Genomic DNA, 60,948 nt, shown 5'->3' with positions numbered 1-60,948 from the left:
AAATAAATCGCCAAGGAAATAACAGGGGAACACTAAAGGCGAGAAATTTGGGGGAACCCCCACAGGGCACTTGAACAGAAGAAAAGGGGTGACATAGAACCAGGAAAACAAGGAAGTTTGCCATGGAAGCTGAGAGAGGAAAGCCAATGAGGTCATTTATCACAATCATGCTTGCAATACTTAGGGTATTTGTTTTTATTTAAAAAATGACATGAAATGTAATTTTAATTTTATTTCTTCCATATTCGTTTGTGTGTAGGTTCAAGAGTTAACATCCCTGACAAATAATACCATGTGAAAAAAGGGATTTGAGGCTAGTTTCACATCTGCTTTCCTTTAACCTTTCTACACAGGAAAAACAGTCCTGATGATTTTGCCCAGTTTCTAAACTTGGAATTGTCTTACATGGAACTGAAAAGCCCTCACACACAATGACATTAATCTCATGGTGTCAAACTTTTGGAAACCTGGCACGGAATTTTCGTCTTAGATCTGAAATTTACTTAAGAAAGATCTACCATGAGTAAACAAATATGGGGAAATGTTCAACCTCATTTGCAATCCAAGATATAGAAATAACAACTACAGGAAGATGATAACCTTAATATTCTGGAATACTGCTGGTTTCTAGTGCTGGCTGCTTGGTTGTTACTCCTACTCTGAAACAGTGTTGGAGGTAGGACGATTGGGACAAACCTTATAAAAAAATAATTTGGCAATATATTTCAAGAGCCACCAATATATTTCAAGAGCCACACTGGCTCCGTATTTTTTGGAATTGAATTTAACACCTCTAAAACAAGAAAAAAAACTACCCTTGTAAGGGTTTTTGTATCACCTTTATTTACAAGATATTCACTGTCCCTGGAACTGTGACTAATTAGTTTAGTAGATTGTCTGAGGCAGAGCCTGAGATGGGGATTGCCATGCTGTGATTTAGTGAGAGCCCCTGCAGGACAAACTTACAAGGAGGGGAGGGACCCACACTGGGCTGAGGAAGAAGCAAGCTGAACCCATGGTTTCAGCTGAGGTCTAGTCTCAACTTGAACCCATGGGGAGCTATGGAGTATCAACAGTGCTCAGCGCTGACCCATCTTGAACAAGGCTCTGAATTTTGGCGCAAGGCTGGTCACTAGCTAAACATTGTCTCTGGGGAAAGGGCTTATCTTCCCTGTACTTCCACACAAGACAGGTCCTGTCAACTCTGGAGAAGAATTCAGCCCACAGAGCCTGAGGAAGGATGCATTAGCCAGGTAAAAGGTCTGGACACTGGCAAACACTCTCTGCTAACCAGGTTGGAGAACATAACCAACGTGTGGAACCTAGTTCAATTTATAAAGTCTAGTATTTACCAAGGGCAGATCTCCTGGACTCCAGTCAGGTTTTCTCAGCCTAACCCTACCCCTTTTCTTCTCAGAAAATCATGCCCTTTATCTGAAAATGGTTTCTTCCAATGGGAGCTACTAAGTTGTTTCTCTCATTCGTCCCATCCTTTGTCTCCACCCCACCTTCAGCCGTCACTCTGGTCATCGATGAATGGCTGAAGAAGTTGATGAAAATAAAAAGGAGACATTGGTAGGTGGGAGGCAGAAATGTGGCTTTTCCTAGTTCAGAAGCTGAGAATGTGTCTGTTTTATTTGTGAGTGCCAAGCTGGTGTATCACAATAGAATGGTGAGTCAGAAGCTTGTCCAGTCTCCTTGGGGAGCATCAGTCCTAATCTGGGTTTGGCTGCAGAGTGAGTTTCAATCCAAAAACATGTTCTCTCCTCACAACCCTTGGAGTGATGCAGGTAATGGAGAATCAGGCTGGCCTTTTGCATGTGGTCTTCTCAGCCTTAGTTTCTAATCCCGATCTTGTTGTCTATCTTCAAGGGAATTTTAAAGAGAAATTGGAAGGAATCTCAAAGCTATCAGGTCCGGCCCGTCTTCTGCCAAGTTCATTCAGAAGGCTTTTTAAATGGAAAAAAAAAAAAAGTATTGGCACATCTGAGAACGTTTCTGAGAGTTCTTTTAAACGGATGTCTGTTTACTAAAGACTTCCAGTTTAAACCTGATATTCTTATTTCTACACATACTTTAGAAATAAGTGATAAATATACAAATTCAAAATTAGTAAATGAAAAGCACTGAAGCCTTTCCACCTGAAGTCTCAAAAATATTCAAGAGACAAGGGGATCTAATGTAGTTACAGGAGTCTGCGATAAGAGAGACGTGTAGAAATTCAGGAAAGACCAAAATGGTCAAGTACTTATGTTTTTAGTTCAAATCTCTGTTTTACCACGGAACGTCTATGACCTTGGACAAAGTACTTTATCTTTCCAAGCCTCAGTTTCTTTAACTATATAATGGGGATGTAGTACTTTCTTTGGTATGGCAGGATCATGGTGGTGAGGGCTAGGGATGTGTATCCAACAGGCTCCTGAGTCCAGATTCCTAGTTTTCAATGTTGGCTTTACCACATATCACTTCTCTATGACCTTAGGCACATTAGCCTTTCTGTGCCTCCGCTTCCTTTCCTGAAAAATAAGCACAGTAAAGGTCTTTATCTGCAAGGGGGCAATTTAAGGATTAAACAAGTTAATATCACTGAAATAAGAATGAGTTAATATGACTGAAACATAAATATAACATAAGTATAAATACACAATACACAATAGAATATAATATATTTATTTATAGTATAATATAAAATATTTATTACAAATATGTTTATATATTTTATATATATTATATATATGATATATATTACATTATATATTTTATATACATATATTTATTATAAATATATATTTATATCTCACAAAATAATATATTGCTTATAAATATATATAAATAATATATAATATATACCAATATTTATATATAAAAATAAATATAAAATATAAATATAAAAATAAGTTAATATCACTGAAAGATGAATACTTGGCAGATAGCATTAAAACAGCATTGATGACTCTTTGTTAGCTATTATCATAATTTTTAAATTAAATAATATATATAAAGAAAATAAGCATTCCATAAATGCGATAGCAAGGATTTCATCTGAATATATTTTGTAGCAAGAGGTATATTCTGTATGAACACCAGCCAAGTTTTTCTGATTTGATAACATCATCATGGGCAAATGACTCACATCGCATAAGGTAATATTGATGTGTGAATATTGACAGATATCCCTAAGTTCATATCATTAACATGGCGTATCTTTCTTCATTTCTTTTTCAAAGAATATAAAATAGTCTCTTAGCATGATGTATCCTATTGATAACACTGAAAACAAAATAGCCACTAAGAAACAGGCTTTAACAAAGTCAGCCCTGCTCCCCAAGAACAACAAGGAAAGAAAGAAGGAAGGAGAGAGGGAGAGAAGAACTATGACAGTGAGCGAAGAGGACATAAAAGTAAAATAAAAACACTTCTGTAAACATACGATCATCGTGCAGCTCAGAAACTGAAGCCCAGATGCTGCCAGCTGATCTTAGAAATGACTCAACATGGAATCTGGGCTGCCCAGGGTGAAAAGTATTTAGAACAGCATCTCATTTCCAGGCCAATGACCATCTAAATTTCCTTTCAGTAATTTCAAGGCATAAAGTAAGGACTTGAAATCCATTTACAAAGATAATGTAGACACATTGAAATCAAGTGTTGAAATGTGTCTTCAAGGTAATGATAACAATACAGTTGTTTCTGCTCTAATGTGTTATGTGCTTCCTTATAAAAACTATGGTGTGGCAAATGATGTGCTAAGTAACTGAGTTTCTGAAGAAATAAGGTTGGAGCAGGCTACTAGAAACTATGCAACTAGAAACTATGTAACCGGAGCGATATAAAAACAAAAATTGGTTCTTGGAACAATAACCTCAGGAGCCTACTTAGGCAGCTCTCAGGGAGTCTAGAAAATGCCACATCAAAAAATCAGGGCAGTGTTGGGAACATTTCCATTAGAACAGAGTTTGCTGGGCAGCCACAGAGCAGGTGGGGGAGGCTTGGGGCTGCCAAAAGGGCCTCCCAAGTCTCAGCTACCCAAGATGACAGTGGGTCTTCATTTCTCCGGGGATGGGGCCCTGGAGACCAGCGATGTTTATTTTCTTAAAATTCCCATTTATAGTTTCCTAGTGCTGGTGTGGTAATCAAGCTGTTTTCTTGTTCCTTTCCTGCTGGAAGTGATGGTTCTATTGCTGCTCTAACAGTGCCCTTTACCCAGAGAAAGATCATGAACCCATGCCATTTCCTGGTACTGCGAACTTCATTTCCTATTGATCAATTGCATGCAAGTCAATTTGAATTGTAGCTTATCTAATGTGGCCAAAATGGCATTAAGAAATTTAATGCACTTTTGGAAAAATTGCAAAGCCATTGACTAAGAAGCATGTTGCTTTGGATGATCTGAAAGAGAGCTCTGGGCTCGATTCGAATTCAAATGGTGGGGACTTGGGAGGGAACTGAGAAAGAAACACAGACATGAGGCTGATGGAGGCAAGCTACTGCTTAGAAACACCTGACATGTTCCAGCAAATTCTAAATGCTTTTTGTGGATTAACCCACCTCATCCTCCCAGTAACATAAGGTAGGTTTTTTAAGACCTCACTTTTACAGAGGAGGAAACTGAGGCACGGAATTATTAAATGACTTGCCCGGCATCATGTAAGGGCTAAATTTAGGATTTGAGTCCAGGCCTTCCCCTCTGGAAGGATGCACAGCAAAAAAGCCTGCCTTAGCTGCTGCCTGGCCACATTTGGACCTGGGGCTTCAGCCTTCAGCCTTCGGGCTTGCAGTAAGCCCTGAATTAGGCAGACCAGGCTTCCCCTTGCACGGGCAGAGACAGGAATGAGGAGGGAGAAGCCACGAGGAAGTGTTTTGTTACCTGAAGCAGGAAGGAGAGGAGAGCATGCTGGACGGAACAGCACAGTTCCCAGGTCTAGCACACTGGGGTGCTGTCATCTGCCACTTCTCCTTCCTTACAGAGGCCAGCCCCAAAAGTCCTGAGCATTTCCTGCTTTCATAGCAGCCCTGGCTCCTGAAAGGAAGAGTGCGTAGCCTACTTTTGGTTTAAAAAAAAAAAAAAAAAAAGATCCTGGAAGGACAATTGGTTGGTTTCTCTAGAACATAAAGGGATTTTTCTGGGGTTTTTTGGGAATCCTGAAATCTATCATTTGCATTGTCCTGAGGTCCTTCTTTCCTGGAGAGGTGGGGCAGGGGGGAGCATGAAATGAATAAATGAACCAGAACAGGAAGCGGAACTGTGGACTAGGGAGAGCAGCAGTGCTGAGGGAGCTCAGCCCTGGGGCTGGAGCTGTGGGGCTTTGGGAGGGCCCCGGAAGAACAAGGAACTTTCGGGTTAGCATCCGGGCCTCTCAGCCCCAGAGACGTGATGAGGAGCCTGAAGGAGCAAAGTGCCCTGAGACACTTTGGACTTAATATCCGTGGGTCTCTGTTTGCCCTTTTTACCCCCAGCTTGTTTCCAGCTGTTTCCAACTTCAAAAGGATTAAAGGATTGTGGCTTGCTTCAGGAGTTGGAGAGTAGGAGGGTATTTATGGTTGATCCCAAGGCTTAGGAGCCAGAGGAGGAAAGAAACCTTGATCCCAAGAAACAGGTGGGTACAGTGGAAATCAAAGCAGTGGGACAAACCCAGGAATTCTTGTGGAAAAAAGAATTAATTGACTCAAGGCAAAGAAGCCTAGCGAACAGCCATCTGGAAGCTGAGCCCCCACAGCAACCCCCTTCCCGTTACACCCTAGAGAAGCCCTTCTCTAGGAACTACTCGCTAAGTACTGGGAGGGAGAGGTCTCTATTCCCATTCTCTAGGAAGTGGGGGAAGACCGAGGAGTCTGTCAAGGCTTCGCTCAGGGAAAAGAGACTCTGAAATCTCACCTTAGATTCTGGAGGGCATTTTCTGAAAAGAAATGTAGAGGTATTTATAAATAAAAAATAATGTAACAAAATAAAAAACATGCAGCTTTACCAGTTTCAGCTCAATATCGTTAAAGGATGAGGCAAATGAGAAAGACAGAGGCTGTAACAGGACAGACTGGAACTCAGATATATTGTATGTGATTCTTGAGTCAACAGGGTGGTGCCTGGCTGTGACCCAGAAAGTCTGAGCTTCTGGTGGTAAGGCCCAGGAATCTGCATTTTAAACAAAACTAGAAAACTTTAACATTCTTCTATAGGTTAATATTGGAGAACTACTGGTTTAGGTTTTATTATCTAGACATGTGGGTCCCTGGATGATAAATGAGAACAAGGATCCAATTATTTTCCAGAACTGTGAAGACTGAGCATTCACAAACAGGCCATAGTATTATAACTAAAACAAAACGAAATAAAACAAGAGCCCTCTTCACAAATGCAACGTCCCCAGCACACATAATCATTACTTTACTGCATGATAATTAGGCATAAATGTGAATCTGTGGACCATATTCTTTAAAACATTTCAACCCAGCATTTCTGCAGTCAGTAGGAGCAGGCATGAGCTCCACAGCTGAAGAACACCCGGGTTCTTCAGGTGTTCAGGCTCTGGGTAGTTAAGTGGGCTGTTTCCTATATTTGAGATACTAGAGAAATGGGAAGTCATAACTCATCTCTTCCTTTCCTGGATAGAAGGTGGAGCCAGCCATCTTGGCTTTCCTGTCCCACGCGAATGTCCTCTTACAGTCCTAGCCCCCTGATTCTCTCCCAGAACCTCATCACACTCATCATTGAGCTTCCCAGAGCCCTGGTTCTCCCTCCCCATGGCTTGTCTGGAGAGGGAAGTGTGGTGGGACACCATGATGGGCAGTACAGGAGTGAAGATATGTTCAGGACTAGCCAATGTTCAGACGCAATGTGGCCAAGGGGACCAAAATGAAATTCCAGCATTGTTTGTGGTAACTCTGAATGGCTGAGGTAATGTAGCTTGGCATGGAAACAAGGTTCTGGGGACAGACATGACTATACTCAACCGAGCCCAGTTCAGTTTCTTTGTGCTGTGGTAACTGGCAAGGCCCGGGAACTTCCTGGGACACTAGACATTGGGGCAGTATTTCCAGAGACGTTAGTAGGTTGTATGGGAGCATCCACAAGTCAGTCAGAATCTTTGCACTTAAGAGTAACCGTGCTCCATAAGAGCCTGATGGCGAAGCTTGGAGAAAAAATAATCAGAGCCCTTGTTTCTTCTCTAGCCAGTTGTCAAGTAGCATATGAAACCATGAGGGCATATGTTTAAAAAAGGCACATCTGTTTCTCCATGGGCGACCTTTGTTTTAGCGGGACTAAGTGGATGTGAGGATGTCATTTGAAACAGGTCCTTTGCAGGAGTTTATCCTCAGTCTGAAAAACCCACAGACACATCACATGAGTATGCTTAGCTCCTGTCAAGTGATACTCTATGGCTCTACAGGGGAAAGAAAGGCCTTCAAGCAGCTGTGGTTTCTAGCCAAGTCTAAGCAATTTGGCAAGTTTACCGGGGCAGACTGCTAGATCATTCTTCTGAAGGTTGTCCCAGAACTGTGAAGGCTTTGACTCCAAAGACCTTATCCAAGAAGTCCCCTGAAGTCCCACACCATGGTGAACTCTCCAGTTGTCTTGTTGGAGCAGATAAATGATCCTGTCAAGGCAAGACCCCATGGATGCAAGGGGAAGAGAACATTTTTAGTAGAAATTCAGTTATCACTTTACTCCTCTGCAAGAATGAAGGGGGGGAAATGTGTTAGTGCCAAAGAACCGAGTGTAATGGCTTCAGCTATGTGAACCTCTTTATACATCTTGGACCTTTTGAAGCTACGCTGTCCATGCCAAGATACACTTGGCCAATACAACCTGAGAAAACAAAGTTTTAAATAAAGCGTTCTGACATCTTTTTCTAATGACACATGCAATTTTGTAATATACCAAGCTTACGTCTTTCCTTCCAGCTTGGGAGAGTGCAACACCATATGTGTCTGGCCCCAAACCAGGAAGAAAGCTGGACTTGGCCTCACCCTTGGATTCTCTGTGGCAGCTGATCCAAGAGGCCTAGATGCAGAGAATCAATACATCGCCCTCTTAAGCTGAGAGGTTTGGGGGACCAGTTCCCGTTTCCGCGGTTCCTAAATTAGATAGGACTTAGGCTGGAAATGGGCGATGCTGTTGCAAAGTCATTCTGGACCCAAATGAAAGTGGGGTGAGTGATCCTTCGTGCTTCAGAAATGACTCAGGAAATCCAAAGTCACCTTTCTGTCGGGTGATCCCAGTAAGAGTTCCATTTTAGCAATGAGAGCCAAACTCAAGTTAATGTGATTTTCTACAGTTTAAACATTCTAATTAAATACCTGAATTTCTCTTTTTGGCAAAAAGAAAGCAGAACATTTATTTCAGTCATAGAAATGACCGTATCTTTGGCTTGTGTTAAAGACTGTTGGTCTCCCAAGCTCTGTTTGAAATTCACAACATGGGAATTTACAGAATTTTCATAAAAGCAATTGAAATTACAGCATCTCCATGAACTCCCAGGGTGTACTTCTATTAACAAAAGATGTTTTGCTTTACTCACACCTGCTCAGTTCTCTGTGGGGGCTCAAGCGATACACATTCCAATCAAGCAGCGTCAATAAAATCAAATAAAAATTAAGTTCCAAGGAATGGAATGGAGATAGGCAATATTACCACACAAAGTGCATTTGAAAAGGAGCTGAGCTATTGGAACTGGCTTTTTTTTAAGTAGAAAATCATTATAGAAAAATAAATTTTTCAACCATAAATCATACAGTGTTGACTGCATTAAATTCTCTGACAACTTTAACACATCTTCCTCCTGTTTCTGCATGGCACACATACACGTAGATACAGATGTATGGGGTATGGGGGGACGGGGGTCAGGAAAGGACGCAAGGATGGGGAAGGCTTGGAAGAGGTTGGAGGAAAGAATAAAAACTAACAAAATGGGGGGCGCCTGGGTGGCTCTGCCTTCGGCTCAGGTCATGATCCCAGGGTCCTGGGATCGAGCCCCACATCAGGCTCTCTGCTCTGCAGGGAGCCTGCTTCCTCCTCTCTCTCTGCCTGCCTCTCTGCCTACTTGTGATCTCTGTCAGATAAATAAAGAAAAAATCTTTAAAAAAAAAAAACTAACAAAATGGGAATTTTGTATTTGTCTTTGCATGTGACTGGAGAGAATTGAAGAAATTTCACAACATCTGCCTAAATTAATGTGTTTATGCTGATTAGATTATGGTCTTAAGAAAGGCAAACTCATGTTTTCTTTACTCTAAGTCTGTTAGATCCCACTTCCTTGAAGAGATCTTCTGTCTCCTGGGAAATGAGGTTGGAACCTAATTCCGTCTAATTGCCAACACACTTGTATTTGTAAACAGTATCAATATTTCTAAGGCTGTGGTGTTGGCAGTGTTCTGAGAGTCACAAAGTATTGAAAGAGCCCTCCTGTGCAGGATATGATAGTGATAGTCACCCTCCCCCAACACACACACCCCCACGGACCACTTGCATTACAAGTAAAAGGCACAATCCTTTGTCTTTAAAGAGATTACTCCTTTTGAGGAGGAGGAAAATGACAGGAAAATTTTATTTGCAGGAGGGAAGTTCTTGGGTATTTACTATTTTTTAGCTGCCTTCGAAGGAAGGAGGATCCTTAAAGGGGACCCTTTGCCGAGTAAGGTGGCGGGTGTGGGGACAGCAGGGTGGGACAGAGCCTACAGCTTGCCTGGGAAAGGATGCATTGGATGGTGGGGAGAAGGGGGAGGTTCTGGAAGCAGGAAAGACTTGCTTGGATCTGTGAAGGGGAAGGATGGGGAGCAAGCTGGGGCCACTGCGACTGAGGAGAAGCTCTGGAAGGGGAGCAGAGATGTGCAATGAGAGCTTCACTGATTTCTCGTTCATCAAGTAATTCACTTGTCTGAACATCTTTGCTGAGCCCCTGCTGTGTGCCAGGCTCTGCGCTAGGCCGTGGAGATAAGGCAGACATCAAGCCTTAAGAAACTTCAGCGAAGTGTCTCACTTTTCACTGAGCCTCGTGGAGTCAGGTTTCTCCTGGAGAGGGTAGGGAAGTGCTTTGAGATGTTGCTAAGCCTGGCACAGGGTAAGACCATGGGAAGCTGCCACACCTGCCTTACTCATATTTTTTTTTTGGTGGGGGGTGTGGTGGGGAAGGGTGTCTATAAATGAAAAAGCCAACGTGTTGGCTCCTACTTGTCATAACTGACTTGGTAACCAAGAATTGTAAGCATCTAAGTGTAGGAAGAAAATACACAGCTGCTCAGGAACGTGGAGGGAAGGGAATAGTTTGTTTTGGATTGGGTCGGTCACTTCTCCATGTGTTAAGGTGGTGTACTCAGTTAGCTTGTTCTTTCCCCTTGGTCTGGAATAGTCTTTGGAATTTAAGCCTCCAGAACTGCTGTCCTCAGTGGAGGTGTCCTAACAACCTGGTTGGGATGAGTGGTGAGGGTTGCAGTGATTTCCTAGTAATGATAAAGTTCCAGAAGTATGCAAATGAAGCCACAACAACTTTTTAAGTGCATAGCATGAAACCTTGGATACTTGGAAACAGCCCCACCCCACCAAAATTCTCAATCTTCTCTATCACTGACACGTGATGGTTTATGCTTGTGTTTAAGCACCATTTAGCTGAGTATTCCTAAGCTGTGTGCTCTCTCCACTGTCACGAAACAGTTTCACAAAGAGGGCACCCATGGCAACCTGGGCCCATGTTACAACCAGTAAGTATGCCAAATATCTTTCTTATCAATTATACTCATAAAACAAAATAAATTTTGATTAACAGTAAGGATGTATTCAACCAGTAACTTCAGGGAATATAATATTACCGACCCTTTCTCAGAGCCAGTACTTTTGGGAACCCATCGAGCCTTCCTGTCTGCTTGCCTCACTTGGTAAACGTTGTCCAAAGATAAAATGGAAGACAAAATAGTCCTCATGCTAAAGACCATTTGGATGGGGGAAGCTGGGCCAAATTATATGAACTCAAGGCAGCCACTGGAAGTTGCTCTAAAAATAAATAAGTAAACAAACAGGCTGGGTCTCAGAGTGTCTTGTTGATAGTGAACTCTTTGTGAAAAGACCAGGCAAAGAAAAAAAAATTCCAATAATTGAAGGTTCTGGTAAGCCAGGGACAGATAATTCTAGGTTTTTCTATGTCTCACTGCCCAAATATGGATAGGAGGTCAGGACCCTGAACTATCAAACATTTGACATAATGTCCACTCTTTCTCAGCTTGTAGGTACCCAGCCTGGGTTAATTGATTTAAAAGGCTCACTTCCTAGCATATCTGGTTCCTTAATGCTTCACCCATTTAGTGTTTGAAAACAGTCGGTAACCACCTTGAGTAAGGCAGCCCCACCTGCCCAATAAACTCACACCCACCTTATAGAGTGGGTATTGATAAAAATAATAAAATATTTTATCAATAAAATAATGATAAAAATAAAAATAATGACTCTTGCAAGATGTTTGAATGAAATGGTTCTTTTGAGAGGTAACACAATGCAGGACGTTTGGAGCTAGATGACCTAGGCTCAAATTTCAACTCCAGCATTTACAAGCCATGACCTTGGGTAAACACTTGACTTCCAGGCTTCACTTTTTTTCATCAGCAAATACAGACATGTTCAGAAAATACTGCATATGCTGGGATGTGGACAGGGGGCCCAGAAAGCCATTGTACAGGGCCTGGCTTGGATACCACATCATCTGATAGAAAGTCTTTAAAGTCATCTTTATGTTACCCTTTCCCAATCGATCAGTTATAATTATTTTCTGAGTATTGGGTGGACAACTATACATACCAAGCTCTACGATGTGTTACTGTTCTCTATTATATAAGGGCGTTCTGGTGCGCACCATGGGTACACCTGGAGAAAATCAATTCTCATGCACATGTGGCCTTTCTAGCTACGTGATCCATATTTTGGTGCTCAGTGATGGCCAAATTCTAAAGTCTTCATGTCGGCCAGTTCTTGAAAGTGGCTCAAAACTCATTTCTTGCAGGGTAAGAGGAGATGTGGGTCTGGGCTCCGTTCCTGAAGGCAGAGTGACCGTGGAAGGCAAGGTGCTCTGGCCTGGGAGCCAGTACCAGGGGGAGCACGCTGCCTGGCTTGGAGCCACCGTGAAGCCACGTGAGAGAGGACAAGCGATAAATGGAGCGGAGGAAGGAAGCCAGAGGTCAGCCTGATGGAAACCCTATCAGACCACAGGTCAAAGGAGCAGGAAACAGGTCTTGGGCCACGACCCGGGACAATCAGGAGCAGCTGCGGAAGGGAAGTGGCTGGCAAGACGGACCAAGGCAAGTGTGTCAGGATGTAGCCCGAGAGCACATGCCCGGAGGATGTGGGAGCCTTTGGGATCGGGGCCAGCCGCACGCTGTGGGAACAGGCCTTCTCTCGTAGAGGTTTGCAGCAGTATTTACTCCATTGAATAGTCCAAATGAGTAATTTCTTCAGAAACACAGATCTTTTGAAGTTTGAGAGTGAAAGGAGCAGGCCCAAAGGTTAAACTCTGATGCCTTCCCTTCACCGGGCCTCCACACCTTAACTACCAAAAGTCCTTTGAAATGAAACTGTGCTCTGGGGCTCCTGGGAGGCTTAGTTAAGCCTCTCACTCTTGGTTTCGGCTCAGGTTGCAATCTCAGGGTCATGAGATCGAGCCCCGCACTAGGCTCTGCACACTCAGTGTGGTCTGCCTCAAGTTTCTCCCTGTCCCTCTCCCCTCCTTCTCTTCTGTCTTTCTAAAATAAATAGATAAATTTAAAAAAATGAAATGACATATTTCTCATCAGGTACATGAGCAATGCTGGTGGGCACTGAAGCTGAAGTTGAACAGGCCAACCTCGTGCCAATCCAGGGTCTTTATTCCCTTCCCCTCAGCACCATTCTGCCTTCCAAACCACTCACCTTAGGAACAGTAACAGCAATGGCTGTGCCCCCATGTGGAGCTGTAGCACACCCTAATGCCTTCACTTGCACTGGATTATTCAATCTTTGCAACAATCGCAAAGGGAAAGTATTATTATTATTATTTTTTAAGATTTTACTTATTTATTTATTGGACACACAGAGAGGGATCACAAGTAGGCAGAGAGGCAGGCAGAGAGAGAAGGGGAAGCAGGCTCCCCACTGAGCAGAGGCCGATGAGGGGCTCGATCCCAGGACTCTGAGATCATGACATGAGCTGAAGGCAGAGGCTTAACCCACTGAGCCACTCCGGCACCCCAGGAAAGTATTATTATTATTCCCATTTTATGGATGAGGAAACTGAGACTCGTAAAGATTAAGCAACTTGCATGAAGTCCCATAACAGGCAACCGGGCAGACCTGGGAATTATATCCACATCTGTCTGACACCAAAGCCCAGGCTTTTTGCCCTATGCTGAGGTTCCAGTAAAAAGGGGGTACAGCAACACGTGGATGAATTACACCCAGTGAACCTAAGTTTTAGGCCAGATGCTACTATGAGGATTAACACTTTAAGATGTTTTCTCTTCGATTGTGGAACAAAAGTGTGTGTCCCAAACTAGAAGGACGGGAGTCAGCGGGAAGGAGGGCTGGCGGATGGAATGGGTGAAACTGTAGAAGGCCAGCAGATTGATTATCTTCTGAGTATGACCGGAGTAGGTGATCTGCAAAGGTCGGTAGGCTCTGACCCACTTCTTCCAGAGATCCGGGAGGAGGACCGGCTCAGGGCTGCCTGGGCCCCCCGCCAGCCCTATTTTCAGAACTTGCACATATTTGGCCAGCTTTCTTATCAGCTTACCCTGTGGCCTGGAACCCCATGAGACCTAAGACAGATGCGTACTTGGACGCCTTTCCTCCCGCTGTCCATCCTCTGTCCTCCCTCTGAACCTTTCCCCTTCCTCCAGCCTTTTCCTCATCTGGCCCATGTGATGTTGCTGCTAACAATAACAGCCAACGCTCCCGTTATATTTACTATCCAAACACTCAGCACATCTCAACTCATTCCATTCTATTTTCCTAAGCACTGTAGAATTTTTTCTTAATAATCCTCTCTGTGCCGTCATCCCAAAGAACATTCTTAGGTTCCTTATGTCATTTCTTGCTTCTGATAACAGTGCTTTTGACAACAAAACATGTCACTAGAATGAGTCCTTTGTCAGCAGAGGAACAGTGTTGACCTCTCTGCAGAATTCTTCTGTCACCCCTGCTTTGCCTTTCCTCCCTCCCAACTCACATCCCAAGCACCCTGCATTTGCATCGGCCACATTTTCTAGGCCTTTCCGGGGGCTTGCCTGTGAATTAACTTCTGTTTTCTCCCATTACCTGGTTTTCTTCTCAACCACATACTTGCAGAATGGTGACTGTCCCTCAAAATTGGCTCCAAATGTTGCTTCTTCTATTTATTTATCTTTAAGGGGTAAGGTCACCAGCCCTGAAACCTGATGCTGGCCACAAACAAAATGGTCTCCTCTCCCGATCTCTGCCTCTGCTGTTGAATACCATGTAAGCTGGGAATGACCATAAAATTGTGACAGTTGTACTCCACACCCTGTCACACATCTCCCACTAAGGAAGGTCCATGGGCCATGTCGAGGCTGCTCCCTGAGAGAGCACCCGACTGACTTCCATGGACCTTGCTGGACCAAGGAATGGAACAAAGAAAATCTTTACAGCGCACCCTGAGTCACTGTGAAACATGTGCCATCTTTTTCCTGGTTTTGGTAAGTAGGAGGTGTGCTGAAATGAGGGGTCATAAATTTGGGAGCTGAGAGGAGATGACTTAGATTTAATAGAACAAACTGCTACATGAAATCTGTCTTATTAAAGCTAATTAAAGGAAGTGGAAATAGTCATCCATTATCAGAATCTAGCTCTCCAAGGAAGAGCTTGTGAATATGAATTTACAAATGTATGTACAAATCTGTGTGTGGATACACGGTAGTATGTGTGTAGATCTGTAGCATGTGTTTGCATATATATATATATATATAAAATCTTCTGATTCTAAACACTGAGCCCCAAAAGGATTTTTTTGATTTTTAAATTTATTCATACAAAGAACATTAGAAAGATATGGAATCGAGTGATATCCCATAGTGTGGTGAATGTCTATTGTTGTCAAAAAGACTCACAATGCTTTGGAGACAGTAAGGTGGCTTTTGCATAGAGTCTGGCAAGAGTTTTGTATTGGGGCGCCTGGGTGGCTCAGTGGGTTAAAGCCTCTGCCTTCAGCTCGGGGTCCTGGAATCGAGCCCTGCATTGGGCTATCTCCATGGTGGGGAGCCTGCTTCCCCCCTCTCTCTCTGCCTGCCTCTCTGCCTGCTTGTGATCTCTGTCCGTCAAATAAATAAATAAAATCTTTTTTTTTTTTTTAAAGAGTTTTGTATTTACCTCAAGCTCTTTATATTTTATATTTGAGCTCACCAACTGAATGGATCCCAGCTTCCACCCATTACTCCCATGGCTTTGGGAAAGCTGGGATCAAAGCCTAGGTAGGACCCTTCTGATTAGTTTCTGCTCTTATGAGGGGAGCTGAACTCCTGGGATGCAAGCGCTCAAAGAACAATTAAAGGTGAAGAGAGAAGAGAAAAAGAAGCTTCTTCAACGGAGATGGACTTTGAACCATACCAAAAGATTTGCAGGTCAAATCACCATATACTAGCCTAGAATGTTAGCCAGAGTGTTAACACGGATCATTACTGCTGTAAGCTACATAGAGAAAGTGTCTGTTTATTGGTTTAGGCAATGAGGATGTGAAGTAGGAGGAGCGAAGGCGACGTCTTGAAAGGCGCGGGTCACCTGTACTGTCTGTGGGCGGGGTCGCTTTACCACAGTACCGCAAGCTGTATTTGGGTATGCCTGAGGTGGCAGCTCAAGCTGAAACAGCTGGTTTGAAAAGCATTTGTCAGTGTGTTCTAAGCATCATGCCGCTTTCGTCTGTCCTGGGACAGAATGAGTATTTGGGGAATTTATCCTAAGAGAAGGGAAAACCAAATGCACAATTTCCATTGCATCTTGACTTTCCAAAGCAAAATCTTGGCCATAAAGTGGAATGTTTAACCGGAAGGAAACGGTCAAGTAAATGAGGTACAATCGCTAGGAAATATGTTAAGGCCATTTAAAACATAGGCTAGGTAGTAACCCCCAAAACAAAGCTTAAAAGGCATGGGTTGGTGACTAAGCTGTTGGCCCCGGTGTTGGAACGCGCGTTGCTCCGTAGGTGCTCGAGCTAGATCAAACTTTGCAAACTAATACATTTCTGCTTTGCGCGCCGGTTCCTTATTAGATCCCACCAACAGGGGGCGCTGGAGGGGACTCGAAGGCGGGAGTGGGGAGAAGGGCAGGAGGAAAAGGGCAAGACTCTTCCCTACGCGCCTATCAGTTACTCCGCCAGGGACAGTGGTTGATTTCATCAGTTCCAACTCTTTACCGAAGTCCATCACCTCTCCTCTCAGAACTGTGAGCCCAGCCCTAGGTGGGGTTCCCATCCCAGAGGTCTGGGTCTCAGTTTTGCAGCACCTCCCCCAAGCTTCTAGGTTCTCATTACTCTGACCCCTTCCCTTTGTTCCTCCAACTCTGGGGGTAGTAGCTGCTTCCTGCACTTACCATGTCTGTTTTATTTCAGAGTCCTCAGCGCTACAATACGTGTTTACCTGGTTTCTTATATTAAATTCGCTCTGCTAAATCGTTAGTGTTGTTTCCCCTTTCCTGGTCGACTAGAAAAATCTGGGAATATAATTGTATGTATACTGAATGTAACCATATGAAATTATTTAAAAACGAATGTATAGGGAAAAGTATTGTAAGGAAATTTACAAAATGCTCATAGTGGTTGTATTAGAGAGTTCATCTCAGGACTGATTTTTATTTTCTTCCTACATCCATATTTTCTAGATTTCTTGGTAATGTGATTACATTACTTTCATAGTAAAAACATACATTTATTTATATACATATAAAAGAGAGGATTTGATTCCCAGTAAAAGAGTATGTAGCCTGAATAGAGCTTGGTCTGTAAAACTAGATGAATTATAATCTGAGTAATGAAAAGTGATTAAAAATGTGACCCCAATTCCACTTGGGGGGGGGAGGGGTGTCTTTTTAAAAAGAGGAGCAGTTCAGGAAGGTTGGAGTGAAGCCAGTGGAGTCACCGCTCTCCCAGAAGGGAAAAGGGTATATATAATTCCTAAATAATAAAAACGGGAAGGTTGATGTGACTCTCCAGCAAATTCTACAGCAGCCTATTACACAGATGACTCAAGAATCCTGGGAAGAAGTCTGGATTTACAGAGACCAGATTATGCCAAATTCACTTCATTTCCTTTTTTGTTGATCTTATATTCATTTATTTATTTATTCATTCATTCATACAGCAAACATTTATTACATGCCTATTATGTTCTAGGAACTGTCTTGGCAATGAAGATAGAAAGATGAGCTTCGATTAAGGGAGACAGGTATGTGACATTTAGATGCTGTCAACATATATCCTAGGAAACAAATCAGTCTAATTTAAGCTTTTAATTTTGCTCAGTAATATGCAAAACAGACATCTGTACTTCATACCTGAACCTCCCACAGCCCTATTCCTCTCCCCCACTTTTCTGGGGGTGCTCCTTTACAGTGACCGGGGATGACTAGAGAGGGCTTGGGATATAGCAGGGATTGGTGTGGGTGGGAGTAAGGGAAGGTTCAGGGGTGGGGCAGGGTTAGGCACCATCTGGCAGCCAAAACACAGAAAACCAGGCGCCATATGTTTTTCACACTTGCTCATCACAGCAGGAGCCATCAATCATTCCAAATAAGATGTCTGCTCCTTCTCTTGATTTCACATGAATCTCGAATGGTGCACATATCAGATTCTCTTAATTCTCCCTTAAAGTTGCAGTGGTCAAATGCATTTACTCTTGTAATAAAAAGATTTAGCTATTTAGTAAGGGGACTCATTCCATTTTCAGTAGAGATATTCTTGCTTTTTTGGTTTTCTTTCATATTTGGTTGTCCTTATTGATTTACTATACATAGGACATCTGAGTGGGGGAATATTTTGTCTATAATATGATCCTTTATTCTCAGCTCTAGACTAAAAAATTTCTAACTTTTTAAATTTTTTTTTTGTACTCTCTGTTGTATACACACATCTTAGGTAATATTCTAATATTCTAAAGCTTCATTATAGGGGCACCCGGGTGGCTCAGGCAGTTAAGCATCTGACTTTTAATTTCAGCTCAGGTCATGATCTCAGGGTCATAACATCTAGCTCCATGTTGGGCTCTACACTGAGCATGGAGCCTGCTTAAGAGTCTCTCTCTCTCTCTCACTCTTTCAAAAAAAAAACAAAACACAAAACAAAACAAAACAAAACCCCAAACACTAAAAATCCATTATAATGATGGTTGAGAGGGCAAGACTAAAGCCTTTTAGAGGCTAACTCCCCTGTAGATTTTTCTCTATCTTTATAATTTTTTCCCTCTGATGATGAAGAACTCACACCCATAAAAATTATAAGCCATTCGGAAGCAAATGAAGTGGATGGTGAAAGTCTCCCACAATTAGCAGTGGAGGGTATGGGAGAGGGGATAAGGGAGAAGGTTTGGTTGAGCATGACAGTTGGTAATTAATAGTGATTTCCCTTTTTTGAAATGGCTAAATTAATAGGCTACATCAAAATACTCTTCTTCAAAGTAGGCAAGATTCCCAAGCAATCCTTGGTAATAAAATGTGGTAAAGACTCTAGTGGAAGATCAAGAAGAAAATGAAGATCATCGGGGCAGAGGGAGAGAGGAGTGTGGGGTGGATGTGAGGCTGAAGATTGGAGCTAAATCATGACTCCATGTTGTCATCCTCAGCATTAAACAACAAAACAACAACCAACTTATGTATACCCTACCACATTTCAAAACAAATGTACCCTATAAAAAGGAATGCAATACAAGAAGAGAAAGTAAAAACAAGTACGTGGTGAACATGGGGCAAGAGATTTAGAGTGGGAAAAATAAGATTAGCTCATGAGTGAGGTTGATCCAAAAATCAACATTTATTAAAATAATATACATAAATATATATAGGAGTTTCTATGCATTTGCTGAAAATGGGTTACAAGTTCAGTTCCAAGTTTCAGACACATTCAAAAAAAGAGAACTCTGATCTTATTGTCAATTACTTAATCACTTACTTAATTTACTTAATTATTTAACTAGTGAAATGTATAAACCAATTGCCAAAGTAAAGCACAACCCTTCCTGGTATTGATACTAGAGGGACCAATTTTTCCCCATGGGTCTTTATGAAAGAAGGCACTGAGTAATCCAGCGATAACTCTCCCAACTGCCTTTCAAAGTAAAAAAAGACAATGAGGGGCGCCTGGGTGGCTCAGTGGGTTAAGCCTCTGCCTTTGGCTCAGGTCATGATCCCAGGCTCCTGGGATTGAGGCCCACATCGGGCTCTATGCTCGGCAGGGAGCCTGCTTCCCCCTCTCTCTCTGCCTACTTGTGATTTCTGTCAAATAAATAAAATCTTTAAAAAAAAAAAAAGACAATGAGTTCTTTGATGCTATTTCTTGTATCAACTGTCAAAAGGACTGAAGACAAAATACCATCACCCAATTCAGTATAAGAAAGTCTATGGGAATAAAAATTATAAGGTACGAGTGTGGACGTTATTCTGGGGAAAATTTTGAGCAATAGTTCTAATTCCTTCCGATTTGTATTCTACTTGTGAAAACTCGCTGCAAAAACACATCTATGCAAAGACTGTGCTTTGTTCCAGGCTATGCCAGCCCTGGGAATCAGCTGCTTCGATCTCCTGCGGGGAGGAGGCCTCCCTTCTGGCTCCACTACCATGTCCACCCAGGCCATCATCCCCGGAGCTGCTACCAGTCTGGTCAGTGAGAGAGCACAGCAGAGAGGAGGGGGCAACCTATTCCTGCAAGAAGCAATAGTCCTGGAATAGAGTTCCGTGGACCCGGTCAAAACTTTCTTAGAGCTCTACTGAGACCTGGGAGTCTTCTACTCTGACCTTCCTTCATTCCTTTCTCCTTTCATTGGCATCAGACCTGCACTGGGGTCTAAAGGTTCTCCCTGCCTTCTCCCTCCCCTTTGTTCTCCAGTAGATCTCAGTACCTGCTTTTCAAAGGAACTAACCCACATGCACTGACCATTCAAAGTCCTGTGGCAGCCAGGGATCCTGCTTGCATGGAGGTTACATTTTAGTGGCAAAAGGCAGACTATAAAGAAGATGACAAACCTGAGACTGAGGTGGTTCTCAGACAGTAATCAGTACTGTGAAGAACACCAAACAGAGAGAGATGATGAAGAATGACGCAGAGACTGTTTTCGATCAAATAGTCAGCATGGTCTCATTTTTTAAGCATGTAGCTAAGCGTCAGAGGGTGCCACGGGGGACCAGAGGTCTGGGTGTTTAAGGACTGAGGGGGTGTGGTTTATGCAGAGAGGGACCAGAACAGTTGGAGGGGGTCACATCAGCACTGTAGAGGGGGCAAGGTGTGGGGGTCCTGGGGAGGAGTTCAGATTTTATGTTAATTGTGATAAGAAAGTAAAAAGAATGGCTTTAATTTTAGGGGCCTTGCAGACCTCCTAAAACTTATCCATAGGATACAGAATTAAATTTTAAATAGAAATGCATACATGTTAGGCAATTTTCCATAAATATGATCTCACCTTTTAACAAATAAGTTATTTTTGGACATATGATGTATGTTTACGGTAAAAAGAAGTGCTAAGGATACAGAAAAATACAAAGAAGGAAATAAAATCATCTTAAATGGCACTACTTAGAGGAGACTATTGATATTTGAATAAACATCCTTCATGCTTATATTTAACATCCCTTATGTTAATTTCATATAGATACAAATGGATGTACATACATACTTGTATATGTACTACGTATGTTTATTTACTATGGATTTTGTCACTCCTCAACATGTTTTTGGACATATAAAATTTTTCATTGATTCTAAGATGCCTTTTTCTTTTTCAGTTAGAAATCTTTTTTTATATTTATTTTTTAATTTTTTATAATTTTTAAAAGTTTTTAATAAACATATAATGTATTATTAGCCCCAGGGGTACAGGTCTGTGAATCACCCGGTTAGATGCCTTTTTCTTAAGGGTTTGACTGATTGATTGATTGATTTGGAGAGTGCGCATGTGTGCCCTGGGGCAGAGGGAGAGGAGGGAAGATAATCTTTTTTTTTTTAAATTTTTATTATTATTATTTTTAAATTACTATTTTTTAAAAGGTTTTATTTATTTTATTTGACAGACAGAGATTACAAGTAGGCAGAGAGGCAGGCAGAGAGAGAGGAGAGGAAGCAGGCTCCCTGCTGAGCAAAGAGCCGGATGCGGGGCTCCATCCCAGGACCCTGGGATCATGACCTGAGCCGAAGGCAGAGGCTTTAACCCACTACAGACAGAAATCACAAATAGGCAGAGAGGCAGGCAGAGAGAGAGGGGGCTCCCCTCTGAGCAGAGAGCCCGATGTGGGGGCTCGATCCCATGACCCTGAGATCATGACCTGAGCCGAAGGCAAAGGCTTTAACCCACTGAGCCACCCCAGGCACTCCGAGGGGAAGATAATCTTAAGCAGACTCCTGAGCTCGGAGCCTGATGCAAGGCTTGATTCTGGGCGTGATCCCACGACCCTGAGAGCATGACCTGAGCTGAAATCAAGAGGCGGATGATTAATTAACTAACAGAGCCACCCAGGTGTCCCTAAAAGCGCCTTTTAATAAAAAGACATTTTGCACTCCTGGAATGGGGCAGCGTCTGAACACACAGTGCGTGGTCACACAGCAGCCTTGCAGGCACGTTCACAAAAATATCAAAACATACAGAATGGGTGCTAGTGACGTAGAAGAAAATCCATGAACAAGAGGTGAGTTTCCTTTTAGCTCTCAAGACCCACATGATTGAGGGAGGAGGATGGAAGGTTTGTTGGAAGCAAATCTGAAATGGTTTATCAATATTCCCCCAGCACAAGTCCAAAACCGATTGATGCTACATAACAGCAAAACCCGCTGAGGAGCCCATGGTTTTCTCTCTTCCAGTCATTCTTAAGAAACTCAGCATCCAGACACTCTTAAAAGCATTGAGAAATGCATGGACATTGAGAACTCTAAGTTAAGAGGCCTTCAGAAGCTCTGGAATCTAAATATGAAGAAGTTCCAGAAATATATGAAATTTTTAAAGATTTTTAAAATTCATTTGAGAGAGAGCAAGTGAGCCCATGAGCAGGGGTCATTGCAGAGGAGAGTGAGAAGCAGGTTTCCTGCTGAGCAGGGAGCCGGATGCAGGTCTTAATCCCAGGACCGTGGTGGGGTCACGACCTGAGCTCAAGGCAGACGCTTAACCAACTGAGCCACCCAGGGGCCCTCAGACACATACTAATTTATTATGCTTATATTTTTCTTTCATGCATGCACAGGAGTATATATAAAAATATGCCTGGGGCGCCTGGGTGGCTCAGTGGGTTAAAGCCTCTGCCTTCGGCTCAGGTCATGATCCCAGGTCCTGGGATCGAGCCCCGCATTGGGCTCTCTGTTCCACAGGGAGCCTGCTTCCTCCCCTCTCTCTCTCTGCCTCCCTCTCTGCCTACTTGTGATTTCTCTCTCTCTGTCAAATAAATAAAGTCTTTAAAAAATATATATATGCCTAACTCGAAAAGTGCTAATAAGTATTAAATAAAAATTCTAGGTAACAAGAAAGTACTTTGTCTTAATTTACAGCATTTATTTTTCCTAGTATCATAAAATAATGATGCATCTGAAAAATGATGGTATCTCAGATTTGAATAAATACAAGAGACTCTCATCCTTTCATTTTAAGGTTGCTTTCATATTCTGCTGTGTGTTACATTCCATAATTTGTGGGACCAGCCCTCTATTAATGGACATTTGGGTCATTCTGATTTTTCTCTACTATAAACAATGCTGCAGCAAATATTCCTGTGCAGACAGTTTTCACACTTGTGTGATTTTCTCTTTAGGACAATAAACCAAAATTCTGAGAAGTGTCAAGTTGCAGGGATATTAAAGTGATGTCCCTTGACTGGTTGTGACTGGAAAGCCAGGGCTCTCAGAGCCAGCTCTGGGAAGGGCACGCCAGGGAAATGAAAGGTCAGCAAGCTGTGATGGGAGTAGGTTCTCTCTTGTGAAGACCAAGGCGCTCACTCAATGGGGGTTTGCCGTCCATGGAAGCCAGTCTACTTCTTTCTGGAGTTGTCTAAAGGGCGACACCGTGGGCAGAGCAAGGTTGCCTGACCATTCATTCATTCGTCTGTTTCTTCCACAATGCTACTCTGTCCAGCTATTGTGCCAAATGCTAAGTGACAAGATAGCAATGGTCCTGCCCTGTGGGAGATGACGATACCTTGTAAGCCACACTAAGAACTTTGAACTTGAACCGCCAAGTCTTTTGTTCTCTCTTTTAATCCCCAAAGCCTTAAAAGATCTGAAACAGAGAAATGTCACAATTGGATTGATTTAGTTTCTCTGAATCAAAATGCTTGACATTTGATAAAGTTGAACAGGTGGCAGGAACGGGAGCCCACCATTGGGACCCATCTGTCTGGAGGCAGGGAATCTTCCTGGAGCGTTTGAACCAACTGTACTATATGGGGAAATGTTGCAGAGACCTTTCTAAAACAGAGGTGGGAGGTGAGGAGTTCCTTCTTTTTCACAATCCATCATGTCTGAGTGCAGCTGATCAGGATTTGTAAAGTGAGAAAGAGAAGCCTTCCAGATGGCCAGAAGGACTATCCCTTGTATTTATTCCTTGGTTACCTCGGCCTTACCACCCCTTATCCCAGCCTTTGTATATGCTGTTCTTCTTACCTGGAGAACTCGTCTTCCTGTTGGCCTGGCTAGCTCAAGCTGATCTTGAACTCTATGGTATAATGCTCAGGAGAATCCACCTCCTGAGCGAGGCCGGTGCTGGCGCTGTGTTCCCACGGCACATTATGTCCTTTATCACTATTTACTTAGCATACTTCAGAAAACTCACTTCAAGGGCCACCACCACTGTGGTTGGATGGGTCATGCCTAGAAGTGGGACACCATTTCTATTGCACTGTATGTGAAAAATGTCCCCTGAAGTTGGCCAGTGCCTACCCTGCGTGGCTGTCCTCTCCACCCTGTTTGCCTATTTTTACTATATGTCTTCCCCACTAGATTGTCAACTTCAGAATGTCTTGGACCATGTCTTCCTGCTCATGATTTTCCTCTCGACACCTGACACTATTGCTGGTAACTATTGGTACTTCATGTTTTCTTTTTTTAAGATTTATTTATTTATTTGAGAAATAGAAAGAGAGAGTGCAGGGGGAGGGGCAGAGGAAGAGTCTCAAGCAGACTCTGCTGAGCACAGAGCCTGACTCGGGGCTCGATCTCATGACCTTGAGATCACTACCTGTGCTGAAACCATGAGTCAGTCACTTAACACACCGCGCCACTCGAGCGCCCCAGTGCTTAATGTTTTCTAACTAAAACAACAAATCTATCCTTGTTAATGCAGATAACCTTCTCACTTGGATTTATGATACCTAAATTTTTCCAAGGCAATGTGTTTGTAATTAGATTTAAATTGGTAAGCTTCTCACCGCATCTTTGCGTAACTGGGTCCTTCCCCATTTCCTAATGACCTTTATCAAACTCCTCACTGGAAGGAGAAGCCTCACAGTCCCAGAACATGAGTGAAGACCACTTTTTTTAAAAAAATTATTTATTTGAGAGAGAAAGATAGTGAGCATGAGCAGGGGGGAGAGAGAAACCGGCTCCCTGCTGAGCCAGGCGCAGGGCTCCATCCCAGACACTGGGATCATGACCTGAGCCAAAGGCAGACACTTAAGCTTAACCGGCTGAGCCAGCCAGGCGCCCTGAGCTAAGATGAGTTTTAAGGACTCAGCAATCCACTGATAGAGGATGAAAGGAGAAGCTTCTCCCTGGTGGGAGCCAACATCCAGTCCGATAGAGAAAGTTTCACCCAACACCATAGGTTTCCGGCTCAGTGGCCCCCTGCCCTCCCCACCTACAAGGGAGTCTGGCACATGGCTGGTAATAAGCAAGAGTGGAGAGGGAACAGGCAACCAGGGTCATAACACAACTCTAAAAGAAGTTTCTGTCAAATGCTGAAATTAAGGCATATTGTGCTTATCCAGCTGGAAATACCTACATATGAAATAAAGGCTATTTTGGGGGGGGTCTATTGTGCTAGTCACTAGAGTTGAATAAAAGTAAATTATGCCTTACCCCTATTCTCCTGGAGACTCTGCATATACCTAATTTTGGGGAAAATTTCCATTTTGGTGAATGCCACTATCTCAGAAATGGTGACCCCCTCCCCACCGAAGGAGGAATGCCTCGCTTCCCTCACAGCTTCAGGCAGGACCCAGTGCTGGCTTCCGCCTTCAGTCCCCAGAGATCCGCAAAGACAAATGATATATGGAAACAGAAGAGATAATGTGTCCTGTTAGAAGGACAAGGTAAGAATTCAGGGAAATTGTGTCCTGCTTCCTCCTTTCATAATTAAAGCAAACTCCACTTTCACCCCCATACCCTACAAAAAAGCCTTGTAGCTAGAACACCCCTGAGGAAAAGGAGAAGAGCATGAGTTAAAAGAAAGTTCTGGTTGGGCTCATGTTGGTTTGGAGAAGGCAGCAAGATGCCCACTGGGTTAGCTGGCAGCTGGAAATCTGGGACTGTGATTTGATGATTAGGGTCCCAGAAAATGGATTTGTTAGCCAATAGAGAGGGGGAGGGGAACGAATAACAAATTCTTGGAAGGTTCTTTCATGACTAATCACCTGCCTGGCAATATAACATAACCAGAACCAAACTGCCTGTCTTCGAGGACCCAATCAATGGAGAGTGAAAGGTGTCCTTACATTTGAAAAGTAAGAGGAATAATCTGCATCTAAGAAATTCACAATGAAAATGGTCTGAAGTGATAAATCTTTGGTAGAAAACATGCTAAAGATGTGTGTAAATATGTGATTATTTGCAACACAATTGAGGAATGTTTTCTTCCATCTGAAATTAAACTTTGCAATTTAAAACAATCTGATGAAAAGGCCATTTATTCAATGAGAAAGCTATTTCTTTGCAATATGAATCATCTTTTTTTTTAATTTTTTATTTTTTATAAACATATATTTTTATCCCCAGGGGTACAGGTCTGTGAATCACCAGGTTTACACACTTCACAGCACTCACCAAAGCACATACCCTCCCCAATGTCCATAATCCCACCCCCTTCTCCCAACCCCCCTCCGCCCAGCAACCCTCAGTTTGTTTTGTGAGATTAAGAGTCACTTATGGTTTGTCTCCCTCCCAATCCCATCTTGTTTCATTTATTCTTCTCCTACCCACTTAAGCCCCCATGTTGCATCACCACTTCCTCAAAAGACTCTACTCCAAAACTGCTAGAACTTATACAGGAATTCAGTAAAGTGTCAGGATATAAAATCAATGCACAGAAATCAGTTGCATTTCTCTACACCAATAGCAAGACAAAAGAAAGAGAAATTAAGGAGTCAATCCCATTTACAATTGCACCCAAAACCATAAGATACCTAGGAATAAACCTAACCAAAGAGGCACAGAATCTATACTCAGAAAACTATAAAGTACTCATGAAAGAAATTGAGGAAGACACAAAGAAATGGAAAAATGTTCCATGCTCCTGGATTGGAAGAATAAATATTGTGAAAATGTCTATGCTACCTAAAGCAATCTACACATTTAATGCAATTCCTATCAAAGTACCATCCATCTTTTTCAAAGAAATGGAACAAATAATTCTAAAATTTATATGGAACCAGAAAAGACCTCGAATAGCCAAAGGGATATTGAAAAAGAAAGCCAACGTTGGTGGCATCACAATTCCGGACTTCAAGCTCTATTACAAAGCTGTCATCATCAAGACAGCATGGTACTGGCACAAAAACAGACACATAGATCAATGGAACAGAATAGAGAGCCCAGAATAGACCCTCAACTCTACAGTCAACTAATCTTCGACAAAGCAGGAAAGAATGTCCAATGGAAAAAAGACAGCCTCTTCAATAAATGGGGCTTGGAAAATTGGACAGCCACATGCAGAAAAATGAAATTGGACCATTTCCTTACACCACACACAAAAATAGACTCAAAGTGGATGAAGGACCTCAATGTGCAAAAGGAATCCATCAAAATCCTTGAGGAGAACATAGGCAGCAACCTCTCCGACCTCAGCCACAGCAACATCTTCCTAGGAACAACGCCAAAGGCAAGGGAAGCAAGGGCAAAAATGAACTATTGGGATTTCATCAAGATCAAAAGCTTTTGCACAGCAAAGGAAATAGTTAACAAAATCAAAAGACAACTGACAGAATGGGAGAAGATATTTGCAAACGACATATCAGATAAAGGACTAGTGTCCAGAATCTATAAAGAACTTAGCAAACTCAACACCCAAAGAACAAATAATCCAATCAAGAAATGGGCAGAGGACATGAACAGACATTTCTGCAAAGAAGACATCCAGATGGCCAACAGACACATGAAAAAGTGCTCCATATCACTCAGCATCAGGGAAATACAAATCAAAACCACAATGAGATATCACCTCACACCAGTCAGAATGGCTAAAATCAACAAGTCAGGAAATGACAGATGCTGGCGAGGATGCGGAGAAAGGGGAACCCTCCTACACTGTTGGTGGGAATGTAAGCTGGTGCAGCCACTCTGGAAAACAGCATGGAGGTTCCTCAAAATGTTGAAAATAGAACTGCCCTATGACCCAGCAATTGCACTATTGGGTATTTACCCTAAAGATACAAACGTAGTGATCCAAAGGGGCACGTGCACCCGAATGTTTATAGCAGCAATGTCCACAATAGCCAAACTATGCAATATGAATCATCTTACACTCATGGTCTTTCCAGAGGGATAACCCCACTTTGCTCTTCAATTGGTATTATTGTTAACCGGAAACAAATGACTTTGCAAGATTTGCATCCTCATTGAAACTGTAAGATGGAACTCACAAATAGGACAGATGTTATGACTTCCCTGAGGGTGCCATGATCACCAGATGATGGCCTTTGCTTTGAGGGCAATAAAAACCGAATTAATGAAAATAACCATGTACCTCCGTGTACCTGAGTGCTGAAGGAATTCAAGGAAAAAGGCTTATTTTGTGAGCCGCTTACATAATTGGGAGATTCTGACTGACATTCACTACCATAACGATGACAGACTTAATTCCAGAATTTCACATAACCGTGTAACATGATGAGAAAAAGTGAATAATCCTTACTCTCTCGGACACCCAGATAGGCATTAAGTAGTTTTAATAATACTCTCAAATCTAGAACGATTTGAAATTGTCAGTTGGGTCTTGGCTCTGGCAAAAACTGTGCCATCAGGGGACTTCTTTAGGCATCCTCACAGTCTTTGTGCATGGTGAGGTATGCACGGCTACATATCTTAGTATTTCCCCTTTCTTCCCATGGCAGAGATGGCAAACAATGGGTGCCAGGACCTGGTCTTTCTTCCATGGCAGACAACACTAATCAATGTGCCACAGTTGTTTGGTGTGCCCAGATCAGCTTTCTCCGAGAAACCACTTCAGCCAGGTGCCCCTCCGGGCTCAAGTAGAACCCATTTATCATTCTTGTCCCCCAGAGTAGCTCTACATACTTGGTTTAAAAGGTTAGCTAAGGGCTGCCTGGGTGGCTCAGTCGGTTAGGCATTAAGCACCTGCCTTCAGCTCAGATCATGATCCCAGGGTCCTGCTCAGCAGAGAGTCTGCTTCTCCCTCTCCCTTTGCCCCTCTCCCCACTCATGCACATGCCCCCTCCCCAATAAATACATAAAATCTTTTTTTTTAATGTTTGCTAAGTTTCATATATTCAACTCTATATGATATTCCTTATTATTATCCAAAATAAATTTCTCCATAGGCTATTGTGCAATCAGATATGATTTCGATATAACTAAAACAGCACCAACATTTTATCCATTCAGACACATAGAAAATACAGCCCAGGGGCACCTGGGTGGCTCAGTGGGTTAAAGCCTCTGCTTTCAGCTCGGGACATGATCCCAGGGTCCTGGGATCGAGCCCTACATTGGGCTCTCTGCTCAGTGGGGAGCCTGCTTCTCCCTCTCTCTCTCTGCCTGCCTCTCTGCCTACTTGGATCTCTGTCTGTCAAATAAATAAATAAAATCTTAAAAAAAAAAAAAAAAATATGGCCCAATGAATGATCAGTCTACTAATTTACAAAAGCCTGAACGACACCCTTTTATGAATATATTTTTATATCATGGGGTGAACGAGGTATTGACATGTGAGCTATTATTTGCGGGAGAGTTAGTGCACCTGAACACTGTTCTTTGGCCACAACGGTAGCTACTATAGCATCACATACCTTTAAACAATGATCTCATCTAGGCAATTTCATTTATGCTGATGTAAAATGAGAATGTTGTTCAGTAGGTAAGTCAGATCAGCAAAAACAGAGCTTCCAGCATCATGCTTTGCCCCCAGGTCCATTCCCAAACAGTCTTCCCAGAAAGGGTAACCTCCATCTCTAAACATCCATGAGACACAGATGCTGGGATCAGGCTTTCTTTCCATCAGCATAGCTGAATCAAGAGATCAAGGTTACTGAAAACTTGCTCTCACTCAGGCAGCAGGGAAATCAACCCAAAGATGATGGGAAGATTTCTGTCTTCTCCCGTCCTTCACCTAGGGAGTCTTTCCTTCTCATGATGTGAAAGGAGCTGGCAGGCAGGAGCCCAGCCCAACTGCTCGCTCCATGGGGCCTGCCAGGGACCACCTGCTGCTCGAAATCCCCGTGGGTTTGTCTCCTATCTCTTCTCTCTTAAATCCCAGGAGGCACAGACAAGGGAGAAACAAAGTGTTAGTTTAAGAAAAGGACGTGTGGACCATGGAAACCCAAAAATCTATTCTGCATGCTGGAAGTCAACCAACTCTTTAAGAAGAAAACAAAACAAAGCTTCTTGATCCAATTGCTGTCAACTTGGGAGCTAAGTGTGTGAATGCTGAATTTTCCCTTCTCCCACAAGAGCATAAAATCATCTGAGAGCAGAGCACCCTGCCTCCCACCCAGGCATAGTGCAAAATCACCTATCAGGCCAGACAGAGGGCATGAGTGCCAAGACATTCCAGGAGTGTCTGGTAATTTTTGTTAATGTCATCCTCATCATCTAATGTCAGTCTTCTTTACATCAGGATATACAACTCTTTCTTTGGATTCAAACACTGACGGAGACTTAGATAAGGTACATTATTGTCAAACTCACCATACGGGGTTCTTCCAACTATCACCGATCCCCTGGTTTTCAACCTTGGCTCAGCATTCAGAATAAATTGTAGGTTTGGGTTTTTAAAAAACATACATTTTTTTTTTAAACATATCAATGTCATGTACAAACTTTATTCCAAGACTGGATGGGACCCAGTTGTTTCTATCTTTGAAATTTCTCCCAGTAATTCTGATAGATTCGAGAACCACATATACATGATGATCCGGGGTGATGAGCCAGCCCCTCTGCATTCTCTGGAGGCCCCACATTTCTTTTCTTCCAACAGAAGTCTGGGTGCAAAGGGCAGTGATGCTATAAGATTTCCGCTGTCAGGGACTTTCCTTCTGCCTTGGCCTCTCTCTCCTTGCATTCCTCACCTCCCCAGGAGAAATCAGCCACCTGACTCATCCAACCACCTCTTCTTCTCCCATCCTTCCTCCTCTTTCTTTAATTAATCGTGATGATGAGTTGGAACAGGAGTCGCCTGAAGTGAAACATTGGCTCCATCTCTCAACATCTAATATCTGATATAATCACAATGTATAGTGCAATGGCTAATGGAACACAGAACAAAATTTATTATCCTAAAAGATATAAGTGTGCATTTAAAATAAGTGCCCAAGATTACATTTTGCTGAATTCCAATTTTAAACTCAGCATTGAATTTTTTTTTTTTTTTCTGTGCCAGGTAATGACTGCATTAGCAAGACATGGATACTTTAATTCCACTAATCCATTTCTCTTGGGTGAAAATACTTTATTATTTTAAATTGTTTCTCTCAAACTTACCCAGTCATTGGCATGCATAATTGTGGCACTGTTAATTCTAATCAGCTCATTTCTAGAGAAAGATTTTTGTGACTTTGGAAATCCTTCCTCCTCCTCTTCTTCTTCTTCTCTTCCTTCTCCTCCTCCTCCACTTCCTCCTCCTCCTCCTTCTTTTCCTAAGAGCTCATTTTAAATTAAATTAATCTTTGAAAACCTTTGCTCTTAAAATCCTTTCAGGTTGGTACAGGTAAGACCATCAAACTGATTGCTGACATCTAGAATGTTGTTGTTCTTTTCATTTCCCTTCAGTTTTTCAGCACGTTCATACAGTAATATTTCCCAGCTGGTTAGGGACCCAGCTTCTGGAAGAGGAAAAAGCAAGAAATGCAGCCTAGCTCCCCAGCTGCATGTTATTACGTTATTCCCAATTCACAGGAAATGAACAATCATTTAGTCTTGACAGGTACATCCAGAAACTCACTGTCTTCCTTTTCAACCTGAAAAAAAATCAGGGTCTGCAGAAGTTAAGCATTAGCCTTTAAAGTATGCTTCATATTTTTTGCCAGTGCTGTGAGGATATCTTGTGAAAGCTTTTGAAAACACTCTGGGAAAATGCTGCCAACAGACTTAGAAACCTGGGAGGAAAAAAATCATCCTCCAAAACACTTTCTGTCCATGAAGATATGTAACTTAGTGGTTACCAGTGGGGTTTAGACATATGTGATGGTAATTGGGGTGTGACCCAAATGGCCTTTTTAGTAGAGTATTAGACTTAGCACAAAAGCAAAGATGTCAGCGGTAAGTGGCCCTCCATATCAGTTCTAGGATGAACTAAAAGCAATTACAAATATGTTAGGAAGGGTTTTTTCCTCCCTTTATCCTGATGGATTTGTCCCTCGATTCAAAATATTTCCATTTTCCAGACACGGCTTTTCGAAGCAGAAATGCAATCAACGCGACATAATACTCCCATTCATCTTGCAGTTTAAAATTCACAAAGCGCTTCCAGGCACATTACTCACTCGTCACCACCATCACGTAATGGAGGTTGGCCTCCATTTTACAGATGACAAAACAGAGACACCAGGGGAGGCTTCGCAGGCTGCCTGGAGTCGCATTTCCCTGGTGGGAGCACCGGGACAGACAGCTGAGTCTTTTGGCTCCTGGGCCAATACTGTTTAGTCTACCTAGCTGAGGATTTTCAAACATTTACTTCAGCTTAACTCGTTTGCCCCCTATTATGGCCCATTTGTGTATGTCAGTCTTTATCTCTGGACCTGAGTCAAACTTCACCCTTTCTCCCATCTCCTCCTGTTTCAAAAGGAAAAAAAAAAAAAAAAAAAGAAAGAAAACCAAAAACAAAAACCAAGCCTATATATGGAACACATGTGCTTCTCATCTGGGCTGTTTAGAGGGATCAGGGAAATCAGAACTGTCATTGGCTCTTTGTCCTGATGTTTTGGCATGCCCTCACACCTGGGTCCCCCTGGCATGGCTACTGGTCTCGGTCTGAGCCCACCTCGTTAGAAATCAATGTCCACCATGCGTCTTTGGTCAACTTTTCGCATTTTGGTCTCTCTCTGTTTCAGAGACTTGCTCTTCTGGTCTGTGAAAAACTTGCTCTAGTCTCGACTGATGGCAGAGGGGAAGGGGCGTAGTTCAAGGATAGTAGACGCCTTTTGCGTAAAGACCTGGAAGCTTCCAGCTCCTCTCCGACCCGGCTGCAGTGGGCAGCCATGACTCACGGTGAGGTCATGCATTCCCAGGCAAAGTTTATAGAAATCAGGAGGCTGAGCTATTTGCAGGTGTCCTGCATCCTGGGCATACTAATTCTAACTCACCTCCACGTTGCAATGGCATCTTTTGAAGTCGAACTTCATGGGGTGAACAGGAAGACTACAACATTTTTATTACAGTTGGCTTCCTTTGCTGAATTAGCGTTTATATTTTCCCAGTAGAAATCCCCAAATTGAAAATATAGAGGTGTCAGCTCGTACCACTTTAGTTAGGTTGTGTCAACATTTCCTATAAACCTTGTTTTTCTAGGGTTTATAACTAGACCATAAAAATTTGCTCAGCTCTGAAACTTGGCATAGAGAGTAAACCTGGGGGTGAGTTTTGCAGAATTTGAAGAGGGAAAAATAAGTTCAGCTGTTTTTAACATGTGCCTGGTCTAAAATGGAAATGATTTTTAGCTGCATTTTTCTTTTTTGTGTGTCTCAAATGGAGCTTCAGTTTAAAAAAAAAAAAAAAGAACTCCTCGAGATTGTTTCATTAATACGGGCTAATTGCAGTTGTTAATTTTTAGAGAAAACATTAATGATTGAGGTATTTAACTCAAACCCACTGACTGAGCAACTGTGGGTAACCAGTTTTTGCGAAGCAGTTAGCTATGCATAATAATGTGATTTGACAAACTGTCTGCACGCCTTTTAGGGCAGGAAGCCACCAACACGCTTCGAAGGAAGGAATCCTTCTGGTAAGAGGTTAATGGGCCATTTTAAAATGCATCCTCACTCAGGACAGCCTCTCTGTATTCTACTTTACTTAATCTGTGGTTGACAATCATCAGCTGACCCCCAAAAGTGATTCAGGCAATGTTTGCATGAGGGAGACATCCAATCCCTCTGAACATCTACATATTCCGGAGAGGAGAGCTAACCCTCTGTACCCCTAGGAGCTCACTGTCGCTTTTGTTGTGCCAGCGGGATATTTGTATGTCAGAGGGAATTAATCAGTGTGTTGCCATATGCTTGTGCTGCCCTGGGCAGCGTTTGTCCGTCTGTCTCAGGCCATGAGCTCTGGAAAGATGGCCGCCGCCACCAGTGGCTTCCCAGAAGCATCATGGAGGGAAGGGACAAGTGTTAGACTCCAAGGCAGCAGAGTCGAGTTCTCATGCTCTCTGTGGCCCTTACTGACACTATGAACCTGGACTAGTCTGTCCACTCATCAGGGGAAAACAATAATCTGCTAACCTAGTAGGCTTATTGAGAGAGTTCGCTGAAACCATTCTGCATATCGAAGCACTTTTTAGACTGTGAAGTGCCGTCCAAATGTCAGGTGATGGAAACCCCCTCGGTATCTGTTACCTAGGGATGCCTACTTAAGTGTAACTTCTCAGCTGATTCGTGTGGAAAGAGCCCTGTGCTTCCCAGCCTAACAAGCCATAGCTACACAACTCAACATCAGCTTTATTTCTTCTCACTGCTCGTCTCTTTACTTACCTGTTGCTGGTCACCGCCCACCTTTCTGAATGGAGAATGCTCCAGAGTCTTGGCTGCTCATTTCTCAGGGAGGTCAACCCAGTCTGCCCCAGATGCCACCTTTGATGTCACCTCATTCTGCCATCCCTCGTCCCTCCCTCATCCTGCAACATAACATCAGGTCCTTTGGCTAGTTACACAGATAGTCTTTGGAACCCTCGCCCACTGTAGCCTTGGGTTGCTTTCCTCAAGGAGAAATGTGCTACCCATCTGAGGCACAAGTGGTCTGTGTTTGTTGTGGGGAATTTTCTGGCAGGGAGATCTGTGAAATGGCATTCACATTGTCAGTCCTCAGAAGGGCCCTGTGCATGGTTTAATGCTCTGCTGTCGCCATCTTGAAATTCTTCCTACATCTTAATTTTTAAAAATTATTTTTATTTTTATCTTTTTTGCTAACCAAAAATTTTCTTGAAATAAAAGAATACCAGGAGGCTGTCTTCTCGAGGTTCTTGGACCTCAGACCTTAGGAAAGAGGGCCCTTAGGCTCATGATCTGTTAGAAATGGACTAGAACAAAGTTCCATGGCCAGGCCGCCCTCTGCTTCTCAAATGCCATGTTGAGTTGTAAGTCCTATGACCATGTTTCTAGGTTGACTCATAGGCAAGGTCTGCAGGCCCCAAGCTTGGTCTTCAGAGGTGGCCTCTTGGGGCAAGTCTGTATTCCTGAGGGCAGGGCCCACTGGTTGGTGTCCATGTTGGAGAGTAGCAGTGGGCTGCTAATGCTATTAGGTGGATGAGGACATCACTAAGTTGTGGGGGGTGGGGGACAGGTTTGGGGGTCAGTCTCCTTATCAGGCTTCCACTGAAAGAAATCTGTGAGCTGCCCAGTTCCCCCACCAAGACTAATAGGAGGCTCCAAGTCTGGTGGATCAGGCCTCAGTCCTGTTTGGGAGCAAACTCAGAATGGAGGCAGCAGATGTCTTCAGGTGTGGGCTCTGGGCTGAAGCTGAAGGGGTCACCACCACCCATCCTCAGCACGCGTGTCCCCATTTTCCAGAGACATGCCTTGAAATTCTTAACACATTTCAAACAAGCAGCTCCCCATCTTCATTTTGGACTTGGCCCTGCAAATTATGTAACAGGTACTTGACATGATCATTTCCCAGCTAGACTTAAAGCCCTTAACCGGGAATAGCCCTGCCGAGCGCTAGGGCCAATCCTGACTAGGGCTGAAAGTTTTGAGGTCACCTTCCCCAGGCAGTAGAGGGGTTTCGAGTGAGCCTTGCCGTCACCACCATAGGCTGCTGGTTGGTTGTCTCCTGTCCCAGAGTCCTCCACTACACCTCATGTCTGAAGCCTAGAGGACTAGGTCTCCGCTGCAGCTCTTGGCTGAAATGAGAACCTTCTCAGCTGGCTTGACAAGAGCCAGGCTCCCTGCCTAGCATTTCCAACCTCTTTTCCAGAAGCCTGGATGCTGATGTAGGCATCTGTAGTGTCCAACATGAACGGGATGCTGGGGACCTTGGAGCAGCCACAGTCCATAACCAAGGGCCATCACTTCTGCATCCATTGACCCAACCAAGACCACCTGATCACTCAGCATGCACCAGGCACTGCATGGGCACTAGGGACAGGTCGGTGAGATGAAGATGTTCCCGCCCCCAGGGAAGTTTATAATCCAGTGGGAGAAGTCACACAGCAAATATAGTCAATCAGTGAATTGTGGGCTGAAAATGAATGGTTTTATGGAAAAATGGAAGGATAAGGAGACAGGGAGGGCTGAGGGTGGTGCAGTGTTCATTAGGAAGGGAAAATCTGATGCAAGATTTGAAGGTGTAGAGGGTATTAATTTCGGGGGGAAGAGGATTCCCAGCACAGAGCCCAGCTGGTGCAGACACCTAAAGGGGGATTGAGCATGGCTGATCAGGAGGAGGCAGGAAGCCTTGAGGCTGGAGCTCATGAAAGGAGAGAGGTAGGAGAAGAGGCCAGAAGAGGGGCGGGGCCTGGGAGGGGCTCGTCACCCCAGCTGGGAGCAGCAGAGGGACAGGGCCTGTGCCAAAAGAATCTTTCGGGCGGCTGTTGGAGGGCAGACCATAGAAGGTCAGTGTGAAAAGCCTGAAGACCAGTCAGAAATTTATTTAATTGTCCAAAGGGAAAGTGTACATTCCTTTAGAGGTTAGGCCCAAGTCCCTGTGCTCTCTGAACATTGAAATTTGGATTTAATCCCCACCACCTCTTTCATGCTCAGGGGGCCTTCTCTCTCCTGGCTTCTTCCCCACAGCTTTATGGTGTGGAACCCTCAGCAGCATTTACAGGGAAACCCACCCAAGAAGGAGGAGATCCAAGGCCTGGTAGGGCATCCCCTCTGGGTAAAGGAGTTTAAAAAAAAAAAAAAAAAAGCTAGGTTTTCATCTGGGGATTGCCTACCTCTGCAGCTGGGAAGGCTTTCATGCCTCATGGTGCCGTGTATCTGCCCAGCCTTCCCCTGCTTCCCTGGCTCTTGGCTCCCAGCAGCCCCATCTCTACTTGCAGCCTCCCCCATAAGCTTGCTTTCCAACGAGCCTCCGTGGATATTAACTCTAGTTAGTAAAACACCTCTGCAGCCACTAAAAGAGACACCTTCTGAGGTCAGAAAGCTTACTTGTCAACACATTTAAGTGGATGGTGGCTACCTCGCTGGCTGGGAGGAAACACTGCAAAAATACTGCCCTCTACATGGAGCACTGGGTGTGGTTCATAAACAATGAATTCTGTTACGCCGAAAAGAAATTAAAAAAAAACAAAAAAACAAAAAAAACCCTGCCCTCTGAGGGGGAGTTTAGGAGGCCCTCACACTCTCAAAATACCAAGATGAGGCGCAAAGAGGCATACCATAGAAAGCACTGGCCACGGAGTCCCATGGCCTGGCTCCAGCTCTGGTTCCAGCACATACTATAAAAATCTCATGTAATGGCTCAGGCTTCCCGATTCCTCACCAGCGAAAATCACCTCTGCAATGGGGTCTGCTGAGCATTCGAGAAGTCACCGTTAGCCGGAGCCTGAGACCCACGCACAGCCAAAACTTTTCAAGTGCCTCCCTTGTGCCAAGCACTGTGCTAATCACTTTCACATAGGCTATTTTATGTCATTCTCCAGTAACCCTGTGAGCTGGGTGCTAATCCTACCTTCATTCGTCAGGAGAGCCTGCATTTAGCTCTGCCTGAATTGTCCCCACTCTACAACTTCAGTCCTCAGAAGACCTGTTCTTGTTTAATAAAAACGTGTCCTTTCAGCCCAAATTCTCTTGGAAATGTCTCTATTTTCCCCAGCAGCCACAGGGCCATAAAAGGATTTCTCCTGCATATGGAATTTAGGAGGGATTCCTCTCTTGGGTGTGTGGTGTTATGTGCTTGCTCGGGACGTGAAGGAAGGTTCACATCGCTAACTTATTAGCATAGTGCTGTACGGGGATTATACAGTGATCCTTGAAACAGCTGTATGAGACAGGCTGTTAGCATTTCCAATTTACAGATCAGAAGACCAGGGCACAGGAAGGTTAAGTGATATGTCCAAAGTCACACAGCTGATTAGTGGCAGAACTGGGACTCAGCCCTGCCTCACTGCCAGTGTCTGCCCCCGTGGAGGGCACTCAACAGAGAGGACGTTTTTGTTCCTTCCATTCTACCCACCATCCCGATTGCCCTGGGGCCCCTGGCTTTGCTGTTACTAGAAGATCCCAGGAAATGCGTCACACACACACACACACACACACACACACACACACACACACGTTAGAACTGCAGCCTGGATCCAGAAAGCATGGGGTCTACTTGATGGGGCAGAGTGCAGAGGACATTGAAACAGGTGACTTTCCCGCTTGTGACTTTTAACAAAGGAGCAAAAGCTGACTTGAAAATATTTTATTCTCATTTGCTAGAAGTAACCTATCGGTGGTAAAGGGGTGGTTCTTTGGGATTTGATTTGGGGTTATAGTAAAGGATATCTTGACCACAAATTTTGTCTTGAGGTATCATTTAAAATGAATGTCTGTTCAGATCTCCAGAATCAAGATTTAATTTCTGGTAGAAATCTGGACACTCAGCTTCCCCTCCTAAATGGATAATCCTTTCTCCCGGTCTTTTAACACTCTCTGAGGGTCTAGTGGTCTAATAAAACCAGCACGGTGATGATGTACTACACACTTATGGAAATCAAGGTGATTTTATTAAGAGACATTTTGCTTTATATCAGGAGTTAGATGGTACAAGTAATTTCAGATAACAAAGGTCTTCATTTTGTCCCAGAATTGGCTCGCGCTGCTGATTCAGCTTTGGAAAGGGTACATGATGAGCAAAGAAAGGAGACAGAGGGCATTTGAACGTCACCTGGGGCCCAGGTCCCTCTGAAGTCAATGGGCGTCCTGTCTGCCGAGAGCCTGCCCCGTGATTACAGTGCTAATGGCATTATTTTCTTTGGCCATTAGTGTGTGCTATCCAAATTACAGGAAAATGCTAATAACCATGGCTCTCTGGGGTTCCCCTGAGTAAGGGGCCTGTGAAAATTTATCTCCAGCTTCCAAATCAAATTGTTCCAGGCTCCCCTGTGGCTGGTGTATTTTTCCTGATGCTCTCTTACATGTCAGAAAGTTCTCAGAAAAAGCATTGATTCCTAGGAACAGAAAAGCCAAGGGAGGGTCTGCCTTCTGGAAAGATCCTGCTGTTCAGGATCTGGGTTGTCTGTGGGCTCTGGCCCAGCCACAACTCGGGGCTAGATCGAAGCAGAGGCCACAGGGAATGTGTGTGTTCTGGGTACCAGGCCTGCAAGGGACAGGCAGGAGAATGCAGTCACAGTTTACTGAGGTGTTAACTAGAGAGGGTCAGGCAGATGTGGAGGAGGCAGCAGCCAGTTTTCGGAGACCAGACCAGTAGGGAGTCAGAGATCAGGGACTCATTGCTGGCCAGGGACTTTATAGAGGGAGTCTGTTGAGTGATCCTGCCGTTCATCCTTTTGCTATGTATTCTGCTCAGGGGAGAAGGCCGCTTTCTCCAAGGCTCCTGACGAAGTCTTCCACAGGCCTTGTAATATGTCCCCTCCTCCTGGGGTCCAGTCCTTACTCAGGAAAACATAGATCAGTGTAGCCTTTAGAAAGCCACCCTTGACAGCTCTCTGCCAGCCCTGGCAAGGTTCTCCTCAGCTAGAGGATTCCAGGCCTGGGAAGAAACTGGAGGGCAGGTAGACACTTCCCTCTCTTTCTCTCAAGATAAGAGCTAACCTTTGAAGAGAACAGTCTTGAGAGGATAGGTAGGTATGTCAGACCTGTCAGGAAGACAGCCTACCTTTACCAAGCTTTGCACATCAGGGGCTCCCAAGACCCTGGATTTTCAGTCTCAGGCCCACCACCCTCCTGAAGCCATTCTGACAAGGCTTGAGAGGAACCAGAACCCCTGTCAGGGTGGGAACCCGGGGGCAGGAGGGGTGGTGCTGGAGTTGGTCTTGCTGCCAAAGCCCTTAGTTGCCTGAGCTGTCCTTGGCTTCCATGCACTTAGTTAAAATGGATTCTACTTTCTGTGTAGCCCTCAAGTCATTCCCTCAGATCTGGCCTTCCAGTTCAGGGAAGTGTGCATCAGGTACGAGAACTATTGTTTTAGGGATTCGTGATAACGGCTGTCATTCTCATTCCTATAATTTCTCTGTGGAGTTTTTGTGAGCCTTTGTTATTACTGTTTTCAATGTATTCTTTTCTAGTGGTTTCTACGCTTTATTCTATAATTTTAACATGTTTATTTTATAGTCTTTACCAGATTGCTGAGTCTCTGTGGTTTTTGTTTCTGCTGTGGTGTTTGTTTCTACGTGTGTGTGTGTGTGTGTGTGTGTGTGTGTAGGTGAATTCTTCTGGTAGAAGCTCATCCATAGTAGAGGGCTTGTTTGTGTGGGAATCTATGAGGCATGGGCAATGAGGTGTCTGTCCTGGTTCTGGGCAGTCATCCGCTGGACATCAAGCACTGTTCAGTTTGGAGCATTTCTTCCTCAGGCAGGGAGTCCGGATCCACATGTGTAATATAAATTCAGATCTCACCCCCGAGCATGAAATGCAAGGTTGGCTTTTAATTTTATTTGTTGTAGACATTTTCTCCTACCTAGAGCACTGGTCTGGATAGAAAGCTTTCTTAATACCTATCTGGGCGATAGGATGGAGTTTTCTTGAGCCCCATCTCATAAACCAACAGCACGTCAAGAGTTCTGCCTCTTCTCATGCATCAACTTGAGTAGACTCATGGGTCTGTTTCTTATCCCTGCATGGGAACGAAAAGTCTGGCTTTTCACCTCCTGGGCTGCCGTTGCTTTGGCTGAAGCTAACTATTCTGATTTTAGTTCGCTCTTTGCTGTAGACATGAGAGCTTTTCCATTTATTTCTTTTGAAATCAACTTGTATTAAAAAACCAACAGCATAATTTTTTCCCCATTCTATTTCCTCTAGGGTCACTCTGTGTCTGGAACTGAAGGGGTGGGTGGGTCAACTCAGTCCACCATATTGTCAGGAGTGAAGCCCACGTGTTAGCTTCTGGGAGCTGAATTTCACCTCATGTACCTAGTCATCGACTGAAGTCTTGCCCTGAAATGACTGATAACCTAAACTGCAATGATGCTGCCCATTGACCTTGAGCATTACTGTCTCTGACCCCCTAAAGCCGAAATTGTCTCACAATTATACACTATATCCATCTGTGTTAGCCAAACTGACTACTTTCCCCTTCTCCTCTGGGCCTTGTTGGTGGCCAGCTACCTACCGTCGGGAGTGCCTGTCGCTGAGGGTGCACGTGAGGAAGAGATTTGGTTGGTTGGAGGGTCTTCCTTCCCTCTTCAGATAGACTGTTCAGGCAGCCTGGAGGGACAAGAATCTTCCATCATCTGAAATCCTGCAACTTTTCTGAGGGGTCAAAAAAATCCGTCTGCGGAAAACTGTGTATCCTGTCCTGAGGAAAGAAAGTACATGCCCAGACACTTCTGTATGAATTTGGGGGATTCATTAACCCTTTGAATCCCATGGTAATGGGGGCTGATGGTTCTTTGGTAAACTGGAAACCTTAGTTTGCTAGTTTTACTCAAACCAACTCTAGTGAAAACTGTTAATATGAGACCTATGACAAAATAACAATCTTTCATTTTGTCACTCTCCTGATGCTGTCTTTAAACAAAACACTGTCCCTGGGAGTAATGTCAATAATTAGTGACAGTCACCTATAAAAATCTCTTCTTCAAAGTGCTTTTTATTAAATAATTGAATTGTCACTAGCACATAATTTCCTCAAACATGGCTTTCTGACTCAAAGTATGTCATCTCAAGGACAGGACCAGCCTCATGAGTGAGACAGAACTAGTGTGTCATGGTAGAAATAGGACTGGATTCTAGACTGAATTTCTAGGTTTGAGTTCTGGCTTTGCCACTAACCATCAAGTGACTCTGGGAAATTCCCAATCTTCTCAGCTTCCTTTTTCCTTATCTGTAAGTGAGGAAGTTGGATTAGATCAGGGGCTGACAAACTAAAACCGACAAGCCAAATCCTGCGTGTGGCCTGTTTTTGTAATAAAGTTGTGTGAATCCAGCCACAATTCTTCATTTCTGCATCATCGATGGCAGTTTTCGTGCCACAGAGGCAGCTGAATAGTTGTGATGGAGACCAGATGGCCCACAAAGCCTGAAATATTTACTATCCGCTCTTTTACAGTAAAGTGTGCCCATGGCCTCAATGAGCTCTCCATCCCTCTCTGCCTCTTGATAATCTGTGATTCTTGGAGGCCAAGGGACTGTAACCCAAGCCCAGTCCAAGGTCACATGTGGAATACAACCAAATGGTGGATGTATGAAGACAAATCATTTATATTACCTTGTTGACGCGGTTCCTCAATTACTTGCTTTGGGAAGTCTAACAGTCAAGTGGAACTACTTAAAACAATTAAACTTCACGTGTGCTTAAAATTGTCTCAAAATCCAGACACAGAGCAATTCCAGAAAGATCTTCCTCCGATGTATGCAAATCAGTGAAGTTTTTATAAATGATTTGCTCTAAAGATATCCATGAATAAACGCAATGTAGTTGCAGAAATAACCAACAGGATAGAATCCATAATCCCTCTTACCCAATTCAGAGCCTGTTTTGAAATGAGTCAGAGCATCAAAAAACCAACTGAGAAACCTTCTGATCCTGATGACAAGTAGGGTGTTAACCTGAGCTTGAACTTTCTGGGCTGAACATTCAGTAGACTGATATATTTCTTTACGATCTGTGTTGTCCAAGTGACCCTTTCCAAATATCATGGAGCTGAGAAATTAGCGGGCCACAAGGGCACGGCTGCTGTGGCAGACATCCCAGAGGCGTACGGGTTCCCACCAAGTCAGACTTCCAACCATCTCATTAGATTGGAACGAATCTATTTCTTAAATTGACTTTCCTATTCCTCTTCACTTAATTCATCCAGGAAGAGATTATGGAACTAAGTAGCAAGAAGTGTTTTTCTGAAATTAACATATTTGAAAGTGTTAAGTCTCTATATTAAGGGTTGAAAAATGAGACTGGAACCAGTCCCACAGATGCTCAAAATTCCAGGTCTCGAAGAGCGGGAAAAGTCTCCTACCATTGATGTAATTTAATTTATGCTTTCACTCTATCCCAACCATCAGATTGCTAGCTCCCCTGCTCTTCTGATAGCATCTTTATGGACAGCCATGTTTTTGTTTTGGTGCAGTGAAAATAACATGGCATGGCCCTTCTCTTAACTGACCTGGAGAAACACTTTCCAAAGAGCCTTGAAAAATCTCTATCATCTGCCATTTTGTTCCAGTGGTGGCAGTTAGAACAAACTGCACCCCCAAAAAATGACAGGATGTGTGTGATGACAAAAACCACGGTGTTTGAATCCCTCTCCGCTTCCTCAAAAGCCTAAGGATTTTGGCCCTCACCCCAGCTGGTGTGGTTCCTCAGGGTTCCAGGTGGAGTTGGACATGTAAACACAGATTCCCCAGAGACAGCCAAACTGCATGGTGAGGAGAACAGAAAGTCAAATCCCTCCTGAGGAGCTTGGAGAGCATGGGAGACTCCCTGACACGTTGGGTATTAGGCAAACCAGGCACAGACTCCCAGTTTTGGCAATCTGGAGAGATCTTGGTCAGTCCCACAATTGCTGTTCTTACTTAAGAATTTACCTTCTGCTCCCTCCTTGGTACTATAAGACATGTGATTTCATCCCATACACTCTTGTTTGTGGGTTGTTGTTTTTTTCTGGAAGATTCCAAACATCATTTCATGCATCTCACATAGCATTCCTCTGCCTTCCTCCTGGCCCACTACTTCAATTCCTTTCCCCAGGAATCATGGTGTCCTCTCTTTCTTTCAAAAGGACAATCCCTTAAACTAATGATTCCTGTTCTTCCGCATGGATCATGGTTCCATCTTTAGCTCCCCTTCCCACATCCCACCTCACCCTTCATTCTGACTGAAAAATATTGTTTATCTCTCTTGCCATTTGGGAGTAAAAACAATTGGGGAGTTGTCTAGAAGGAGAGACTTTGCTGTTCACAGCTTTTTGTGGGGTGAGGCAAATAGCCAGGATGTGGAACATGGAGGCACAGTGGGATGGACACATGACCTTGTGACAGCTTAAACTGTTCAGAACTTACTAATTTTTAGAATCAACCCAGACAAGAACAAAAGAAGAATAGAAAGCTAGAGCAATCAGCATCACAATCCTTTGCTTTGCTGCTCTCAAATTTCTTTACTTCTTCTGGTCAAGAAGTTTTGCTTTTCCTTGTTTGGCACCAGAACACTGGTCTTGCTCATAACCCTGCTATGAAGTTCTTAGTTCCAGTGTCTATCTCTGTTCAAATCTTAGTTCTATATTTTGCTTTACTGTTTATGTTTCCTTATTCAACTTCCTGGTCTAAACTCTGTCAAGTTCACCTTCTGCCTAACACAGTTGTAATACTTTCTAAATTAAGTGCCAGCAGCTCCTAAAATACAGACACCAAATTTATGAATGTCCCTTACATTAAAAAGTCTGCCCCTTCTTACTTCTGTGTGGCATCTTAGAAGCCACGGAGGGAATTCTCTCTTCTCTGGGAAGTTTTGGCAGCAGGAGGAGAGTTTCTCCTTCAGCTTTTTGAGTGGGGACTGATTTCCCACAGGCGCCATTGCACATGGCGGTCTACCTGCTACACCAGCCCACAAAACCCATTTAATCCATCAAGTTGTTGGGAAAGATCGAGAAAATACAACTGATAAAAAATGGTTTGGCTAATGTGTAACATTTCACCTCCAGTAGGGGTTCAATTTGCATAGTCCCATTTATTATAACATTTCCATGGGAAATGTTTGTTCCAGGTTCCCAAAACTGATTTACAAACAAAGTCTTGGAAGAAAAGTCCGATCTAAATTTAGAACTTCCTAGATTAGCCTGAGTTTTCAGCACAGATTTTTCCTTTTGTTTGCAGGAGTCATTTGGGGACAGGCTTACTGATGCTGCCTCTGCAGGCAAAGAGAAGCCCTGAGGTTAGCCCCTGTCTGGGATAAGCCACCCAGGTGTCAGGGGGTGGCGGGGGGGCCGAGGAAAAGGAGCCTCCGGAGCCAGGGAAAGGAGTTTTGATTTTAACTTGGACTGAATTTTCTGGTTTACGAGTCAATCACTCTGCTTGTGTAAAACATACCTCAGATAGATTTTGTAAGTAAATTCTCCCTTTACACCTTCTCAATGCTTGGATTCCATGTGAATGGTTCTTCCTTAAAAAGGCATTAAATAGTGCATGGGGTGCCTGAGTGGCTCAGTGGTTAAAGCCTCTGCCTTTGGCTCAGGTCATGATCCCAGGGTCCTGGGATGGAGGCCCGCATTGGATTCTCTGCTCAGCAAGGAGCCTACTTCCCTTCCTTTCTCTCTGTCTGCCTCTCAGCCTACTTGGGATCTCTATCTGTCAAATAAGCAAATAAAAGCTTTAAAAAAAAAAAAACTAAATAGTACAAACCCGAAACTTTCAAAATTTGACCTCAGAGAGTTGGTCTCCACAATATTGATGGAATTAATGTATGTGGGACTTACCTAGAACCCTTGGCCCACTGCAGCCTTCCTACAGCAGCTGGTGGACAATACGAGAACATGGGTTTGGGGCCTTTCTTCTGGTGTGTTCACCTGAAGGAAGAAGCTGTTTCTTGAGTTTCATTAACCATAAGTAAAAAGACTTCCTTGTGAACACTGCTCCTGGGACACAAGGCTGGCTCCTGGGCCAGGTGCTCTGAGGGTTCTGCACACTCCATGCCAAATCACTACAAGAGTCAAGGTATGCCTGACACAGACACTGTAGCTCTTTTGTTCGCCAGGCTTGTAAGTGGCATTTTATTTAAGCAATAATGACTGGGAGAGAGGGCATTTCCTGATACTTAATAACCAACTGCAGGAATTGTGGGCCTGAGGCAATGCATATAATACACTATTAAACTCTCAAATTTAAAAATGTAAAGAAAAAATAATTACCTTCTTATGCATGTTGCCATGGATACTGAGAATTGTTTATAGTTTTAGTCTTTTCTTAGAGGTTAAAGTCCGGCGGAGCAACCAATAGGAAAAAGGGAACTTCAGTGTCCATTTCCACTCACTTTATAATGTTTGACATTACCTAGTTAGCGCCTGTTTCTTTAAGAAAGTACACGTCGCCCCCGAATTAGGGTATGTAACATGTGATATAGATTGCCATAATAAGTATTCATATTTTATTGAACAGTTTGGCAATCGGTATTTAAAATCAGCTAACCTTGTAGATAATCACGTTCTGTTTCCCCAAAGTGGCAGGGACTTCCAGACCATTTTTCATCTTCTCCACCCCCCAAGAATGTGCCATTTTTCAGCCTTCAAATTGCATGCACATATTTTATGCATTAGGGCCAGAAACACTTTTTCAGTTGGATCTATTATTATAGTGCATAACTCAGAGATTAACATTTAATCATGAAGGAGAAAATACTCGAGAAGCATCTAATACTCCATAATTGACATGGTAACTATTTGTTCTGTGATTTTTTTTTTTTCTTAAACTCTTGGAACATTGTTTCTCTTCTCACTCTTACGGAAACACAGGACTTAATTAAATCAGTTTCCCAACTCTACAGATACAAGGGCGCAAATGGGCACCACTAACTCATTGGTATCTGTTCTGGGAATAAAAGAACTCTTGGGAAAATTTAGAGAATTTCACCAACAACTCCAAACTTTTTCCTACAAATGTGTTTTCCACAGTCATCAGCGAGATTAACTGCTCTTATTTCTTTTTTATTTGATCACCATCACAGAGGAATATAACAAGCCTTGATCAAACCCTTAATGCAGAAATAATGTTCATTTTTTTGGTATCCATTCATTCACTTATTTATCTATAAGGTGTTTTTAAAGCATACTGAGCTTGTCAGGAGCCAGACCACAGAGGCATGCAACTGGAAAAGCCAAGTTCCCCACTCTTGAAGAAATCTCTCTGCAGAAATCAGGCACAGAACATAAAGGAGGGCACTTCACAGAAGGTGCCACACTAGAGGTCTCCTGAGAGCGGCTGGAGCCCAAAGAAAGGGGGGCGCAACTCTCCTGGAGACAAAAGACGGCTTCTCAGAGGAGGTAAGGTTTCCTTTAGATGTGAACTGTAAAGCTCTGTACACAATTATCAAGCTATTATTATAATTTTATTTCTTTTAACTATCCTTCTATATGGACCCAAAGATGGAAAATTCCTAAAGAATATATAACCCAGTTGGGAGTCAAATATAAAAATTTGATAGTGGTTATAAAACCCATTTTAACACACTTCCCCTCCAGATTTCTCCCAAATATTCCTATCTATAAACAGTGCTAGATTTATAGAGAGAACTAAGTCTTGACCTGAGGACACCAGGAGTCTCTGGGCAAAGGAAGTGGGCGCCTTCTACCGTGCTGGCTTCCACACTGGGATGCGAAACAGCAAGCACTACATTTCCTGCTTTGTAAAATTACCTGAGGAGACTCCTGACACCTTTGACTGATTTTTATCTACAGACATCCAAATCATGCCCAACGCCAGTGTGATTTATCTGAGTTCTTAGAATCAGACCGTACAAGCTAAAACTTAAGCTCTGAGTAGGAGGGAAATAAAGGAAGCAGAAGAGAATTCATTAGGGAAGGCTACCTAAAGCCCTTCGGTTTGAGGAAGATCTTTTAGGATATAACGAACACATATATTACGGAGAAAGGCTAGTGTGGATGAAAGCGGCCAGTGTCCAGCCAGTCCTTGGGGGTTACAGAAAGTAGATTAGTTCCCTGGAACAGAAGGGCTGGCTGGCTGGGGAGCAAGGAGAACTTAGATTGAAAAGATAAGGATAGGAAGAGGAGCAGATGGCAAATGGCCCCGTCGTTAGCTTGAAGAGTATAGATGGATTGGTAAATTTCTACTGTCCTCAGGATTCTGCACAGACGTCATCTCTGGGTTGCTTTCCCTGATCGCCACCCCTCACTCATAGCACTTAAAGATGTTGCACTGAAATGATCTGTTTGAATGGCAGTCTTTTTGCTTCCCAGCATCCCCGGCTCTGATCTCCTGCGGGACAATCTCTCTGCCAGTCGCGTGCTCAGAGCCCAGCGCAGCACCCGTTGGCCCTCTGGCCCTCGCTTACTCACAAAGACTATCTAAGGGGAGTCCTTGAACCAGCACTGTTTCTGCCAGCCAAGGAAACAGTGGTGATAAGGATTGTGTGGAGCTTACACATGTTCATCAGGAAGCCAGTCTAGATTCGAGTGCACAACAGACCTGAAGACACTGAGGAACATTCTTTTAGATCTGAGCAAGGGGGGAGAGTCTGACTCTAGTCAGAAACTTCAAGTGGGGGGCGCCACCTCATCGCATGGGTGAACACAGGAGGAGCTACACCTGGCGCGATGCGAGGGGGAAGCCCAGGGCAGAGAGGGCCCATCAAATGGCCAGTCAGAGCTAAAAAGCACTAGAAAAGTTTACTATCATTTTCAACAGCAGCCTCTTCCATGGAAAAGTCCAGAGGAACGTGCAGGTGGTTTTGAAAGCAAGAGGGAAAGTACTACTGCGTATTTTGACATCGAAATGCATATTGATAAGGCAAACACGAGGCTGGGTTCAATATTCTCATAACACTCCCTGCCCCCTTCCCGCCCCACCCTGTGCTGGCTTAATCAATTGGGAAGTCCACGCAAGGGAGATAACCTAACCTAATTCGAAAAGCATGTAGGCCCAAAAGATGTGGGCTCTGACTCAGGATCTCACAGTCCTGGGCTACATCGCTTGCCCCAGCTGCCTGGCTCTCCCAGTGTCCTCCTGCTGTGTCTACCTGATGCATCCATGCTCTGCAACTCTCACCCCTACTGACCCTCATGTGTCCAAGCTTCCAAGCTGGGAAACCTGAGGGAGCTTGTGCTTACCGTCCTTCTAAGTGGAGACTTGTAGCTTCCAAGCTGGGAAGCATGAGGAAGGCTTACCTTCCTTCTAACTGTACACTTTTAGAGTTGCCAGGATGATCCAAACCAGGAAGGGCTGAGCTGGGGCTGGTAGGAATCGTGGGAGGGAAGGGGGGCATGACCCACCTACGACCACGTGCAATGTCAATATTACACGGTGGATTAGCCCACATGCCCCTTCCAGTAAAAGATCTGGGACATGTGATAGCGAATGGAAAATCTAGTCCACTTGCCTCGGAAGGATCATACAAAAAGGGGGGAAAGTTGTCAGTTCTTTACGTAAGTCAAAAAGGAGGGGTAACTGGGTGGCTCAGTGGGTCAAGCCTCTGCCTCCTGCTCGGGTCATGATCTCAGGGTCCTGGGATCAAGCCCCACATCAAGCTCTCTGCATAGCGGGGAGCCTGCTTCTCCCCTCTCTCTCTGCCTGCCTCTCTGCCTATTTGTGATCTCTCTCCCTTTTGGTCGAATAAAGAAATAAAATCTTAAAAAAAAAAAAAAAAGAAGCATGTCTGCCCAACTTCCTCTGTATCATTTATTGGAAGAATTTGCCCCCAAATATGGCCATTCAGGCTAATCGCATGAAGAGTGTCAGCAAATGATCAAGCATACATTTCCTTTATACTTGTCCCCTCCTGTCCCTCAGTACACAGACTGTACACAAGCTATGTCTGTGTGTGTGTGTGTGGGGGGGGGGGTTATCCTATGTAGCACAGTTAGAGTGCGAAGTTGGGCAAACTTGTTAAAGAGGCTTTCTGAACTGCTTCCTCTGATCCATAAGTTTTGCTCACGACAAAACTCAGAGGAATCACCTTGTTCTTTTCCCCAGTCTCCCAAGATGGAACGTTCTCACTGATGCAACAAGAAATGCCAAAGAAAAATCTGCTTCGATGTTTTGTCCAGGCACTTTGGCATTAAAGGAACATGTGAGCAAACAGACAGCAGCTGGGGAACACACCGATCCCTCTTTCCTGATCTGCCCTGAGCTCCCCCAAACCTCCACAGGGTTTCGAGAGCTACTATAGGGTGAATATAAGGTCATAATTCCAGGAAAGGCTTAGAGAGTTTCATAAAAATGAATCATGCTTTCAAGTTTCTACAGTTGCCTGTGGAATGCAAAGCTCGGCAGATATCGGAATTATTAAACGTTTGCTTTATCAGTGTGGTCCAGTTTCAAGCACGGACAGAGCTGAAAAACAAACCAGGCCTGCAAAAGAGACACCGACCCTTAGGATTCTAGGGATGATCCGCAGATTCTCCTCAAGTTTCTGACCACGTATCAAAACTCTGAGGAATGTCTGCAACTACTTAGCTCTGGGGAAATGCGTTCTCTCATACAAAATGGCTAAAATCCAAACAGAGAATTGAAATCAGAGTTGGAAATCTGGCATCTGAAGTGAGATATGTCCAGATTGAATGTATTCAGGAATTCTCACAAAGAGTATGCTTTTTTACGTATATGTATATTTGATGAAAATCAACTAGCAACGAGCAAGAGACTCATAATTACAGTTTGGTATTAATAAAATCGACTACTTTTTATAACTGAAGTTTCTTTATCCACAGGGCTCCCCAGCCTTCGAACACAAACTATTTCATCTGGTAATAACCCAAATTGTACTGGCTGTTTTAAGTCATGTTCCCAGGAAGCTGTTTATTAGGGAGTGCTCTTGGGATCAGCTGGGAAGGGGGAGGGGGGGAAAAGCTGGATGAACAGAGGGAGAAGTTGAGATGTAGTACAGTCTCAGTGAAAACATCAGTCAACCCACATGGAGCTCTGGACTAGAGCTGTCCCAAATTAGGAGACAGGGGACATTTAATGCAGGTTGTCCCTGGGAGGCAGTGGGAGCTTCAGATGACCAGGCAGTCTTCCTTACTTGAGGCAAACTCCACAGGCTAAGAGCTAAGGGCCATCTTCTCACAGAACTCCCAGCACCTGGGAATGAGACCTCAATTCCTGAACAGGAATCTTCTCGAATACAAATTGGGTGGTGCATCAAAGTAAGCACGACAGTCCACCCCTTTTAGCCCTTGGATCCTCCTCTTCTTAGACGTTCTGGAAAAAGCTCTTCCAAGATACCAGTGAGTTCTTAGTGGGAACCTAACAAAGGAAGGTTAGGAGGACGGATTATAGATCTTGATGCTGTAGTTGCTTTCAGGATGACATCTTCTCCCTCCTGTTATCCGCTCAAGATCTTCCTCACTCTCAACAAGCATCTCTACTGAACTTTGATGGTTTTCTTGGTGATGAGACCGATCCCTCATTCTGAGAGGTGTGAGCCACTAGCCATCGTGCCTCTCTCAGGCTGTGGTCTGTTTTCCTTCAAAGTTGGACTAGGGAAACCAAGAGGTACCTAAAGAGGTCATGTAGTTCTACATTATTCCTCCCATCCCTGTACATAATGGTATCTTCCTGCCTTTTCCTGATGCTCAGGTTCAATGATCCCACCCAAATGGCAACTTTTCTTCTTGCCTGTTGGTTTCTTGGTGCAAGGGGCTGGCATTGGACCAACCAACATGGACCAACCACACTTCCAGTTCACAGAGGTAATTACTGTTTCTCCTGTGGGAAATTCCCTGCCCATTCCTGCTTTAGGACCAGGACCTCAAAATTCACAGAACTCAATTTTGTGAGGATGAAAAGCCCAAATTCTTCAAGTAGGTCACCGGGAGCGATGGTCAGTAGGACCGCTTCTGCCTCTACTCTTTGATTCTGGGACTCCTGCATCCTACCCATCGTGAACACAGTAGCATTTAAAGGTCTTTGATTTAAGGTCTCCTCTGGATCCTGAAGAATGATTTTCTACCCTAAGAAGTATGGCCTTTGAGCTGGCACATCAGATAAGCTTTCAACAGGTCTGTCTAAGCTACACTCTGGTTGGCTGGAAGCTTTGAGATGTACAGTAGGAGACAGAATGGTGGAGTCATGTGCTCATTCCAGCAACTCTTTTGCTGAAAAAAATGTGGTCTGATGTGATGTTATATTGGATTCCATGACAATGGATTTAACACCATTTAAGCCTTGGGTAGTGGTGCAACCTGAGGCCTAAGAGAAGGAAATATAAAATCCATATCCAGAATGTGTGTCCATTCATGTTCAAATGAATTGCTATTTCTTTCATGTTGGAAGATGGCCAATGTAGGCAGCCCGCCAGCATGTCAGGTTGGTCTCCTTAAGGGATGGTGCTATATTGGGAACTCAGTATCGCTCTGTGCTAATGAAATGTTAGCCATTTGGCAGCAGCATGAACTAGAAAAACTTGGGTAAGAGGAAGTCGAGGCTAGCAGGCCCAGGCACAGCCTCTGTTTCTGCCATCATGGTTCTTCTATTCATGTGTCTATTGTGCCAATACTAGAAGTGGCTGATGACGAGGTTGGGTGCCATTAACTGGCCAATCATTTTGTCTCCCTGCATACTTACTGCCTCCCTCTCGTGAATGCTATCAAGCAATACAAAGATCTTCCCACAGTATGCCCTCTCACAGGTCCAAGCAATGTCTACTTCAGACTTCTTGGTTGCTAATCAGCCCATTTTCTCCTCCTAGGCCCCTGCCCATTTGGTCAAGCCATCTGCTACAACCCACAAGTCTAACCTCAGGCCACTTCTCTTTCAACACAAAGTAGATGACCAGGGACAACACCCGAACCTTTCTGGGATGACTGTTGTTCAAGGCCACCTTTGAATGGGGCTTTTATGCAATTGTTGTTTTCAGTCACACAGATCTGGCCCATCCAGCAAGCTTGAGACCTTTCTTCGTCAGTCAACTGATCATAAAGGGTCCTCCATATGGTCACAGATGTGAGCTGATGGGGAGGTCCCAGTCCAGTAACCTAGGTGACAAGGAGCCCCTGTGTAGCTTGGCCATGTCCCTTAGTCCTTCTTGTGCTTAATTCCAGAAGCACCATAAGTTCAGTCTTACAGTTAATTGTTCCTTGGCCTACCCCATCGATATGAGGTGGTGGTTCTGAAAAAAGCCAGTTGGGATGGGTTGGTTCGGCCACTTGGTGAGATGGTGTCCCATGGTTAGGAGCTCCCTCTCTACTGCTTCCCCATAGCATGTAAGAGCCATTGTTAGAAAGTTGTAGAGCTCTCTTCTGCCAATGGTACAGCTGGGCTCCAGAATCCTGGAGGTCTGTATCGTGACTTTTCCACTGGGGCTGGCCAATAACTCTGCATGGACTCTGTTCCCAGCACAGAAGCCCACTTGGCTTCTATGGTCCAAGGGGTAGTACCATAACCCAGACCTCATGCAGAACCTTTCCTTTTTCTGGTCCTTTCTCAAAGCTCATTAACCTTTGAAATGTATTCTGGTTGAAGCAGTTTTCCCAGGTGTGGAACATGTTGCTTCCAGAATGCAAATGCACTCATCAGGTTTTCACTTCCGTCTTCATGGTGGAGAGGTAAGATGCAAAACTTGGTCTCTTCCCTGGGCTGTGATGTCCAGGCATGCCTTGAGCACAGCATCCATAAAAACCGTACCAATTTGGCAGGTCCCTAGCATGGAGGGTATGAATCTAGAGGCTTACAAATGATTAAACAAATGCAATAAAAGGTCTCCAAGTGAAGATGATAAAGTTTTTTCACTGCTACTTATGAAGAAATGATTTTCTTATCATTTTCAAAGCTTGGTCACATGGTAAGAGTCGATACGTGACTTGGGGACGTGCAGGCCATATGATTTTTTTTTAAAGGCCTACTCACACTAATCTTTGCTTCTTTATACTCTTCAAATCCATAAATAGACCAAGATAAAATGAACAAATGAGAAACTTAGGAGGAAGTTAAATATACAGATTGGAAAAACTAAACAGAGCCAGGTTAAAGTTAGCAGATGAAACCACAGGGCCAATGTTGCTGGACAGTTGCCAGACGCAAATGGCAGAATTCCCCCTGGGTCCCACCGTGGTCGGAGCAGAGGCAGCCAGGATTCCTCACTCCCACTAAGGACCGCCATATCCAGAGGAAGGAGAGAAGTGATGCCATGAGCCATCTCACAAAATAACTGGATGGAGATACTCACAGTGAGGAGAGGGCTGGGATTGCGGGGGTGGGGAGTTGTGTGTGCAAAGACTTTCAGATACTATCACTCCTTTGGTAAAGAGTCATGCCGACTGGGTGGCTCAGTGGGTTAAGCCGCTGCCTTCGGCTCAGGTCATGATCTCAGGGTCCTGGGATTGAGTCCCGCATCGGGCTCTCTGCTCAGCAGAGAGCCTGCTTCCCTCTCTCTCTCTGCCTGCTTCTCCATCTACTTGTGATTTCTCTCTGTCAAATAAATAAATAAAATCTTTAAAAAAAAAAAAAAAAAAAAAAAAAAGAGTCATGCCGAAATGATTTCATCCTGGTCTCCCAGACAGCAGCCTAGGACAAGGGCAGGAGCGTAAATATCGCACTGTGGCGTATGATCCGGAGAGGCAGAGGGATGAGGAGAATGGAACAGAGAAGGATGGAAAACCCAGCATGAGGATGAGTCATGGTTGCTGGCAAGTGGCTACTGGCTCCTTCTGTCCTGCCTGAGTTGTAGGAAAGACATCTTGGGGCTGTCGATCTTGGGGAGAGAAAGGAAAACATTGATCTATTAGGGCTTATGCCTTATAGGTCAAAGGTTTGCCCCCACAATGTACTCCCCTGCATTTCAGGCTTTGTCGCAATGTGTCCCATGTGGGTCAGAAAATCTCTAGGGTGGATGGGACACTCCAGCAGAGGTGTATGGCTGGGCACGGGGTAAGCCCCTGGCAGGCTGCACCCCCTTCCAGCCGAGGCTGCCCAGGGCCCGAATCAATGGCTGGAGTAATGGGCAGGGGATCCCCAAAGGTGAGAAGTGGAACCCTAGAAGCAACCAGTGCATACTTCAGATCTCAAGCTAGATGTTGCTTTTAAAGCCTCTTTTTAAAGAGAGAATCTTTTGATCTTGAGCAAATTTCTGATGTCTAAGTCGTGACCCCCTGTAAGACTTAAGTGATATCAGGATATGCAGGCCAAGCTCCATTCTAAGCATGAGGCAACATTTAAAAAGTATGTCCTTGCTCCCTCTTTCAAAATATGAAGCTTTCATGAGTACATGGAAGATTACATCTGAAAACAGATTCACTACAAACATCTAGTCTAGCAAACTCTATCCAAGTTAATGTTCTACATGGAAAAAGAAAGACTCGAAGGAGTTAAAGTGTTGATATTATATACACAGGTAAGAAATCATTTCTATGTTCATTTTCAGAGTACCTTTGGATTCCCAGAAGCAACTTTCTTTTCTTCCTTTTTTTAAAATTATGTTCAGTTAGCCACTGCACAGTGCACAATTGAAGCAGCTTTCTTTTACACTGCAGAGTTTAAGTGCAATTTTAAAACAATGTAAATTTTTATGCTGTGCTCTAACATACAGGCCCTGAACATTTTTCTTCTCTGAGAATCCAGTATTGATTTTTTCATAGTCAAATTAAGCTACAACAATCGGGACCAGATCCTATTCACGTTTTCATTGTAAGAAGATCTCTATTGTTTAAAATAATATGGACTTCTGGATCATAATCCTGTTGCTAAGGAACTTAGCACTTGGCTACTGAGTCAGTCCTGGAAAATTGATTATAGGCAAAACTTCTGAATCTTGATATACAGCTGCTCCACTTTTCTGTTTGAGAAAAGAATATAATGACATTACAATTTAAATATACTTGGAGAGAGAGCTCGGCAAATGCTGTTAAAGAATTAGAATCCTAGCTGGAAAAGTAAAGATGAATGCTCAGAACACTTCATGTGCGCTAAGAAGGCAACAAGCAGAGAAAAATTCCTCCCTGAGGCCATGGTCCTCTGTGATCCTGCTCCACCAACAGGAGACTTAATTAGTTCAATTAACCTATTAGAGGTCGGATATTTAATTTTTAATTAACTAATTGTTAGCACTTAAATAAAATTTATATCCATCAGGAAAATTCTATATACACATGAGAGCTCTTAAAGTCTTAACAACATCGTAAATTAGACACCACTATTTCCACTCACAAATATAGTTAGTGTCTGAGGTACAGAGAGGCAAAGGACTTGCCCCAAAATCACACAGCGAAGATGCATAAGTAGAGCCGTGGGCTAGCTCAGACAGCACGATGCCATCCATGGCTCTTTATCCACATCCTGCATTCTCTCTGTTCCCTCGGAACACCAGGAACAATTATGTCCCAGGTGTAACAAAGAAACCAGTTGGGAGGAGCCAACCTTCACACTGGCCAATGAACCTCATTGAGCTCTCCCCCAGCAGCTCCTTTTACCTCCCAGGGCCTGGAGGTGGGGGGGCGGGGAATGCGGCTAAAAAGTTATCATTTAGCTTCATCCATATCCCCCAGCTGCGAAATGTTACTAGAGGCTCCTGGTAAATAAGCAGTCCGGGTTAAGACTCCGCGCAGGCGCACACGGTAGGCTCTATGTGCTCCTGTGTCCCCCAAACTCGTCTCACGATGGTAGCTTTTTTTTTTTTTTTTTTTTTTTTGAGGAGCACCAACCTCACACTGATTCTGCAGAAGGCGGTTCTGAAATGACTGCGCTGCCGAATTCTACAAAATAATACATTCTAAAAGGTCATTCTGTTCCCATGTGATACTCACAGTCTGGCCTCCACAACAGAAAATGCAGGAATGAGTTTCTCCCTAAGAATGTCTTATTACTCAGAGCTTCACCCAATATTTAGGGACCACGGCGCGGCAGGCACTGTGCTGGAGGTCGAGACCCTACTCATGAAGAGTAGGCCAGTTTCTGCTGCAAGAAGCTTGGAGTTGACCGTAAACCGTGCCCAACTGTGCTCATTATAGGGTGCAGGGCCACGGGACTGCTTAACAGGATATTATGTGGGTCTGTGCAGGTGCGGAGGAAGTGACATTTCACCTGAGGTCTGAAGAATGAGCAGGAGGTAACAGGGTCCGGGGAAGTCCATGCAGAGGGACTTGTGGCCCTCTCCCAGGAAGCTTCTGCTCCTTCAGATTCAACTTGGACCTCTTGCTCTGTCTGGAAGCTAGAGGGAGGCACCCCACTATTGCGCTTAACACCCTGAGTCCCGGTGCACCCATCAGCACCCCTCCCCAAGTGGCCACATCTGAGGGCTGAGTCGTGTTTGTTCCTATCCCTGCCCCCCCGAATGCTATCTTTAATACCCAGGCACATTCAAAGGAGCAAAGGGAAGAAAGGAGGGAAGTAATTAACTAATACCGAGCTGTGTACGCAGGTTCATTCTCCACCACGTTTTCTGTCATATAAAGAAAGAACAGTTCTACTCGTGCTCCTAAGTCCATCTCCACTTCCATGGTAATGAGTTTCCAAACATTTGTGTTAGGAACCGAAGACGCAATGATGTCTAAGATGCAGGGTCTCCTGTTCAAGGAGCTGAGGATTTAGTGGCGGACAATCAGAAATATGTCTTTCACTCTTTCACGCACTATGAACCAGCAAAAGCAGACTGACTTTCGATGTCAACTGCCCACGCGGGATTTGGGCCCCTGTGACCGCTGGCTTTCAAACTGCCGGCCCAGAGACCTGCACCAGGAAGGGCTGAGCTAGATTCCTCACTCCCGGTGCAGTAAACTTTCCTGCCCCTTCACGTGTTCCTCCCAGCCAGGCTGAGGCAGCCGGAGCTCCGACTGCCGGAGGACCGGGGCGGCGGGGCTGCACTACCTTCCTCTAGGAGCCGGATCGCCGCCCCCGGGCCGCCCACGGACCCCATTCCCCGGGCGCCGCAGCCCGCGCCTCCGCAGACCCGGGACGAATCGTGCGTTGTTGGCACCGAAGGGATGGAGGGGAACCAGCGCGACCCTCCGCCCGCCCCCCTTACCCTCCCCCGCACGACGTCACCAGGGTCACGTGGGTGACCCCCCGCCCCCGCCCGACTCAGCTGCTAGAGCGGGGGAGCTGGGGGCAGGCGGTGCGTCTGCTCGGCCCCTCCCCGACCCCTCCCCCGGAGCCGGCGCGCGGCGTTAAGCAAGGGGCTCCGATGAAATTGGAACCAGTGTTCTAAATTAAGGGGAGCAGATGTCCCTGTTTTGCTCGGGAGGCCTGGGTGGCCTGCTGTTCAGACAGAAATCGTTGAGGCACTGACCTTCCGGGGCCGCTGTCAATCTCCGCGTGCAGATGGCCAGCCCGGAGCCCTGCCCGCTCCTCTCTGCATTGGAAATGCGGCAGCAGGGGGATCCGGGCAGCTTGAGAGAAAAGTCTGCGTGGGGGGTGGGGGAGGAGGCCCGGGGGGAGACAGAGGGCAGGAGAAAAAGGCCTGCTCCGCGCACAATGGAGCCCCCGTGGCGGCCCCTCGGAGGACAATGCAGTCCCCCGGGACCCGCGGTTGGCTGCGCCAGGCCGGCCGGCCCGCGCTCCAGCTGCCTCTTCAGAACAAGGCCCTGCAAATGTGCCCACTTGATTCTAAATCCTCTTAGGCGCTCTCCATGTGAACGAGGGAAGGGGTGGCCTTACAATCCTTTACAATCGGAGCCCTGGGAACCCCGGCTCTCTGGGCAAAATGTCTGCACCACGCATGCAAATGGAGCCGATCGCTTGGAGGAATTGGCAGAAAATCTTTCTGCCCGGTAGTCGGTGAACAAAACCGACCAAGAAACCGCCAGCAGTAAACACCCATGGGTCTGCCCCTTCGATGCCACGCAGGGTCCTGAAATTTTTTCAGGGTGTTTTCCCCTAGAAGAGACTCCGTATTAATGCTCAGAAAAGCCAGCTAAGCGGTGCAAAGTCATTAGTCACCCAGGTATTTACACTGTTTTTCCTATTTCCTTTCTCTCTTGGCCTCTGTGGTCAGTAGTATAAAATTCCTAGGAACTCCCACCTAAACACCAGCTTCCTGTTTATGCTTTCAGTGGCTTTAATGTTTAGCTGCTAAAAGCAGTTGACCAAGGCTGTATGAAACAATCAGCAGAGGTTCACAGGTGAATGGGGGGGAGGGGGAAACAGACGAGTAGGTCAAAGGTCCAGGTTCATTTTTAATCACTTGTGTCAAAATCACAGGCGGAAAAAAGATAAAATTAAAGTGTAACTTAATGCCTACAATCTTGGTTCATTTCATTTGGCGTCCGGTGTCCGCATGAACCTATAAAATACGATAGGCTAGTCTAAAGTATGAACACTTCCATTTCCAGCAGTTAAAAAGCCCTTTTTTTTCCCACTGTGCATGACATTCCTTTGTTTTAGAAGGTTACAGTTCACACATAAGCACAGTCTGTGCGCTCCTGTATGTGCCTTACACCTCGCCATGGCTGTTCTGGACGTTCCTGACCCCAAATGTTGTGCTTATGTTGCTATCTGAATTACAGCCTTCCTGACCTGGGATAGAACCCTAGAGGGCACTTTACCAGCTCTTTTCTGATACAGAACTCCCTGCACCATTCCCAGAGAGTGATCAGTTATGCTGTGATAGAATCCCCTCAGAACTCTCTACCAGAGAAGATAGCATCCATCCTTGACAATCTTGGTTTTTTAAATAAAGTTTTCCCTTATTTAAGACTGAAGTCTGTCTCCACTAACAGAGCCATGCAGAATAAATCTAATCTCTCTTCCATATGATATTATCCTTGAAGAACGTGGAGACAACGCTCAGTCCCCTCAGAGTCTTCTCGCAGCTAAAACATCTCCAGATCCTCGAGCAGTGCCCCCCTTCACCGACCTCCCTCCTGTGGGTCTGAGTCTCCTGCACCGTCTCAAGTTATCTAGAGATGCTCTGGTTAGTTTAAGTCCCTTTGAAGCTGAAGATAATGCTTCAATTCATGCTGAAATTCAGCTTAGGAGGCGGCACGGGAGGAGTACGGCTCAAAGCCAACAGGAGAAAATCAGTCAGACCCTGTCCAAGTTACTCGGACAAAAATAAATTTTGAGTTTCCATTTTCATCTTTTTCTACTCCGTCAATAATGCCAGACTTAGTTATGAAGCCCAGGAAAGGAGACGGCCTTATCGTGCGCTAGCACTGTGCCTTTCAAGTTCTTGCACTTTATCCTTGCAAAAGCCCTCTGAGTAAGTCCTAGGGTGACCTCCTTTTTTACAGAATCAGAGATCCAATAATCCACCCAAGAACACACAGCTAATAAGTCATTGAGCGAGGTCCCTAGCCTGTGGCATGTATACAAAGCTGCCGTCCTAGGGTCTGTTGTTAAAACGGAGATCCTGAATCTTTTCTTTGGCGTACTCTGAGGACATAGGGCTTTAATTCAAGGCCAGTTTGTATAGATCACATTAATACAGCTACACAAACTTCTGAAATACAAGTTAAGAACTCGAGGTGGGGCAAAAAGTTCTTTCTGGAAGCCAGTGAAACAGAAATTCCAAGTTAAAGCCAAAAGTCATCCCAAACATGCTTTTATTCCAATGGTATTACTTAGCAGCAAAGTGTTACATTCCCCTAGAGTTTCCTGCCTTGGGCTAAGGGCAGGCCAGGCCCTCGAAGCTGAGTTATTCCATGTACTTCGGCTACAGCAGAACAGACACCATGACACCAATGCCCCTCGCTCCCTCGCGCTCCCCAGTGTGTCAGTTAGTCAAGACAGAGGGAAGAGTATGTTTCCCGCGCACACACTGTAATTTTTTTCCAGTGTCGCTCAGGCTGCCAGAACAAAAGTAAAACCACAGAGAGAAGATTTAGATCAGCCTCTTGATCCGCCGGCTGCTATTTTACCGTTTTAGGAGGGGCTGGACATCAAACACTTGAAACTGTCATCTACACATTCCTTCTCGGAATAACGCAGTATTGGCATGTGCCCTGCTGGCTTAGTTCTACCCCCCCAATCTTGGAAACTCTTTCTCTCCAGGAGAAGAGTCTCCAGAAGGCACACCGAATGATCGGGGGTAGTTCTGAGGAAGGTTCTTAGAGCCTGCCGTGAACTGACGTGTCCTGACATCCGGCCAGGTGGGCTCTGAGCCTTAGCGGGGATGTCGCTTACCCGGTTAGAGTTTTCTAATTTGTTTTTCATGGTAAATAGTGCCTGAGACACCTTTTCCTTGCTTCCTTACCCGAAGGAGCCTCCACAACCATTATCACATTCATCTATTTATTTTCTTCATAAAAGCATAAAAATCTAATGCTTCATAACTTACACGCTTGTTTGTGCTGGACCTTCCTTCTCTGGGTCACAACTTGTACATAAGACAAGGAACTTGGTTCATCACCTAGCCCGAAGTAGGTCCTCAGAACTATTTTTCTTTTTTTTTTTTGGAATGAGTTTATCTTTCGTCCAAACACACACACACACACACACACACACACACACACACACAC

General features: G+C 44.3%; 1 long non-coding RNA gene across 1 annotated transcript; it reads right to left on the bottom strand.

Moving 5' to 3' along the window:
* Positions 1 to 1,593: 1,593 nt before the first annotated feature.
* On the bottom strand, positions 1,594 to 58,413 carry LOC123388847. The gene is made up of 2 exons (XR_006603355.1): positions 57,780 to 58,413; positions 1,594 to 2,516 (listed from the first exon to the last, which is right to left on the bottom strand). It is a non-coding gene; the product is annotated as an uncharacterized LOC123388847 (long non-coding RNA).
* Positions 58,414 to 60,948: the final 2,535 nt, after the last annotated feature.

This window comes from Mustela putorius, unplaced genomic scaffold (genome assembly GCF_011764305.1).
Source record: "Mustela putorius furo isolate JIRA1106 unplaced genomic scaffold, ASM1176430v1.1 tig00003913_pilon_pilon_pilon, whole genome shotgun sequence".
Taxonomy (NCBI): Eukaryota; Metazoa; Chordata; class Mammalia; order Carnivora; family Mustelidae; genus Mustela; species Mustela putorius.
The sequence above is the reverse complement of the archived record's forward strand: the minus strand, read 5'-3'. Positions and strand labels throughout refer to the sequence as shown.